Source organism: Gracilinanus agilis, chromosome 2 (genome assembly GCF_016433145.1).
Source record: "Gracilinanus agilis isolate LMUSP501 chromosome 2, AgileGrace, whole genome shotgun sequence".
Lineage (NCBI taxonomy): Eukaryota > Metazoa > Chordata > Mammalia > Didelphimorphia > Didelphidae > Gracilinanus > Gracilinanus agilis.
In genome coordinates, this window is record NC_058131.1 from 40,352,618 (window position 1) to 40,417,165 (window position 64,548).

At 41.0% G+C, this 64,548-nt stretch overlaps 2 protein-coding genes across 3 annotated transcripts; one reads left to right on the plus strand and one right to left on the minus strand.

Annotated features, from left to right (window-relative positions):
* Positions 1-11,821: 11,821 nt before the first annotated feature.
* Positions 11,822-52,633, minus strand: CSNK2A2 (casein kinase 2 alpha 2). 2 transcript variants are annotated; one of them, XM_044663094.1, is made up of 12 exons: positions 52,360-52,633; positions 51,354-51,465; positions 42,818-42,919; positions 40,571-40,621; positions 28,379-28,438; positions 24,243-24,326; positions 23,183-23,293; positions 22,830-22,931; positions 21,115-21,215; positions 20,229-20,377; positions 18,573-18,666; positions 11,822-12,291 (listed from the first exon to the last, which is right to left on the minus strand). In XM_044663094.1, the coding sequence occupies exons 1-11, from the start codon at positions 52,461-52,463 to the stop codon at positions 18,590-18,592; spliced, it is 1,053 nt and encodes a 350-aa protein (XP_044519029.1). In that variant the 5' UTR covers positions 52,464-52,633; the 3' UTR covers positions 11,822-12,291; positions 18,573-18,589. The 2 variants fall into 2 exon arrangements, 1 of the variants encoding a protein (XP_044519029.1); XR_006505431.1 differs by having other exon boundaries at positions 18,463-18,666.
* On the plus strand, positions 52,462-53,115 carry LOC123233208 (spidroin-1-like). Its single transcript, XM_044659359.1, has one exon. It carries the CDS (start codon positions 52,462-52,464, stop codon positions 53,113-53,115), a length of 654 nt encoding a protein of 217 aa, XP_044515294.1.
* The last annotated feature ends 11,433 nt before the right edge of the window (positions 53,116-64,548 follow it).

A 64,548-nucleotide genomic window follows, 5' to 3' on the forward strand; every position in this document is an offset into this window, starting at 1 on the left:
TGATCCAGTGAGATGCCATTTGAAAAGCTCTTTGCAAACTTTAAAGTGCTTTAAACAATTTTATTGTTCAGTAGTTTCAATTGTGTCCAACTCTTCATGACCCATTCAGAGTTTTCTTGGCAAAGATATTGGAATGGTTTGCTAGTCTTTCTCCTGCTCATTTTACAGATGAGGAAACTGAGGCAATCAGGGTGAAGTGATTTGCCAAGGATCATTTAGTAAAAGTCTGAGGCCAGATTTGAACTCATGAAGATGAATCTTCCTGATCCCAGGCCTGGGACCACTGTGCCAGCTTAGCTACCCACTATATACATTCTAGCTATTATTATTAATAATTATGTATTCCTGTTGACTACCTTGTTACATCTCTAACGTGCATTCTCTGAACAGGACAAGGACTGTATAGCTAACTGAGTTCACTGCACCTTCCAGGTCGTCTCCCTGGAGATAGTTAACTGGTTCAGGTCCTCATCACCTTTTGCCTCTTGTAAGTGGTCCTTTGCTCCTGGGACAGTGACAGTTAGAAAAGGAAAGCCGTTCCTGCTCTCTACCTGCCCCTCTTCAGAACTGGTGGCCATTAGCCCCGTCTCGGTGAGCTTCCTTTGAGGGGGGAGGGAGGAAGGGACCTCTCCTGAGAATTAGTGACTGAACAGATACCAGACGTTGGATCCATCCAGACTCAGAGACAAGCTGGTGAGTTCAAGAATTCTGGAGCAAATGAGTCCCTCAGTGGGAGCTGCCTGACTGGCAGCAGGAAGAATGCCTCGTGACCACATTCCTTTTGCAGAGAGGACTTTCAAATGGGGGGAGGAACCTTAAGTTCTTACTGTCAGAAATGTGAAATGCTGCTTAACAGTTCCACAAATTGCTTTATGTTTTCATGATTAAGTCTCCAAGTCCCCAGAAGAGTAGAAATTTTAAGTAACCTTCATGCACTGTTTTTTGTCATTACATGCTTGTGCGTCTTTCACATTAAGCATTTCCTTTCATAGACCTGATTTACATTATACACTGAGTATTTTTGCCCTTTTTGGGGGGTTGGGGGAGATCCTAGACACGAAGCAAACCTAAGCTTTAAGCTATTTTCTCCAGGGCTTGAGTAGAAATATAAAGGTCCAAAGAGTCGAAAGAAAAGAGGGTGGCCCCTCTCTTTAGAGATCAGATTCCTTTAGGACTGTACTTAGTATTTCTATTTCTCTGGAGTCAACGCTCATGTAATTCTGGTTGAGGTATTTTCTAGGCGCCAGACTTTTGCAACCTGACTTGTCACTTGCAGAGTTTCTATCATTTCTTTGAAGCTTAATTGAGCAGTCAGTCCCGGCTCCTTGAGGACATTCTATAATTTCTGGCAGCAGTGACGGGATCCTGAATTGCTACCATAATCCCTTCCATTTCTATACATAAATTCACATGATTTAGCCCTTTGTTCAGTGACCACAAGTAGCCTCTAAATCAGTGATTCCCGAAGTGGGCGCTACTGCCCCCTGGTGGGTGCTGCAGCAATCCAGGGGAAGCGGTGATGGCCACAGGTGCATTTATCTTTCCTATTAATTGCTATTAAAATTTTTAAAAATTTAGTTTCCAGGGGGCTAAGTAATATTTTTTTCTGGAAAGGGGGCAGAAGGCCAAAAAAGTTTGGGAACCGCTGCTCTAAATGTTTGCTGCCAGAAAAAAATAATGTAGTTAAGTGACTCTGGAAAGATTCCTTTATCTGAAACATTCTTTCATTTCCTCCTCTGAAAAATAAAGGGCTAAACAAGATGATCTGTCTTAAGGTCCATCCTCTCTCCCTTGTAGTTGTAATAAGTCTGTGAGATCTGGGCTTAGGCACATAAATGGACCATCTACATTCAGGTTTCCAAACCAGTTTCATAAAATATAGGATGTCAGCCAGAAGGTACCAATTCTTCCTTCCTGTCTGATTGCTCCTCAGACTCCTTTGAGAGATTTCATCCAGGGCACCCCCACTAAGCATGGGTGTTCCCTTAGGGCTCCATCTAGATTTTTTCTTTTCTCCCTCTACTCTCCCTCGTCTACTGATCTATCAGTTCTTGTGTGTTCAACCATCATTTCTATGTCAATAGCTTCCATATTTCTTATAACTAACCCTAATTTAATTTCCTGAGTGTAACCACCCGTCTTTTGAACATCCTGAGTTGCCTGTCTCCGTAGGCATATCCTACTACTAACCACACCCAAAATTTCTTTTATTTTTTCTTCCTAATCTTCCCCTCTTCCCAAAGTTTCCATTACTGTCCAGGGTACCACCATCTGCCCAGGCACCCAGGCTTACAATCTTAGTGTCACCATCAACTCATTTAAACTTACCACACACAACTGAACTTGATTGTCAATCCTTGTCTCCATTCACTGAGCCGCCACCATTGTAGAGACCTTCATTCCTTTTTGCCTATAGAATTGCAAAGGTCTTCTAAATGGACTCTACCTCAAATTTTCCCCCACTCTAGTCAATCGGCCACTCGGCTGCCAAAGTGATCTCTGCAAAGCTAGGGTCTACGTCGCCACCTTCTCCCACACCAGTGGCTCCCTATTACCTCAATCAAATATAAAATCCTCTTCAAAGCTCTTCACAACTCGGTCACTTCCTATCTTACCAGTCTTATACTTAATTTACTCTATGATCCTTTAACACGGGTCCACTTTGTTTCAATACTCCCATCTCCTACCTTTCTGCCTTCCCACTGTTCCCTTTGCCTGGAATAGCCTCTCAATGGCTTTCTGCAGGAAGCCTTCGTGAAACTTTTCCTTACAGGGAGGCGAATCTGGCTTCTTAGAGCAGCTACTCATGACTCCAAGTTGTCTCTTTTTGAGGTCAGCCAGAAATAATTTAATTCATCTATATAGCAATGCTTCAAATATTTACAAGCAGTGATCATGTTCACGCTGCCTTCTTTTTTCAGGCTATTCATCTGCCATTTCTTTAAAGATTTATTACGAACTTAAATATCAAACATGAGCATATCAATAAAAAATAGAAAAAGAAGATTGCAAATGAAGCTGAACCTCTTATTAATCTTGTTCATTAATAATTAATAAATAACTTTAGCTTATTGATCTCTCATTTTTTAAAATGTTCCTCGTAACATGGTTCAAAGCCTTTAAACAAATATCTTTTCTACTTTTTACCATAGCAAAAAGGTTCAGAGTTAAAAAAAAAAAAACCCACAACAAGCAAGAAGTAATTATTTGAGGGCTTACCTTTGGGGCAATTCATTATCAAACCCACCCTGACACCATTCTGAAAACCTAACACAGTCTCTGCCATTCAGAAGGAGAAACTGAGACTGATGAACGCTTGACAATCTAAATATCATTTATAGCTTGAATGGAATCAAAAGAAATGTCTTTTCATTAAGCAGGTTCCGTGAAATCCTAAAAAAATGCAAACAGTGAAACTCTTGACTGAGAAGAGTTGTTTCCATCCACAACAGAGGTCATTTCCTCTTCAGTTATCTTTTAAGATTTGTTCTTTGTGATGTCACTAGCATGATTGTGACGTAAGGACATAATGACCCAGGCTCTTTTGGGAATCTTAGCCATGGGATTTAACCATCATCTCTCTCCGGAAAACACACACAGACATTATATCCAGTCTCACCTGAGCTGCAGTGCCCTGTCACCCATTGCCCACTGGAGATTTTGAACTGGATGTCCCTAAAACATCTTAAATCCGATGTATCCAAAACAGAACTTCCACTCTCCCATCTTCCAAACTTTCCTATTTCTATTGAAATCCTTCATCCTTTTAGCCTCTCAGATGTGCAACTTCACAATTAGCCTCAATTTTCTCTTCCCTCACCCATCATCCCTGATGAGTGGCCAAATCTTACTATTTTCTACTTTCACAACGTCGCTCACATCCAATTGCTTCTTTCAATGCATAAAGCTACCATCCAACTCTGGGTCTGCATCCCCTCTTGTCTAGATCATTGCAACAACCTAACTAATTGATCTGAAACTGCTGCTAAAATAATTTTCCTTAAGTGTAGATCAGATCACATGCACCAACCTGCTCCAGTGTCTTCCTGTTGCTTCTAGAACAAGATAACTTGGAACTGTTATTAGTGACTCCAAGTTGTCTCTTTTTGGGGGCCAATCAGAATAATTTAATTCTCCTATATGATAACTCTTCAAATATTTACAAGCAGTGATCATGTCCACTCTGCCTTCTTTTTTTAGGCTATTTGCCTCTGACCACAAACTACCTTTTCAAACTTGGTGGAAATTACTCCATTTCCACATTCTGGGATCTGGCCAAAACATTGCTGGTTGGGGGCAGCTGGGTAGCTCAGTGGATTGAGAGCCAGGCCTAGAGACGGGAGGTCCTAGGTTCAAATCCGGCCTCAGACACTTCACAGCTGTGTGACCCTGGTCAAGTCACTTGACCCCCATTGCCCACCCTTACCACTCTTCTGCCTTGGAGCCAATACACAGTATTAACTCCAAGACGGAAGGTAAGGGTTTAAAACAAAACAAAACAAAACAAAAACAACACTGCTGGTTCCTTGTATAGAGAGTCCTTTCTCTGGCTGACCCCTTTGCCAAGAATGTACCCCTTCTTCACCTCTACCTCATGGAAACTCTTCTTTTGAACTACTACTCAAGAATCATTTTTGCCTGAAGTCTTCCCTGATACCCCTCCTCCTCCCACAAATGACTTCTCGTATTAATTGATTGCTTTTCGTCTCATTGTTTCCCACTCCCAATAATCACCCTTTTTTTAGAGCAAGGGTTCTCAGCTAAGATGAAATGATTTGTGTAGGGTCATTCAGACATCACAAAAGGTCCCAGTGAAAAGAGACTCTCAGAGACCACCTAGACATCATATGAGCTACATCAGTGGTCCCCAAACTTTTTTGGCCTACGGCCCCCTTTCCAGAAAAAATAGTACTTAGTGCCCTGGAAATTAATTTTTAAAATTTTAATAGCAATTAATAGGAAAGATAAATGCACCTGTGGCCATCATTGCTACCCTGGATTGCTGCAGCACCCACCAGGGGGCAGTGGCGCCCACTTTGGGAATCACTGCTCTACATGAATGCTTGTCCAGTCTTTGTTTGAAGACCTAAAACGAAGGGGAACCCACTTCTTCTGGAAGTAGCAGATCCTCTTTTGGACAGCTTTAGCTGTTAAGTTGGCTTCTTTACATATATACATACATACATACATACATACATACATACATACATACATACATATATATATATATATAAAATCTAAATCTATTTGCCACTTCTCCACCCAGTTCTGCCTCTGGGACCAACTAGGACAAGTCTAATCTCTTTTCATTGTGATAGTCCTTCCTAACCTTGAAGACAATTATCATCACATCCCTCCCATCTCTTAACCAGGTCTTGAACCCACCTAATTATACTTTAAAAAAAAACTGACTTTCCATCTTATAATCAATCCTATGTATTGATTCTAAGGCAGAAGAGTGGTAAGGGCTAGGCAATGGGATTTAAGTAACTTGTCCAGGTTTACACAGCCAGGAAGTGTCTGAGGCCAGATTTGAACCCAGGACCTACTATCTCCAGGCCTGACTCTATCCACTGAACCACTTAGCTGCCCCCCTAATTATACTTTTGACAAGGACATCTTCCCCATGAATAAAGCAAAAGACATTTTGTCTAAGGCTTTGATTAAATGTAGGTAAACTCTATGACATTCCCTCTATCTACCAGTCTAGTTACTAAGAAAAGGATTAGAAAAGAATGGAAAAAGGGAATGTGGCTAGTCTGACAATCTTTTATGGATGAAGGCATTTGGCATCTTTGTGACTATCCACAAATTCTCCTTTTCTGTGTCACGGACCCCTTTGATGACGGCCTCGTGAAAGGATGGGCCCCTTCTCAGAAGGACATCTTTCGATGCATAGAATAATATCCATAGGATTGCAAAGGAAACCAGTTTCGTTGAAATAGCCTCATGGGTTGTCTGTCAACTTCCTATTAACCATTTTAAACAAAACAAACCATTTTTACTGCCTTTGGTATTCTTTTGCCAGTCTAGGCTCTCTCGGAGTTTTAGCTTTGACATGATTCTTCTAAAACCACTCCCCCCTGCCAACCCCCAGGGGCTCCTCTCTCCAGCAAATGTCTTTTAAAAAATATATAAGTGTCAAACCCGGCCTCAGCCACTTCCCAGCTGTGTGACCCTGGGCAAGTCACTTGACCCCCATTGCCCACCCTTACCAATCATCCACCTATGAGACAATACACCGAAGTACAAGGGTTTAAAATATATATGTATATATATATATATATATATATAAGTGGTGCATTCATTTAACAAGCATTGATGGCTCAGGAGTTTCTTGTGTACTCATGGAGGCCAGAATCAGACAAGTTCCCTTTTCCACTCCTCCCTGGAAGGATGTGGGGAAATTCTAAAAACACAAAAAATACATTCCAGGTGAATTTAAACTCAGATCTTCTGACTTCGGGCCCGGTGCTCTAGTGCTTTCCATACTTTCAGAGTTCCTGTCCCTCTTCAGACCTCGAGCAGTACGTCCATCCATACCATTTTGTGTCAGCTTTATGAATATTGTCTTATTCCGTGCTCCCTCGCCATTAGAGCATAGATCCCTCAAGAACAAGGACTCCAGTGTCTAACCCAGTCCATATCAGGCATGTAGTGTTTGCTGATTTTAACTGCAATCATGGAACTAAAAGGAAGGTGCGGGTTTATAGCCCGCCTCAGACATTCCTTGGCTGCTTCGAGCTTCGGTTTCCTCATCTGTCCAATGAGAGACCCTCACATTTTCACAGTTCCCCTCTGTTGGGTAGGAGCAGGGAAAGTGCCCTAAAGGATTGTGGGAGATTCTCATTGCTAACCATCAAAGGGATCATCGATGACAATTTGGATAAGTTTTAATGGACTAAAATTGGAAATGGATGATGCCTGAGTCATTTGATCTGGAAGTCATTTAGCGGCGTTAGATTGATAGTGGTTCATATTCTGAACTGCTGCTGGTCCTGGCTGGTTCTATCTGCAGGAGACTCTGGGCAAAGTAAGGATCCAGGGAAAAATGGCTTTTAAGACTTGCAGCCTTCAAGGGATGCTCTATTTAAATATTCCGACACATCCGAAACCTTAGGGACCAATGAGATTCCTTCCAACTGAGAAATTTCGATTCTGTGATCTGGGAGGAATTCATTTGTTTAGCTCTGAACTTCTGGGCTAGATGTTTCTTTCATGTCTTTTCCCTCAGAAGATTTGCAAAGGACTAACCAGCCTCTGAAGCAATCTATAAGGAAGGGCGAGGCAAAGTCAGGTAGGCAGAGAAGTGGTGTTTGCTTCATCGGCTCCCAACCAAGACTTTCTCTCCTTCTTTGCTAAGGGCAGGAAGATGGCCCAGCAGATGGAACACTCGGGAATCCTCGAGTTTTAAACCTCAGACCCTTTCTAGCTGTGTGACCCTGGAAAAGTCTCAGGCGATCTGCCTCAGTTCCCCCATCTGTAAAATGGGGATCACCATAGCATCTACCTCCCAGAGTTATGAGGATTAAATGAGGTATTTGTAAAGTGCTTTGCCAGTCTTAAACACCCTCTATAAATGTTAGCATAATAATGAATAGAGGGCTGGACTTCGGAGCCAATGAGGCCAGGCTTTGAATCCTACCTTGGACACTTACTGGCTGCAAAAAAAAAACAACTGCCTGATCTCTATGTCTTTGGTTTCCTCATCTGTAAAATGGAAATAATGCAAATAGCATCGAACTCCCTGGATTGTTGTAAGTATCAAAATGAGAGTAAATATAATGGGCATTGCACATCTTAAAACTTATAAATATGTACATACATGTACACATGCAGGTATTTGCATACATATACATGTATGGACACGTGTATGTGTGAGACAGCTGTGGCTCGGTGATTAAGAGCACAGAGTTCAAATCTGGCCTTGGACATTTTGTGGCTGTGTGACCCTGGGCCAACCACTTCATCTCTGATTGCCTGACAAAAGGATCCACTGGAGAAGGAAATAGCAAACCACTCTAGTATCCTAGAGAAGAAACTCCATGGAGTCATGAAGTCAGAATGTGTGTGTGTGTGTAATACTGTTATTGCTACAGCAATATTCCATACATTTCTGCTCCCCCAAGAACATGGTTGGTCAAGTATCATCCATTCATCCTCACAGACTCCTTGGGACACGGGAATTGGGGGCAAATATCTCACCTCTGTGATTTTCCTCCTACTGTGTCTTCTACCTGGAACGTTCAGGCTTCTCCCTCTTCCCTTCTTGAATGCTCCTCAAACTTCTAAAGCCCAACTCCAATTTCAAATCCTCCCAAAAACCTGCTTGGATCATTCCAAAGGGTAAAGAGCTCCTCATACCCACTTGGTTTCATGTTTCTAAAACATTATTATTGAATGAGATAAGTCATCTGGGTTTGTGTCCTACCACCTTGCAAGGTTCTGAGTCCTGACTGCACAGATCCTTTGCTTCTCAGTTTTGAATCTCCCTTTAGGGCCCCGCTTAGCACTCTACACAGAGAAGGCACTTAACGGTATAGACCTGCAGCTTAGGAACAAGGAACTTAAAAGTAATAGCATCAGTGATGAGGTGCCCGAACTGAAACCTGAGAGAAGGACCAAGTTCCTTTCCCAAAGCCATAATTGTGCACCTTTCTTAAAAATGAGAAAGAAGTAGGAAAAGGTACCTTTTGGGCTTTCTCCATTTTCACTTGTGGCTGTTTTGAGCATGACCCCGGAGTTTTTGATGAGTACAACTACCCAGAGGAACCTACTAAAATTACCAGTATTCTCTAGCTAAAAAAAAAGGGGGGGGAGACAAAAATGGCAACTGCTTCCTCCTCTGCTTGCTCCCACCAATAAGCAGTTCTCCAAATCACCTAAAACCAACCCATTTGATATTTGCCTCCTTATAAATGCAGTTATCTGATACACTTTGTGCATACAGGGGCTTCCATGAAAAGAAACTCAAGTTAAAATTCAGGAAACTCCAGAGGCTCCTTATTAACTTCCAGGATCAAATATAAAACAACTGGGCTTGACTTTCAAAGCTCTTCTAACTTGGCCCCCTCCTATCTTTCCCAACTTCTTACACCTTATTCCCTTCACATACTCTGATGAAGAGACACCAGCCTTTTGGTTTTCTTTGAGCAGGGCGTCCCTCTCAAAGAGAACTGTTCCTTTCTTGATCTGTCTCCTAGCTTCCTTGGCTTTCTTCAAGTCTTAAGCTAAATCCTGTCTTCTACAAGAAGTCTTTTCCAAACCACCTTAATGCTGGTGCTTCCTTCTGCTGATTCTTCCCAATTATCCTGTATCTGGGTTGTTTGTACATCAGTCGTTAATATGTTGCCTTCTCCTGTTAAACTAGGAGCTGTGAGCAGGACTGGAATTTTTTTATTTTGGCTTTCATTGTATCTTCACAGGGCTTAGTACAATATCTGGTACATAGAGAGTGCTCAATAAATTTTTGCTGTTGACTTAAAATGACAAGGATGGTCCTAAATGAAAAGGACCCTAGAATCAAAGAATATTAGAGCTGAGAAGGACCATCTAGTCCTAGTTGGAGATTGTTTTGTCTAAAGCAGTGGTTCCCAAACTTTTTTGACCTACAGCCCCCTTTCCAGAAAAAATATTACGTAGCCCCCTGGAAATTAGTTTTTTTTTTAAATTTTAATAGCAATTAATAGGAAAGATAAATGCACCTGTGGCCATCACCGCTCCCCTGGATCGCTGCAGCACCCACCAGGGGGCGGTGGCGCCCACTTGGGAATCACTGCTCTAAAGGATATTAATCTTTTCTTTTTTTTTTAATGTGTCACTGAACATTTTGGGCAGTCTGCTAAAGCCTATGGACCCCTTCTCAGATTAATGTTTGTAAATAATTGAATGAAATGCTAAATTTCAGTTAGAGGTTAGTGAAAATAAAGATGTCATTTCCCCCCCTTTTCCAAGTTCATGAACCCACAAGAATCTATCTATGAACCAAGAAGTTTACAAAGCCTAGTTTAAGAACTCTCGATCTAGACCACCCCTCTCATCAGCCAGGTGCAGAAATTGCAAAGGACCCAACCTGAATTAAAAGGACAGAATCTGTTAAAGATCCATGTGGTGCCTTTTTTTCCCCTAAAGACAACCCATAAGCCGCACACCCCATCTATAATAGTATTTTCTGGATTGATACATATATGCACACACAGGCCAACACACGGATAATAAATACATGTTTTATATATATGCGCACATACAAAGAACCACATCTATAAGGTTTAGAAGGCATGAAACGTACGGTACAGGGAGGTACTTGTAAAAAGAGGTAATTATAATGCATTTTCAGTCAGGAGACGGGGGAGAAAAATGGTGAGCAGAACCAGAATCAGAGGTAGCCTTACAAGAGAGAACTTGAATATAGGGGAAGTCAGAGGAAAACAAAGAGAGTTGGGAAACATAAAATTCAGTTGTACAGAGTTCTACTGGGTCTTAAAGAGAGTTTTAAGTATCTGCTTTTGTTAAGACCCCAGGTTTTTAGTTCATTGGATAAAAATGCTCTGATCCTCCCGAGAGAAGTCACAGACAAGATAGGAACCTACCCTTCTTGGCAGATAACTCCCCACCCCCTACTCCTTCAGAAAAAAATAGTTATGCATTTCTGTTTACAGTTAAATCATTTAAAAAATAAGCACTTGTTGAAACAAAGGAAGAATAATGCCACGATAACTGACTAATAATGGAGACCCAGGTTACACCAGAACTGCTCCAATTCAATGCCCAGGAATTTTTTCTCCCATTTCCTACCGCTCCTTACAACTAGGAGGAAAGCCAGAATTTGGAAAAACCAAAGATCAGCTCACACATTCATATACTTTCTTCTCTATTGGTCTTATTCGTGTTGGGAGAGTGAGGGGTGGGGGAGAGGCCTTATAGGCTCCCAAGTTCAGTTAGAATATTTATATAGGGTGGGTTTTTTGCAAAGCATTTCACAAATACTTCATGTAATCCTCATTAACAACCCTAGGAGATAGGTGATTTTGTTATCCCCATTTTACAAATGGGGAAACTAAGGCAGATAGGTCAAGAGACTTAGCCAGGGTCACACAGAGAAGTCTTTCTGTAAATCCTATGTCTATACTTTTGTTTAAAGATGGGGGGGAAAATCTATTTTAAAAACAAATAGTCTCCCAATTTTGCCCTTCTTCCCCATGATTGAGGCCTTTAAGCTTTCAGACTGTGGCTGGAGGTAAGCAGCCCCACAGATCGGAGACCCCCATCCAGGATGAGACTCGCTCTTTCTAACTCTTATGGCAAAGCAGGGAAGAAGGAACAGGGGAAATGGAAGGTGTAGAACAGAATATGTGAGCTGATGGGGAGAGAAGGGAAAAGCTAAATCATCTTCCTGAGTTCACTGTTCGGGGCAAAGCAAGCTCTATTCGCTAGCTAAAATGATAGTCAATGACAGAGCCTGCTAGGGAAGGAAAGCCTCTCCTCTGCAAGACGGGCTGCTCTTCTCCGTCAAAGCTGTGAAGATTAACGAGGGGAAATTCAGGGTCCAAAGTGAAACTTGTGCCCGTTTCACTGAAAGTTCCTGCTGCCCGTTCTCTTAGGTTAGCTCAGCTGCTACAATGAGCTCCCCCAGCCAATCCGTCTAACATTGGACAGCTTTCTATGGAAGGCTGCTTTAGGTCACCTTCTTTTCCTAGGTCTGGTCTCGCTCCATTCTGGCCAAGAACATGGCATGGCCCATCTGCCTCGGCCTCTGCTTCAACACCACCATTTTGGGAATTCTCAGCTCAAAGCTCCTTTCATACTGAAAACTCTTCATACATTTCTTTTAAAACTTTTATTCAATAATATATAATTTTTTAATTATAATATATAACTGTCCATCATGCCATATATTTCCCCCCCATTCCCCAACTGGAGTTTGTGGCCAGCTAGTTAATACAGTTTGCTGGGGAGGGGGGCCATGGGGCCAAAGGTCAATGGGTTGAGGTGAGGATGTAGGAAGTGGGGGAGCAACATTAACCAACAACCATTTTGCATACCCTCCACATTTTCCATGCTTTCTGGGTCAGAAGGAAGTCAACAGGAAGTCAAAGGCGTATGAACCTTTTACATTCAGAAGTAAGGTTTGTTTTATAAACTGTTGGTTGCCATTCAGCTGGTGTGGTTCCTGCTCTCGTAACCTGTCACCGTGACGTGTCTGTCCGCTGCATGTGGTCTCTGTACACACGTTAAGACATTTGAGTTGGTTCTTGTTCTGCTTATGGAAAAGTGGGAGAAACAGCATCAGACCTGGGGAGAGACAGGGAGGAGGGAAGAGACGGTGTTAATGAGGCTCAGGTGAACTTCCAGGCCATGCCTCCACCTCTATCTGGCCTCGCTGGCTCACAGGCTGTGATCTTGGAGCTTGTCAACCGCCTCTGAATGCTCATCAAGAGAGCCAACGGGCCATTTTCTTGGATGAGTTTAGGATTGTGCCTGGGCTTCTTCTAGTTCTCTCTCCCCCTTTTCCACCATCTGCTTCTCTACAGAAAGCTTTGTAGCAACTTTCCCCCAGCGGTGAAACCCAGTTTGGTGAGTGGAGGCCATAGCAGGCACCGATTCACATGCTTCACCATACCGCTCAGCAGCATTGAATGACCTAGTCTCAGTCTCCCCCAGGTTCCACAGATTATTTGGGGGTTTCTGCAACCCTTCTACCATCATGGGAAGCCTGGCAATCACATTAGCAGCCAAACTCTGGATCCCCTTTTCTTTGAGACTAGGAATCTCCAGAAGAAAGGGCCAAGTCTCTCTTCGGCTGTGATAAGAAGTGTGACCATGGCTGCTTCCCACTAGTTGGGGGGGGGGGGACTGGGGGACAGGGAATTTGGTTTTGTGAACTAAGAAGTGAAAAACAGGTTTCTCCTTCTTCCACCTCTGCATTCATGTAGTAATGTTGTAATTAGTGACATCCCAAGAAAGGAAATCTTGAAAACTGTCAATACAACTGAACTAAGCTCCCAGAAGAGACTGCCACCCTCACGACTCTCTGGGAAGTCAATGGAGACAGTACACTTAATTCTTGTAAAAATTTGTTTGGTCTTGACTCAAGATAATGGTGAATCTATAAAAGCAAGGGTGTGAAAATCTGCATTCCAACTAATATTTCAACATGGGGGGGAGGGTTAAGAACAGCCCTATATAAAGCTTTGAGTTGGGAGCTTTTTTTAGGGGGATGAATGGGGCAAAGATGAACAAGAAACTCAAGGAAGCTGAATTTTCAGGGTTCCACCTATAAAAAGGAATAATCTTTTTAGTACCATGCACATGGCTCAACTTAAAAATAAAAAGCAAAAACTTACTGCCAACTGGAACTCTTTAAAAAATGCAGCATTTTAGGCCACCAAAAGGCGGGGTGCACCTGAGGGTTTCCTCCAAGGAGTGCTATCTATAGTGAAAGAGCATTTCTCAACAAAATCTCTCTCCAACTCCTTCCAGGTAGGCCTTCAGATCATGGGAATTAAATGCAAACACCACATGCACAATCTTAAGAGTAATATTCTTGTTTCTTTTGCTCTCAAGAAACGGGAAATGCAAGAGTTAAGGTTCTCATAGCAACCAGCAGCCAAATCTCCCCACAAATATCTGGTTGTTAAAATTTTTATTTATGAAAACAGGCTTGGTTTAACATGGCATTTTCTCCCCTCTCTTCTAAGGGCAGAAGTAGCAGCAGAACAGGGATTACACAATGACATGTACAAAGATAGGGGACCATCAAATCTGAAGTAGTCATTTGTCTGAACTAGTTCACAGCTTCGATGGGATTTTTCAGGCGGCAGTAGATGGTCAGCATCTTAGTTCTTGATGGCTTATCCATGATTTCCAGATGGATTTCGCAATTTGTCCCCAGAGTCTTAAAACACCATTTTCAGCCAAGACGGCCAGCAGGAAAAAACTGCCAATTTGTTGGTACTGTAAAAGACGGCTTAAAAACAAATTCCTACTAAAATTCACTCAGGGGTTAAAGGATCACAGTTGTAGAAATGTTTATTATAGCCTTCCATTTTTTCTCCCAAGAGCATGCATCACTTATGTATTCTCGCTGAGATGTTTTTCCACTTTCCAGGGCATGGGGATTTTAACTCCTCTTAACAAATCCATACAGTTCAAAATCACCATTTAATCTAGCAGAGTCACATCTTCTCACTTCTACTTCCTACTTTTTCCCACAGATGATTATTTTTTCTAGTTTGTAATATTTTACCAGACTCAAGAGTTGGAACATTTCTCTGTGGCCGAGATTAAGCTGTGGTGTTTTGAATGGTGAATGGGCATTGTATTTTAAATGACCTCTAGCCTAGTAAGCTAATTAGCCATTATTATGGGCAGGCCCAAGTTTGAGGTTTCTGTTGAATGCTCACAAAAGGTTAACACTGGTTTCTACTCCTAAAGTTAGGCCTATTTTAAAACTTCACTCCCTCCATACCCCTCTCCCCAAACAGATGACTGCACCACATCCCTCATGTTTGGAACCAGCACCCTGCCCTTCAATTAGTGCAACCTATTAACATAGGCAGCTGGCCTGAACAGGCCCAAACTTCAGGCCTTTGAGAGATGTTTGGTCTGGTTTCTGGGGTCAGTACCACCTTAGACTCCGCCGTCCCCCAGGGGAACTTTGATCTTGCCTTCTAGTCTCTTCCCTGACATCTGTTCCTCTCCCTTTAATCTTCATCACCAGACCCTGGGTCTCGCTCCCTTGGTTCTCAGTACCCAGATAAATTCTTTTACTTCACACATCCCTCCAAACCATCTTTTCTGCTGCTGGTATCACCCCATTTCTCATTAGTTCCTCTCCCAACCTAGCAACCCAGAATGGTCCGAGGCCTATAGCTAACAAGCACATTGATAGTACTTTTAAATTTGCAGAGCATTCACTTTACAGTTACTTCATCTGGTCCTCACAACAACCCTGTGAGGTAGGTGTCATCATCTCCATTTTACAGATAAGGAAACTGAGGCTGAAGGGGCTTGTTCAGGGTCACAGAGCTAGGAAGTTTCAGATCTTCTGGACTCCTATCCAATGTTCAAGCATTCAAATCACTCTAACAAAGCCTATTATTACCTTGCTCAAGGCCCTTCCCCTCCTAGGGCCTCTGTCCTCTTCTGAAAAAGGATTGGACTAGATGGCCTCTGATATCTCTTGAATATCTTGGCTGTAATACTCAATGGAAGACCACATATTTCTGAAGTGATTGACAGAACCTTTTATGGAATCAAGTTAGGAACAAATGCTCTTTACAAAGTGGGCTTTGTCATTCTTTCTCACTCTAATGACCCACAAGAGGGGCAAGAACAAGGGTTCCAATGGGTTTAAACTTTATTACTGTCCAAATCCAGGGCAGGTGAGGTGAGGTGACACTCTCTTCTATAATTAAGGCTAATGTATACCAAAAGTGAAGGATCACAAGTATTTCATTAAGTCTTACTGTTACTTAGCAGCTCCAGGAACTTTTGAATAAAAATATTGCTTTGAAATCATGCTTATTCATTGCTAATAAACCACAACATATATTATATCCTACCCAACTGGGCTTAGGAACATGGGTAATACCTGAGATAGCAGTAAACACTAGCTTAACAGCAACACCACTCCGTTCTCTCCATGTCCCTCTGCCTTTCTTCAGGAAAGCATAGTTATACCCCATCACCAAAGGCACTTTTGCTTCTGTTGCTATTTATCAGATATTATTTCAAGGGAGGTGACCTAGTCCAAGAATCACCACTGCCTAAAGATATTTTGCAGATCACCAAGGTTCTAAGTAAGGCAATTACAACACATCCAGTAATGCCCTTTGGGGCATTTCTGATTAGCCAGAAGAAAATTATTTGACCCCACATTAATGAGTGCCCTTATAGCTAAGGGGAATTAGGCACTCCGGACAAAAACTATTTTGAGGCAGAGGCATGTGAGATTTTAAAATCCAATCTACACTGCCTTTGCTGCAAAACCACCTGCTAGTAGAGAAAGAAGCCTCTAGAGATGCAGACAGGGCTGCTGGGAACCAGTATAGGCCAAGAAGATGTGCTGAGAAGGGCAAATGCTCCAACTACATGACAGAGTTGGACGGCTGACAAAGTTTCTCTACGAGTAAACTATGAGCTTCCTAATGAGGATCTAGTCCTGTGTCAAATGGGAGGTTACACACACCCCTGGATAGGCCAGTGAGGTGGGACTGCAGACACTCAGGAGTGAATCAAGGCAAGAAGTCTAGGGAGATCAATCAGGTGATTTTTTTCTGAATATCTTGCTGTTCCTTTGGGGAGAAAATAAGGAAAAGGAGGGAAATATGCTTCTGCTTCAGGACTTGCCTACAACTCCCCCAATCTAAATGGGGAAAGGGGGCCACTGCACAGTCCCCAAACGGATACTTTTTCTAGGGCAAGGAGGAGCAGAAAGAGAAAGGAGTAACAACCCACTTCCCCTAGAGCAGTCCTTCCTCACTCTGGAGCTGCGCCCCCTCCCGGACAGGCATACTAGTAGGCTTCTGGAAACTATTTCATGGCCTGCTACATGTGGAGATGTGTTCCATCTTTTAAATTTTTATTTTCAGGTAGGGTTGGGCATATAGGTCAATCTGCAGGATATGCAATGTAGGCCTGAGAGTGGTGGTATGAGAACCTTATCATCTTGCATTTCCTGGCTTTGGAATTTGTTTCCTCGTCTGTAAATTTGATTTGACACGAATGGAGTTTGTGTTTAGGTTTTGTTTGGGTTGGGTTTTTTTTTTTTTTTTTTTTGCATTTTCAATTCCCACAGACCAGAAGACAAAATAGAATTTACATGTATAGATAGGACCTGCTACCAATACCAATATGATTTTATTGGAATATGGAATGTAAACAGATGTTTCAAACAAACAATCTAACCTTATATAAAAAAGTATGGCATTATTAAATAGTTAATAAAGAAATCCTAAAGGGTGGTAGACACCTCTAGTTCTAGCCTAAATGTGTAAAGTCCCCACAGTTGCTGGATAGTTTTTCCAGCAGAGACCTAGAAGAGGCAGCTGTGATTGCCAGGCCCGACCCATGTTAAACAGTGCTGGTGACAAGTTTCAAGGGCATGCCCATAAAATGAATCACAGCCCTACGTTTCAAAAATCTAGCTTACTCTGCCAACACTCAGGGATTAGCATCCTGGATTCAAATCTGTTCACACCTGCTCCAATGGTGCCATTTCTTTCCTTAGCAGAAGTCCTAGCTCCCAACCCTCCCATCCCAATCCCTTTCTCAGTAACCTAGGTTATTTTAGGACCTTTCCAACACTACTCCAGATTCTTGACACACGAATGATATTTATCTCATTCAAGTAGAATACTGTATGTTTACGTATCTAATACATCAGAACTTGAAAGAATACATTCCTCTGATTTCTGTGAGAAGTAGTTTCTTTCACAGGGGGAAAAAGAGGAAGAGGGGAAGAAAGGTTCCCTATCAATACTTTGCCCAAAGTCTTTTCTGAATGAACTAAGGTGGCACACTCTTTTCTCTTTCCTTTTATAAACCAGGGGGTGGCCATTAGTTTTAATCCAGTTACCCCAATTAAGAGGCACTGACTTTTCTTTGATAGTGCTGGTTGTAAACAATAAGCCTATGTTTCAGTATTAAAATATGTATACATGGAAAAGTCTACGGTAAGGAAATCCTATAAGATTCTCCTACCATGGACACAGAAAAAAGCTATGCCAGAGGAAACCCACTCCGCCCCACCCCCCAACAAACAAACAAACAAACAAACAAACAAAATCCATAGTCTTATAAGCCTACAAACCAGCACCAGCTGCAGTGACTCTGGGGTATATACACTTACATGTATAACTTTTTGATGAGAATTACTGCTCTGGGCAGTGACATCAAGAAACTGAAAGTGATGGCAGATGACACCCAAGAGGATTGTTTTGCAGCAAAGATCTCAGTTCATTCAAATATTCTTGGAGACTTAAAGGAAAACTGCAGTGAGAAAGGACAGTCCCTGGAGAGCTCATACCATTAAGAAATCGTGTAAAACATGAATTTGTAAAAGCTTAAACAAATGGAAAGAAGGAAAAAAAGAAAAAGAAAGAAAAAAAGAAAGAATACTGTCACATTTACTATCTCCTTTGTGCCAGTGGAGGCTGACATTCTGCTAAAACCTGAGCCTGGATCTCACCAAAGGAAACCAGGACCACAATGGAATAGATAGGAAGTTAGATAGTCAGAGTTTGTTGACTGGGCTGGTCAATTTAACAGTGGTTTCCTGTAAAATGAAAACTGCATTACAACAACTCTGAGTTTCTCATCTCCCATTCATTCCAAAGAAAAGAGGCCTTTCCCTAAATCTTAGAGCATGCCAGACAGTTGGCTATTCCCTGTTTACTGGGAATTCTTCTTTTTTTTTTTTTTTTGGGATAGACTAAAAAAAAAAAAAAAAAAGTTCTTAACTCTTCTTTGCATTTAGAAGGAACGATCAGAATTTCTCATATCACACTGTAGTTTTCCTTCAAGATTTTTTTGGTTGGATGTTTTATTGGTTATCATCAATCTTGAATTACCCGTCGTTTTCCAGTCTTCATCGCGCTGCTGTCAGACCACTGGAGAGCACAGAATTTTCTGAGCTTGGCTGGGACTGCTCCTTCACCACAGGGTCTACAAAAGAGTAAAATTAATGACAGTCACATTCTCATTTCAAATAAGAGATCCAGGAAGATGAAAAGAAATAGGGTCAACAAGAAGGAATGAATGAGAGTGATGTAAATAAGTACTACTCTTAAAGAAAATTTCACAAAAAAGAAGCCAATAAAACTGTTCCTATAAGCAATTAAAAACAATATTCAGTTTTATTTTATTTCCAGGTCCACATTCGTTCCCTATCCTTTGCTATGTGATTAAGCAAATCAAATTCCTGCATTATCCAGAAAAAATATGCCTTTGCTCTCTGAGTCCTTCAGCAATCTGGGGTAGGCAACATGTATGTCTAGAAGCCTGGGGAATCGTACTGATAGAAGTTCCTGAGTCTTTCAAAGCTTTTTGTCTTTACAATGTTGTTGGATTCTGTTTATTTTACTCTATGCTGGTTCCTAAAAGTCTCCCCAGATTTTTCCAAAACCATTCCTGTCATCATTTCTTATAGCACAATAGTATCCCAGCACTTTATTGATATAACTTGTTCAGTCATTCTTGCAATCAACTTTTGTTCTGATGCTATTATTTCCCAGAAATATTGGAACTTATGAACACAAATATATTACCCAAAGGCTGACAGAAACCCTGGCTCCTGCTCTAAGATCTCATGACCCTGGGATTTGGCTATTACAGGATTGATTCCCATTTTAAAAAGAAAGACGATAAGAGATCTGAAGGTATTTGTTCACATTAAGAGCAGTGCCAGAAGCAAGACCCTCCAGCCAGTCTTCCCTCCAATACTTCTTCCACTATACTATATTATGCTATGCTATGCTATGCCTCATGTCTATTTCTCACTATCAGCCAAGTAAAAGACTGCAAACTCAGAGTGGCTGGCAGCTTCGATCCTAATTTATAGAATAAATGTGGGCCTGGTTAGCTTCCCTATGCCCTGAGCTCTTCACCTACCACCAAGTAGCAATCCCAAAGACAGAAATGATATTTAAGATTATTTAGCACACCTAGAATTCCAAATGACTATAAACATTCTATACAATGAAGCCCCCATCTGAATAAAGGAATAAGAAGACAGGCCAATAAGAATCTTAGTTGCTTTCTTTTCTACAAACACTTTTCATATCCTTCTACTATCCCACTCTGAAATACACACTATCTCGATCTCTTTTTTGCCAATATTTTTATACTTTTGGCATCCCTTCTCTATGGGCCAACATTAACTGCTTTCTATAGCTTTTAAGCTTTTTAATAGCACAGAGGCATCTAATTCTATTTGAACAATGTTATCTTGTCCTATAAATAGCTCCTTTTAAGGGGAAAGGATTCCTTACAGGTCTCATTAGAATGAGATAGGTGGGTATGGATTAAATGAGTGAACCAGTTCACATGTTTAAGCCCAGGGTACATTAACAAACAGTAAGGTTTGGCTGATGAGGGTTTCTAAGGATGGTGCAAAGCTTTTACAATTCAGCAATCATGTCAGTCTCTACCTCTATATATAACATTCTTATATACTCAGTCATGAGTCAATCGATGGCTGATTTCTGTTGACAAATGTTTGAACTTACAGAAATAAGGGTGTTCCATGGCCTCTTTGGCAGTCAGCCTCTGTTGATGGTCATATCGCAGAAGTTTGTCAAGAAGGTCCAGGGCCTCGGGACTGACAAGATGTCTATTCTCACTATGGATGAAGTTTTCCCAGCGTTTTCGAGAGTGTCTGAAGGATGAATGAAGGCTTAGTGTCTGAAGCTAAACAAATCCCAAGTAGCACTACTAGAGCTACAACTACATAAAAATAACAGCCTTTCAAGAATTAAACCTTCTAAGTTTGATTTAGGGCTTTTCTTCTATTAAAGAAGAGGTATTCTTCTTTTAAAAAGACATTTTCTAAGCCTTCATTCAATTTTCTGCAGGAGCAATATAAATGAATCCACCATGAGTATTACCTTTCAGAATGTATTCCTGGGCACCCCAGGGGTTCCTAGAAGTACTGTGTAACACCTGGCAATTTATGAAGCTTTAAAAATAGATCTTTTCTACATTGTTACATTGTATTAATACTACACAAAGTGTTAGGGGAAAGTGAATTTACAATCACTCTTTCATAACCAGCAAAGCTTTCTTCCTGGGAAAAAAAAAAAAAAGCCTCATTTTTTTCTCTTTTTTACACTTTCTCTTTGTTTAACTAACTCTGCAGGTTTACTTGGGATTATTGATGTTGACTACTTGTGTATTCCATATGAATCTGCTTTTGAATTAACAAAGGATTTCCTAGCATATGGAGAAACAGTTCTGATTTCCAGACACAAGAAATGATATAAATGATATTCAAATTTTTCAATTTTAATTTCAATATAACTCTAAAGTAGAAAGAAGCAATTTTTAAGATGTATTTTCATTGACTTTGCCAAAGAAATAAGATAAACTATAAAGCCCTCCCACTCTCTTACTTACTGCCCCAGGATATCATTGAAGTGTGGGTCCAGGTCTATGTGGTACTTCTTCAGATATCCATATAATTCATCTGTACCAAGTACTTTGGCAATCCGGACAAGCTGAAACACAGCACAGATTTAACACAACCACCATGTAGCAAATTCCCTGCCAGCTTTCAAGGAAACTATTAGAAAGACTGCCACAATGACTGATATGTCCCTTCCAAATGAAGCCATTCATATCACCTACATTAAGGGTGCATTTGGTACCCAAGCCTCCCAATGTACCACACATAACTGGACAAACATTAAGGACAGTGAGGTGATGAGGGTCTGCACTGTAGTGGTAGGGATGTCAGAGGAGAGAAGGCGCTGTATTTGGGAGATGTCGCCAAGGTGAGACTGACAGGCTTTGGCAATAGCTTGGATATAGGGAAGAGAACGTGAGGAATCCAGGAAGACTCCTAGTTTGGGAAGTGCTGCTTCTATAGGACTAGAAAAGGCAGCAGGGTGAGGGGAGAGGAGGTTAGGTGAAAAGACTATGGGTATATTTTGGACATATTAAGTTTAAGGTGTCTACTGGACAACCAGTTCAAGATGTCTGAAAGGCAGGTGAAAATTTAAGACTGAAAATCAGCAGAGGCCGGGGTAGGAAAGCTGGATCTGAGAATCAGCATAGGGATAATATTTAAATCCACAGGAGATCATGAGATCCCCAAGTGAAACAGTATAGAGAAGAAGGCCTAAAACAGAGCCCTCTTCTGAGGGACACCTATGGTCAGAGGGTGTGATCTGGAGGAAGATCAAGCAAAGGAGACAGAAAAGAGGCAGGCAGGTAGGAGGACCAGGAGAGACCAGATGGTGTCATGGAGGAGAAGAGGATCAACATGGTTAAAGGCAGCAAAAGGCCTGAGAAAAGTCCACTGGATTCAGCAAGAAGAAACCATGAGTAACTGGAGAGAGCAGAGATCTGATGGAATAATGAAGTCCAAAGACAGACTGTAAGGGGTTAGCTAAAAAGAGTCTTGGGGAGGTAGTGGACAATTGTAGCCTGAATAGCTAAGTTCCTGAGATAGGCCTTCTTCCTCGGGTCAGATGCTCCTTCCTGCTTTCTCTGAAGGGATGGGGAACCCTGCGAAGCTGTAAAAGCCACTGTTCTGAGGGATGACAGGACACTCTTCTCTAAGCCATGTCACATTTGCTTGGTGAGTCACAGCTCTAGGCCTGACCTTCCTCTGCCTGAGAGCTCTGCAAGGGATCTGCCAAAGCTAAAAGCTAGGCCTCTACTCCAGGGAGCCACACCATGGGAGATGCCCCTCTGGCTCCTCCTGGGAGCACAGGCACCATTGGTTTAACAGATCAAACCTTGGCCCCTCTACTGAGAAGCCCAAAGAAGCATCAGAGACATTCCCACCTAGGTTTGAGTCTAGCTCTGTGACCTAGGGCAAGGCACTTAATGCCTCCAAACCACAGGTTCCTCCTCTGTGGACCTGCTATCAGGCTCTTGCTGCCTGACCTAGGGTGGCTGTAGGTTGGAATAGAAGGGAGCCAGCCAGACAGTGAGGAAGATCTGATTTTCAGTTCTGCCTCTGACAATCACTAGCTAGAGGCCCAGAGCAAATCCCCTCATCTCCCTCAGGAAGCCAGGCCACTCTCGATGGCAGAGCATTTCTTACTCTTTCCCCGCACACAGTAGGCTTTTCACTCCTGCTGGTTGCCCAGCGCCTTCCTCACCTGGTCGTAGTTGTCTTGGCCATGGAAGAAGGGCTCCTTTCGGAAGATCATGCTGGCCAGCATACAGCCTAAACTCCACATATCCAAGCTGTAGTCATACATCTGCAGAGACCAGGAAGGCCACAGTGAGGAAGGCTGGCAGGAATCCATCCCCCTCTCTCAGGCCGCTCTCCCAGCCTTCACTTTAACAACTCAGAGGCGATCTGAGCTCAGTCAACCAATCCAGAAGCAAAGACCGAAGGCAAGCAGTTCATAAGAAATAAAGACCATGGATTAACCCTCCCAAATGGACCCCAAACAGACAACTCTGTAAGAAGAGCCCTGGATCCTATTACCAGAGCCTATAGTGGTACCTGGTAGTCCACGAGGAGCTCTGGCCCTTTGAAGTACCTAGAGGCCACACGGACATTATACTCCTGAGCAGGATGGTAGAACTCAGCCAGACCCCAGTCTATTAGTCGAAGCTACAGAAAGGACAAGAGAAACACATCAAGAATGCTTTCGATTTCTACCCCTTAAAACAATGTCCCAACATAGTGGAACAGGTCACACTGATCACCATAAGTTTCTTTACAAGTACTCTACTTAGAATGCTATTAATTTTCATGAGTTATATGAATGGTCATATTTCTGGTGTGTCTGCTGCTTGCCAGGGTTCTTGAACTTACTCTAGCTTCTCTCATCTCCTGAGATTGTCCATTGTCTAATATAATACTAATGACCATCCCACTACCGTCACCTAACCTACAGACCACCAGTATAATGACAATAGGAGAAAACTAGATGCATTAAAAAAAAAAACATAAGTAGTCTGGTTTGACCTAAAGGTTTTAAAGATGGAACAGAACTTATCAACCACCTCTCCTCTGAAGAAACCCAACACAAAATACTGACTGATCATAAATGACAGGCTGAAATATTTAGGTAAAAATCTGTGGTGACCACTGCACCCTCTTTGAGTTCAAAACAATTTGGAGGGGCAGCTAGGTAGCTCAGTGAATAGAACCAGGCCTGGAGATGGAAGGTCCTGGGTTCAGATATGACCAACACTAGTTTGATTCTTTTTTTTTTTTTAATTCTTTATTTACTGTCTTAGAAATGACATTAAGTACCAGTTCCAAGACAGAAGAGTGGCAAGGGGAGGCAATGGGGGTTAAATGACTTGTCTAGGGTCACATAGCTAAGAAGTATCTGAGACTAGATTTGAATCAAGGATCTCCCATCTGCAGGTCTGGTTCTCTATCCACCAAGCTACCTAGCTGTCTCCTTAATATTGATTACAAGATAGCAAGAAAAAGATATTTTTTAAAAATTGGAAACCAGAATTGAGGTGAGAAAAGAAGAGAAACACCATAAACAAACAACCAAGGTTCTTAAGGGGCAACAGTCTTTTTTTAAGCATAAATTCATTACCTTTTTCTGTTGGTGATCAATCATAACATTGTGTGGTTTGACATCTCTGTGCATGATGCCCATGCTATGACAGTAATCCAGAGCCTGGAACAGAGAACACACATATGAATGTAGAAGACCCTCAACCCTCTGGTTAGCCTTTTTTATCTCTCTGCCCTAAGTACACAAAGCCAAGTACAGAGTACCATAACAAATTTGGATCAGTTGAGAATATTGATATCCTATCATGCAAGATGAGTCAGAGAATGGCAGCTTACACATCTCAGAAGCCTCACTCTTGAGGTGAGAGCAGTTTGTGGGGTAATGGGGAGGAAAAGCAACTCTAACCATGGAGAATTTAGGACTGAACAATGTCCTCCCACACAGATGATGGCACATATCTTGCATAGTACTAACTCTGGTCATAAATGTGCACTTCTTTCCAACCAACCCTGGCTTGACACAGTCTGATGTTTAGTTATATTCTTAAGGCACACATTATCATACATTATTGAGATTGAATTTTGATTCCCCTGCTGGCCTATATTTTCTATGAGGGCAGGGGCAATGTTTTTCATTTTATTAATTTGCTCAGAGTACAAAGTTCTCCTTAGACCTTTAATCTCCATCACTGGCAGAAATCTTTTCATCCAAACATAGGTTTAGAGTAGGAGGGAAACTTTGAGGCCATTTAGTTCAACCCTCCTTATATTACAGATGAAGAAATCAAGGACTAAGTTTCAGTGACTTGACCAAGGTCAAGGGGGTACTAAGCAGTCCTTAACCACAAAGGACAAATTAAAATGCTGAATTGTCAAAAGCTTAGCTATCAGGAAAAAAATTAAAGATAAACAACTATGCTTGCTTCTACTGAAATAAATCCCTTTGGGAACAGTAATGCTCACTAACTTATCACCCACTGGTTTTTCAACTACCAGCTTCCCCAAGCATTGTTTTTAAGCTGTGTTATTCTTTATAAACAGTAGACTCATTCCTAATTACAGTTCAAGTAGCCAGCCATGTGTACAAGGTCATGAGGTTAAGAAATCTGAGCTAAAGCACCTTTCTTGGCTTTGCCTTAGGCAGCCCGGGTAGGCTTCTAGCCTGACCTTCTGAAAATTGTTACCGTCTTCTTATAACCACCCTTAGAGCTGAAGGTGTTCATGATATTTTGATGATATTGCACTAGAAGGGAAAAAATGCTCTTGTAGAACCCATGTTTTGAGGAGACTATTGAAATAGAAAAACCTTAAAATTAAGGACTTCCAACATTTCTATGGCTTAGAGGCTATCTACATGGAAGCACTTTGATTTTTTTGTAAATGTACAGATAATTCTGTTTAGGAAGAGTATTTTGAAATCTCTCAGCATCTAGGAATTTGAGGCAGAACTGTTTTGTTTTTCATATGCAGATACACTCACTTCCACTCCCCAGCTAGTAAATGTCCCACTGTGTGCAGAAAACCCTGTACTCAGCAGAGAGTAGGGAAGGGAGGGAATCACCATCACCTGCTTAGTTATAGCAGTGGTACACTTCACTAGCAGTTTCATAGGCTAAACTGCCAATTTAAAAAATCCCTTTAGAGAGACATATTTTGCACTAGAGAAGTGTTACATTAGTGAGATTCCAATGTTTTACTGGAAAATATCTTACAAGATCAAGGCTCCAAAAACAAGGAATGTAGATTTGCATCAGGAAGTCAGATCTGAACAAACAACTCTCAGTGGCTTCAGTTTTCCCCCACCTGCAGGGTTATTTATTCCCACTCACCATCCCATGACTTTCCTCACTGAGATGTGATACAGAACGATAAATTTTTCTCAATGTCAGTCACTGATTCAATATAAAGTGATTATTACTTAAGTTAATATTACTTGGTTTTCCTGTTAGCCAGCTTTGCAAAACAAACAAACAAACAAAACATAACAAAAATTGATTAGGGACAAGTAGGGCTGGGATTTAAGACATGTTTTGTGAAGGCAACAAACAAACACACAATTAATTGTTCAGACATATTTCCTAGGCTTTGGATAAGGAATCAGTACTTAATGCCTTTAAATAACTTTATGACAGTCATCTCTTCCAGTTCCTAACCACTAAGAATGCAACCCTGGGTGTGTCTGCAGTTTATCTCATCAGCAGAAAGGGGCACCTTTACTGCTGAGCAGCCACTACCACTGAGCAGTTTAAAAAAAAAAAGATGGGAGCAAATATATATTGGCAAGAACTCTGGATTTAAAGTCAGAGGCCCTAGGTTCAAATCTCAGCTCTGGAGATCATAGATAAAAAGACTTGTGCAAAAATATTTATAGCCATACTTTTTGTGGTGGCAAAAAAAACTGGAAAACGAGGGTATGTCCTTCAATTGGGGAATGGCTGAACAAATTGTGGTATATGCTGGTGATCGAATTTATTATTCCTGTGCTCAAAGGGATAATAAACTGGAGGAATTCCATGTGAACTGGAAAGACCTCCAGGAATTGATGCAGAATGAAAGGAGCAGAGACAGAAGAACATTGTACACAGAGACTGATACATTGTGGTAAAATTGAATGTAATGGACTTCTGTACTAGCAGCAATGCAATGACCCAGGACAATTCTGAGGGATTTATGGAAAAAAACACTACCCACATTCAGAGGAAGAACTACAGGAGAAGAAACACAGAAGAAAAACAACTGCTTGAACACATGGGCTAATGCAGACATGGTTGGGGATGTAGACCCAAAAGGACCACACCAATGCAACTATCAATAATATGTAAATAACCAGTAGAAATGTGCGTGGGCTATTGGGGGGGGGGGGGGGTAAGGGGGAAGGGAGTGAAAGGGAAAGTAAAAACATGAATCATGTAACCATGGAAAATTTTTCTAAAAAATATTAAAATATTTAAATCAAATCTCAGCTCAGATACTTACTATTTGGGTGATCTGCTAAAAGTCAATCTCACTCTGAACACACCAGTTTCTCCTCTGAAAACAATATTAGACCCTGATGATCTCTTAAGATCCCCTTCCTAACCAAAATCCTAAGCTTCAAGATGCTAGCACTAAGGACCAGGTTCTAAGCACACAAATTCAAATGACCGTCCATTTTAAGGAGCAGCAGGTCTGCATTAGATTTGAAATGTAAACTTAGGTGCCAACTAATATTAGCAAATTTCTTCAATTTATTTGGAAATTTAAGATGGTAACTCATGAGGAATAAAGATTGGAACATACAGCCAATAAATAATGCTTGCCTGGTCATCTTTGAAACATCAATTTATTCATTACATGAATCATAAGAGGCACTAGAAATTTCACACTAATTCCTTTACAACTCCATTTTGGAAAAGTATTGAGAAAACATCAAAAACATCACACTTGAGTATCTACAATACTTCTGTCAAAACTGTTCAAGAGGATGCCCCTCCAAATGTTTAGTTTATGAATAAAACATTGATTAAGGAAAGAGTCCTTGCTTTGGGCCTGTCCACCAATTTAGGAAAATCTCAAGTATAGGCTACAAGATTACATTCATTTCAGAGCTATAGCTCCTCACAATTCTTTTTCTGGGGTTCTGTTTACATAATATTAACATTATTTCGTTCCGATAATTTTCTTCCACAATGACAATAACCCACTGGGCCTTAAATATTTTATTCTAAAACCTTTCTGGAATTCTCAGTATGCCTATTTATTTGGTGGCAAGGAACCATTGAATTCCTTTGTAAACTACAGAAGTATTGCAAAGGTTCCCAATGCCCATGGCTCTCAAGGGTCCAGTGTGCTTTACCAGTCCCTTCTGATGACAGATCAGGTTCAAATCACCAGTGCATTAGGGTAAAGCTATGGCCAAAAGTCTCATCCTAAAGAGGAACTAACTGGAGAAAAAAAAAAAAAATCAAAGGATCACAGAATGTTACAGAAAATAGGAAGTTTAAAATTTTAACTATCTTTTCTTATAAAACACAGTTAAACTGGACCCTTCCCCTGAAGCAATGGCTCAAACATCAATTTAAAAAGATTTTCTGAAAACTTGTCTAAAAACATATTCAGCTGGTATTTAAGAAATGTTCTGACTGCAGGTTCACCTGGTCAATCTTTTCGTTCAATGTATCAAATTCCCCAAAAAGTCTTTTTAAAAATTCCTGACTGTTTATCAACGTCACTTACCTTAAGTAGTTCATACATATAAAACCGGATATCAAAGTCTGTAAGGATCTGGTATAGTTGCTGAAATAAAGTATGGGGAAAAAAAAGTGTCAGTTTAATCATGACGCTGTTTTGTATTCCTTTGTTGCCTGTTATTTTCTAATTCAAATCTCTTTAGGGACGGCATCCCTAATAAGATTTATCACCAGAATCTAAAGAGGTTCCAGGGAAAGTTAGAAACCAATAGTGAAAAACTAATGTATTTCACAACTTTTTGAGAAGAGGGAGAGAATATAAAGTTCAGGGGAGAAAAATAAAATAAGCTACATAGGGTCATTTAGGACTCTGCCTTTTCTCTTTCTACCATCTTTTCCTTGTGAAACACAAAGGTAACTTGGGCCCCCCAAAACAACAGCTCAAAACACAATTTCAAGACAATTTTCTGAAACTTGTCTCAAAACATTCAGCTGGGATTTAAGAAATGTTTTGAGTAAAGACTCACCCATTCCATCTTCTCCTTCCCTGTATCAGTTCCCCCCTAAAAGTCTGTTAAAATTCCTGACTGTTTATGAATGCAGTCTTTCAACAAATGCAATGACCAGAAGCTGCCTTCCAAAAGACAATATTAAAAACCACACCTGCCACACCTCATTCTCCCAGTTACCAAACTAGCCCTATGTGGCACCACAACTCATTTAAGAAAATTCATAATGAGTTGCTAAGTTGATACTTAATTCTTGAAGACATCACTGGCTTACTTGGTACTGTTTTAACAAGCTGGGGAAATTATCTGAAGAAAGGATACAAAAAGTTGGGGCTGCTTTTGGGATTATGATAGATGAGGCACTGGAGTGGCAAGAGTCAAGTAAGGCACTCTTCTCTCCTACCCAAATCATTCTCTAGAGGGAAAGAGATGCTTAAGTGGCTGTTTTTAAGAACTGAAGTTGAATACAAGTATTCCAGGCAGAAAAGGGTTTCAAAAAGGAGGCTCCAGAAATATTAAATAGTCACAGGCTAATATGACATAAAAATGAAAATCATCCTAAGTGATGATCCATCTGACACACCTCTACCTACAACAGAAAATAAACTGATTCCAGGTTCCCAATGGGATTTTTAGTCCCTTAAATGCTGTGAGAGACCAGAGACAGCTGCAAATTTGATTCATTCTAGTCATTACATAACACTATTCTTTCTGCTATCTCATAACTCAAAATGAGACCATCCCTGAAAGAGCAGAGGGGCAGGCAGAAGAATACTTTTTTAGGCAGATAATGCGGCTTTGTTTCCCTTGTCTATACTATCTGTTAGAGGGGTGAGCTTTATTGAGAGGAAACCAAGTTTTTGCATTTACAATTGAAAAGCAAAAAAGGGTGCAAAATATTCATATAGCATTCAAAAATTGAAAGAAAACAGGTTCAGAAGGGGACCCAAATAAGGTAATTTTGCTACTGCCTTGTTAAATTTAACCTACATTTTAAAAAACAACGTAAGTTCAGTTTTTTATAAATCCTCTTTTTTGTTTTGTATACTGAAAGTGTTGATTAAGTTTGTAATGAAGCTTTAAAAAATGGAATTATTTCCTATGCTATTATTTCTCTTGGGCTTAGCATTTCACCTATTAACCTTGTTCTGCTCCATTCTTCACACAGAGGTATGCCATAGATCTTAAGAATTACATTAGCATCTATTTTCTCCAAAAATTCTCTACCAGACTTTATGCTAACAATCTCTCAATGTCTTTTTTTGTAAAATAAGAATATATTCCCTCAAAACTTAGTGAAATTTTTTTATTAAGGATAGTTGCTCATTGAAGAAAGACATGTTGGTTTCAAGAAAATTCTACTTGGAAGGAAATTCACCCATCAGTAAAGTGGAGGTGACTGTGGAACCTCTGCAGTCTTAGAGCTCTGCACCTCAGTAAAGCCTGAAGAAGCATAAAGTAGAAAGTACAAGGTTGTTACTACCTCTGCCTAAAACAACATAATACCAGTCCTTATTCCCAATCTGTCACTAAATGGTGGGATTCCAAATTTTTGCTCTTCCATTGAATCTTCTCATCAAGAATCTGGATAAACGGTATAAATCCTAAGATAAATGCCTCAGTCTGTCAATATATTATTTATCTCTATGCTAATTTGTTTTACTAAACACAGGGCAACAGCAATTTTGCTTATCCTCCATATAACAATATTAACACTAACATTTATATAGCACCTCTGATAGGCCAGGCATTATGTAAAGTCCTTTAAAAATATATCATTTGATCCTCACAACCTTGTGAGAGGGGCACTATTATTATCCTCATTTTACAGTTGAGTAAACTGAGGTAAGGAGAGGTTAGGTGATTTGCTCAGGGTCATACACTTAGAAAGCATTTGAGGCCTCATTTTTTCTGACTCTAGGCTTACACTCTATCCACTGTGCCACTCACTGCAGAAAGTATGTTTATAGAGTAGCAAATTCCTTAACTTAGTATTCAAACAAAGTTTTCTCAACCTACTCTTTGTCTTAAGTGAGCCTACCATACTCCTGTCGCATACTCCTGTAGGCTCAGTGTCCCCCCAAAACTCCCCGATTTCCTACCTCTGTCCCTTTTCCTCCTTTCCACAGAGTCATTTATCAAGGCCAATCTCCAATTTCAACATCCCAGCCAAATGCAGCCATAAGTCTTCTACCTTCACTTTGATCTGCTAAAGCACTTCATGTCCTACATCAGTGATCTGGCCTTCATTGTATACTAAGGTTTTCATGTATATACTGTCATGTCCCTAATGAGACAAGATTGAGCTCCCGAGTCTTGTCCCTCCCAGTGCCTCATACATCTTGGCAGCTTTTCTTGACACTGCTCTCTCCTGCTTCTCTTCTGTCTAACCAACCTTCTCAGGATCCATCACCAAGGTTCTATCCTGGGCCCTCTGATCTTCTCCCTCGTCACTCTTTTGCTTGGTATTCTCATCAGCTACCAGGGATTCACTTATCATCTCTACACAGAATGATTCTGAGATCGAGTCACCTAACCCTAACCCCTAGTCTTCTTATCACCAAGTGCTTAGTGGTTATCTTGAATTGGATGTCTTGAGGATCCCTGCAAACCTTCCCTCTAACTTTCCCATTACTGTTGAGGGTACCCAGTTTGTCAGGCTCACAACCTAGGTGTCATTCTCAAATGCTCATTCTCTCACCCCCTCACATCCAATCTGTTACCAAGTCTCAGTTAAATCTATCTCCAGGGGGCAGCTGGGTAGCTCAGTGGATTGAATCAGGCCTAGAGAAGGGAGGTCCTAGGTTCAAGTCCGGCCTCAGACACTTCCCAGCTGTGTGACCCTGGGCAAGTCACTTGACCACCATTGCCCACCCTTACCACTCTTCCACCTAGGAGCCAATACACAGAAGTTAAGGGTTAAAAAAAAAAAAAATCTATCTCCACCACCACTATCTCCTTGTCTCCTATCTCTCTACCATGCCCCTGGTGTAGGTCCTTGTGGCCTTATTCCTGGACTGCTGTGATAGCTTGCTGGTGGATCTGTCTGTCATGTCCACTTCATCTTCCACTCAGCTTCCTAAAATAAAGCTCAAATACCTCTTACCTTCCAGATCAAAGTCCATCATCTGTCCTCCTCCTACTTTCCCAGTCTTCTTACAGCTTAATTCCCTCTGTGTACTCCTTGATAGTGACATTGGCTTCTTTGCTGCTCCTCACAAGAGATAGTCCCCACTCCATGCGCTCTCATGGATTATTTCCCATGTGTGAAACTCTCTCTCTCTCTCTCTCCTTCCTTGGCTCTCCTAGTGTCCCATCCATATCTTGCAAGAAGCCTTTCCCAGCTCCCCTTCATCTAGTCTGCTTATTATCTCCAATTCATTCTGTTTAAATTGCACTTGTACATGGATACTTGCATGTTCTCGAGCTCCAAAAGAGCAAAGATTGCCTTCCACCTTTCTTTTTATCCATGCACTTGGTACAGTGCCTGGCATACAGTAGCAGTTCATAACATTTGCTGATGATAGTTGATGCTCACTGTTCAGTGGGTCATCAGAAATAATAGCATTCTATTCTATGGCCAATACCACATGATTAGAGAAGGAAACGAATTTTTAATTTTAGATTTAAGAAATTTAAATCTCTTCATTTTAAGAGATGACTGAAGATGAGAATGAAGGTAAAAAATACATGTAGGACAGACACTGCAGTCAGATAAAAGGGCCTGAAACTGAAAAGAAGCTAGACAGTAGGCTTTATTGCTTTTGGAGAAATTGCACTAGCTGAACCCTGAAATAAGTCTATTTTTAAATATACCACTATTCTTGTAGTTATGTTATATGACTGCAAGCAAATCACTGAAAAATGATTCTCCAACAATTATAAAATGGCAGTCATAAAAAAAGCAATGGAAAAACATCTTTTCTATAACTTATTACCAAAGATGAGTAACACATGAGAAATGGCATAATATACATTATCCAAGAGATATATTATTAGAAAAAGTGAGCCAGAAAGAGTAAAAAAGCAAGGATAACAGGACAGCCTGTGTACTACATGAGCACTCACAAGCTGTGAGACTTAATGAAAGCCCCAACCAAATTTAGTAGGTACCCCTTTTCCCCCAGAAGGTTTATTAAGAGAATACGGTCAAGAGATGCACAGGATGAGACTTTGTCGATGGGTTGCAATCTGTTCTGAGGGAAGGAGTAGTTATACCAATAATGTCACTGGACCTTTGAAGTCCAGAGAGTTTATCAGCTCTCAGCATTCCTAACTTTACATATCAAATGCCAGATAGTAATGGATACTCCGGAACAACAAAATAAATAACATACAATACTGTAGAAAGAATATTCATTTGTGGAGAGGAGAGATCTGTTTCTATTTGAGTTTGATACCACTCATCAAAAATAACTATCCTGGCCAAAACAAAGCCAGTTAAATTCCATCAAGATATAATTAGCAGAACCAGTGACTGACATTTTCCAGATTCGGAGCTAGCATATTTTAAGATTAATTTTGTACCAGTTATATTATGTATGTCACATTACCCTTCTGACAAACCAGTAGCCAAAAATCTTGCCTCGACATTGTAAGCAAGTGATTGTAAAACTCTAGAACTAGTCATCCATATCTGTAAATCTTTCCAAATGTTTAAACTTTCTTTGGAAGTTAATCACTGAGGGGCAGCTGGGTGGCTCAGTAAATTGAGAGCCAGATCTAGAGATGGGAGGTCCTAGGTTCAAATCCAGCCTCAGACACTTCCTCTGTGATCTTGGTCAGGTCACTTAACTCCCACTGCCTAGCCCTTGCTGCTCTTCTGTCTTGGAACCAGTATACTGTATTGATTGCAAGATGGAAAGTAAGGTTTTAAAAAAAAAGTTAATCTGTTCTAGTTTGGTGAAGGATTTGAGGGAAAGCCATATTGCTCTCAGCAAATTTGCCCTACAATTTTATTTCTATCAAAACAAACATGTAATGGAAGGCTCTAGGAAGGGTTCCTGTCCACATAAGATATACAGGCAGTCCCTGGGTCGAACCTTCCCCTGGGTCAGGGCTCATCACAACACAAGCTCATCAACCTTCTCCAGAGCTACAACCTGCAGTAACCACATTCTGGAACCAATTTGGGAACACCTGACAAATGTACCAGAAATGAAGGCAGGCAAAGGATCCTCCTATACATACAAAGATGCGAATCCTGGGCAAGTCAGACCTGGATACACACCCAGGTAGGTAAAATATCCTTTTGGTGCCCACTGGATGCACCTTAGGAGGTAAATTCTCATTCACCAGCCTCCATCAATTACCCAAAGGACTTTCTTCTCCTATAAATATTAAGTAAAATGTTTCAAACAACTTCAGCATAATCTGCACAATACATTTAGATTTCAAAAAAGTAATATTAAATAAAACAAAACCTCATAATTTCTCTAATTCCTCTGCCTTTTCAGATAAGGATAATTCCAAACAGAAAAAGGAAATAGTAAAAAGATTATGGAAAACCAAATATATGTATCATCTCATACATGGTCTTTGTTACTACAAATATAGTTCTGTACCCTTAGAAGTTTTAATTAGGAAAACTGATCTGTCATCACTAAACAGGGAGTTCCCAAAGTTGTCCCATTCTTTTAATTAGCTGTGAGGGAGCACTTATCAAACTCGCACAAAAGGAGTTGAAACAATGGTAAAGCCCTTGGTGGAGACATAGTAAAGTTTCATTGAAATTTCAGAAGGCAAGGGCTTGTCTCAAACAAAACATTGTGCTTTATTTAAGAAAGGCATTACCAAAGGAGAGAAATTAAAAAACAGGATATAAAATTGGATATATTCTCTTTACAGGTCAAAATTGTTTTTGGCATTTTTCTTAGAAAGTCTGGGAAATATATTGATCCAAATATAGGTCACACTTCCTCCACTTAAATCTAGTTTGTATATGTGACCTACCAATGTGATCTTATGCAACTGAAAATGACAGTTGATTCTCAAAGCTACCTGTACTGAAAATGGAAAGAGAAGTAGCGATTTAAGAATAGAACTTTATTTGAATGGGGAAAAAAACGTAAAAAACTTAGGTGGTAGTTTTGTATTTTTCAAAGTATGTCCATCTATCACCTATCCAACGTGCCTCATTTATCGAACATGCCTCATTTTAGAGGCAGAGAAATCAGGTCTACCCAGCCTAACAAGTGTTATGGGGAGTGAGAAGACACAGGTTAAGTCTTCCTATTGGTCTCTGGGTTTGTTTTTTTTTTAACCCTTGTACTTTGGTGTATTGTCTCATAGGTGGAAGATTGGTAAGGGTGGGCAATGGGGGTCAAGTGACTTGCCCAGGGTCACACAGCTGGGAAGTGTCTGAGGCCGGATTTGAACCTAGGACCTCCTGTCTCTAGGCCTGGCTCTCACTCCACTGAGCTACCCAGCTGCCCCCAGGTCTCTGGGTTTTATGTGTAGTGAAAGGGTAAGATGAGAGTGTGAGAGAGAGAGAGAGAGAGAGAGAGAGAGAGAGAGAGAGAGAGAGAGAGAAACGTGGATACAGAATTTGACTGTTTGGTTTGGAAGCCTAGCTCTTCTATTTACAAGATGAATGACCTTAAACAAATTGTTACTCCTATCTTAGCCAGTTTCCTCCCATGTAAAAAGAAAGACTAAAACTAGAGCTTATTTCTCTTAGGGTCCAACTTTCACCAAGAAATCACTCATCTTAGTAGCCCCTTTAAGATTTGCCAAGTTCTTTCCACACAGCCCTGTGAGGCAGGTAGAGACATGTACTGCCCAAATTTTACAGATGAAGAAACTATGTTTTAACATTAGGTTACTTGCCAATAGTCACAATTAAACCTCTGGGAAGGGTCACCTCCTGATGTCTTGACTTCTCAGTCTGGCATCCTGCCCCCTAGGCCACATTAACTCTACATCTGATATTATACAGAGGTGCCACCAAAAGTTCTGTACTACTTTTCTTACCATTATCAAATACTAGCTTTTCCCATACCACATTTATTTCAGAGGCTCACTAATGCTAGGGTCTCCTTGGAAGCCATGATTGACCCCCAGAGGATCCTCAACAAATGCCAAGTTTTCCCATCTATAACCCTGGTTTAAATCTTCAGATGGGAGAAATCTTGATTTGATCCATACTCATCCTCAGGAGGTTCCCTCAATCAGAAATGCAAGCCCAGAATGGCCATGGAATAGACTAAGTTTAGGAGTTTTTCTCAGCCACTGTTCTGTGTTTACTCACTGGCAAATTCACAAACATTACATAGCACACAAGTGCATGCACACACACACACACACCCCACACACCCCCATGGTCCTTGGGAGAATTGGAATACAGTAGAATTGCAGTTGGAATTGTTATATTTCACACATATATAGTCCAAAGAACCAAAGTAACTCTCTGGTCAATATTTCCGCTAACATGAGTGTCCAAATGTAAAGTCTTCACCCATCCATCTTAATAATCTTAAATCGAAATGTTTCTTGGTTTAATGACAAAGATTAAGAAATTTTAGATTATACAACCTGGAATCTTGACCACGCTTTTGGAGTATAACTAGTTAATATAAAACTAAAATAAATCAGATCTACTACAAAATAACCTCAGAATGTCTCTTTTCCTTGAAGTCCTTTAAAGAAATCATAAGAGTAACACTATAGCTATATCTTGAAAACCTGTTATTAATTTGTTCTACACTTGGGCTAACTTTATTCAAATCATTGTGGTTTATCATAAGCTACATAAAAGACCTGACTGGGATGTAAAGCTGCCGTGTGTCCTAGGCACCAACAGTGAGTGAAAGCAGCATGAAAACCACTTAATTCAGTGGGCCCATTATGCGACACTGTCACCCTTAGGACGAAGCTCCTTCACATCCCAATGAAAGCTCTCAAATTATTTTTATATCGATCTCCTCTTGTCAAATTTCTCAAAGACAATGGAAAAATGACTGACCAGCACTCCCACAATCTCTTCATAAAAAACCTTTTTATATCTAATAATAAAAACCAGAGTTTTATTTTCTCTTCTTAAGACTATTAAATAACCCTAAGTCCCTGACATATTTTCTGTTCTTTCACTGCTTGTTTTCTGAGCCTTCCTAACAGTCTTTCTACTTTTTTCAAACTCAATAAGAGTTTAATAATTATTAAAATTGGGAGAAGTACTTCCCAAACCTAGCTTATTTAAATTCATTTCAATAATTTTGCTACTTATCGTACCCAATGCCATAAAAATGCTGACACATTGTCTTTAGCCCTCAGGTCTTTTTCTTTCATAAGTCTAGGCATAAGCCAAAATATCCCATGCCTTTATTGTTAGGCTTTGGTCCTTACTATCTGTGTTTTCTCCTAATTTTATCCTATACTTTAGTTGGACAGTTTCCCCAAATTCATTTTTAGTCTTGCCTTCCAAAATATTAAGAAGCCAACGTAATAATGTTAATGACATGTTCTGGCTTCCAGATCATCAGTAAAGACACTGAAAATAATTGTCTATGAAAATTAACCCTGCAGGACCACCTGATGTATGTCCCCTCAAGCTGACAGTGCAACGCTGGTAGTTTTCAGATGCAGATTTTAAACAAATTGTTTAACCACTTAAGAATGGGGCAAAATCAGATCTGACAGACCATCACTAGGAGTTTCCTAGGTGATAATCAGCACTAAAAGAAAAATTAGTTTGTAAACATTAATAATCTATATGCTTAATTATAAATAGATTATAGTCATCTTCCAAAGGTTCTCATGTGAAATGAATTTTAACCTGTTTTCTTTAATGAAACCAACTTAAACCTTGCTGAAATTAATTGTTTAAATATGATTTGAGAGTAGGAAGAAAGAAGAAAACACCACTTCACCCTAAAGGTAAAGAATCCCTAGGTCTATAGTTTCTTAAGTCTTCTGTTAAGAGGAAGCTATGAAATCTCATAGCATCCAGAAGAAAGGTAGCCATGTGTCTTAGAAGTCCTCAGCTAATTAATTATCTTGTCACCTTGAAAGAACTGGGTGATTTATAAGCCACAAAATTCTGAGGTGAACATTTCATCTGCCAGATGAACAAGATCCCACTAAGTAGCCACAGACAGTTGTTTGTGGCATCTTAATAATGGAAGATTGCAGTACAAAATCCCTATTAGGTCCATCTTTTAAATGTCTTCAATAAAAGGCTTAGTATCACTAAATGGATATATGTATACACAAACACTGAATAGATAATGAACTGAACTCAAGATTAAATGGGAGAAAAATGGGCTAGATTGTCTTTGGGAAGTTCTACAATGTTTATATTGACCCCAACCTTCTTTCTGGAAAAAAAAATATTATTTCTAAGATCAATATTTTTCTAGTAATGAGATATATTTAGGAGTAAATGGAATAGGCGCAGTTATGTGACTCAGTGGACTGAATCAGGCTTGTATTGATTCTAAGATGGAAGGTAAGGGTTAAAAAAACTCAATAACCTTCTTCCAGTGATGATATATATTTAAGAGTAACTGGAGAGTCAAGCCTAGAGACAGGACTTAGTTCACATCTGGCCTCAGACACCTTCCTAGCTATATGACCCCAAGCAAGTCACTTAATCCCAATTGCCTAGCCCTTACTGCTCTTCCTCCTTGCAACCAATACTTTATTATAAGGGTTTAAAAAAAAAAAAAAGCAAATGGATTATCACAGTTTAAAATTTTACAGCTGCAAGTCAACCAAGAGGCCATTGTCTTTTATTTGGTGGGCATTAAGCAGTCTGCTACAAATTATCAACAAAAAATTACACAGGAGAAGTATTAAGGCTAAGAACCAGAAAATGAGGTGGCGTAGTCATGGAGCAGGAGAGAAAATCCAAGTCTTAACTGGCAGCTGACCCAGCATGATCTAGGCAATCTTACAAGACCTCAGAAAATGCTTCCATTATGTCAGGTGGAGCCCCTCTAAAAATCTTGTATGAAAATATGGTTGATGATTGTCACAGCACCTGACATGGTATGACCTGGCTGAGATCTGCATCACCACAGCATCCACCTAGTGGAAATAAGAAAGCTCAAGGGCCTGAAGCAACAATTAAGACTTGTTCTTTCATATTTCCACTCACATAATGTCAAAAACTTCCAGAAACCTGAGTTATTCATATTGTAAAATGGGGTCAACCATAAATCAGTAAGAAAGATTCCTCTAAGGAAGAAAGGGGAAGGTATAGCAGGGAGCCCATTACTTTGGCGGAAATGTTTACTACTGATCGTTTCACATTTACAAAATAAGCATAAACGGAAAAAGTTACATTGTATATTATATGAAACTTTTTAAAAAGGTCAATATGTGGGGGTAGTTAGGTGGCTCAGTGGATAGTCAGGTCTAGAGTGGGGGAATCTGGTTTCAAATCTGGCCTCAGACAATTCCTAGCTGTGTAACCCCAAACAAGTCAACCCCAATTGCTAAGCCCTTACCACTCTTCTACCTTGGAATCTATATTTAGTATTGATTCTAAGACAGAAAGTAAGGTTTGCTTGTTTTAAGGTTACTATGCGGGGGGGGTTCTTTACTTTTTATTATTCTTAACTCACCTTATAGAAATGAATATACTAAGGAAAATTTAATGAAAAGGCTAAATTCTTCTATTCCAACTAGAAATCAACATTTCCAATAAATACGAAGGTCTTTCTTAGTCCTCTTTTCAATTATGACAACTACAACAAAACTGAACCCTCGTATTCATGATTAGCAAAGTAAACTTGTTTTAATCACTTATAATTTTTGCCATTTACCTCTAAAAACTGAGGCTTCCTCCTTGCCCCCAAGAGTAACCCAGAGTTCTAGTCTGCTCCAGACTTGTGATTTCATGGGCTTAAACAAGTCTCCTGTGTAGAAACTCCCAAGCTAATGCAAATCAGCAAACTAGATCTGAGAGTGGTCTGGGGCACTGTGAAGTACGTGTCCATCAGAAGCAGGCCACAGATCCAGGCCCTGATTTCTCTATGCCATACTGTCTTAATAACAGTTGATTATACAAAATGTCATCACCAAGAGACATGTGTTTCACGTAGCACTTCCATATTCTTGTCTAAACACACAACAGCAGGGTTTTAGAGTCTGAATGAACCCCACAGCCCATCAACATAAAAATTTCTTAACTTCCAAAAGTTTAAAATTGGGGCCTAAAGGAAGACATTCTAAATATACACACATATAAATAAATGTATAAGTAACCCTTGAAGTTCAAAACATAATATATTCTTTCTAATAAAAAATGAGCTCTGTCAGTCTTTTTGTTATCATCATATCAAACTAGCCCCGCAGGACTTCAGTACAAATCAAAGCTGCATCTCTATCAACAACTTGGCCAGAAATAGACCACCAGAGCAGAGGGATTATCTTAGACTGAAGACACAGCAAAGCAGGCAGTGCTATATTAAGAGAGTGGGAGGGGTGTGTGTAATTTTGTGAAATGTAATAACCCTTCTCATTTTTCTGCATCTTAACTACTTTCAGTGGTTACCAGAAGGAACAATTGGCCTATTTCTGGTTTATTTGTTACCTCATGATGCCCCTGATCTGTTAGTCAGATAATCACAAAATGTGGCAATCCATTGATTTTATTATTTCCTACTATTCTCATTCCAGTATTTCCAACATTTCTTATATTTTCACATATCTAAAATCCTTCTCTCTTAACTTGCATTCCTAAGAGATAACAAAGTATACATACAGATATTTAGAGATATACTCACCTTAAAATCAGTATTATTGATGTATTCAAACACCAAAGCTGGAGTCTTTGACTGTAAGAGATAAAAGTGATTAAAAAAAAAAAAGATACAGTTTGTTTTTGCTAAATACCCCCAAGTTCCCACTTAGATTCAAAATAGCAATGCTTTGGAATCTTAATGAAGAGTTCATGCTATCAAGTTTTGGTTTAACAATTCTGATCAGAAACTGGACTTAGTTGGTCCAGAATGTACAAAGCTATATAAAACCAATGTGATTTGCCTTTTGGGCCTAATTATCAATAGGCATGGCCCATTAGACTAGAAATTTCACTTCTGGGCATTACCACCTGGTGGCCACAAATGGTATTCTAAATGTTATATGTTGGTCTATTCAAAATAAATCAAAGAAGCTGACAGAATTATTTAGGATTTTGTCTAAAAAGTGTTTAGTTGGTTAAAGCAGAAAATTATACCCTTGGCTGAGAGACGCTAGATTTTGGATATACTGGACTTCATATGGCACAAAAGATGTATTCCTAAAAAGCTGTGTATAAATCATTTACCTGTAAGTGTTATACTGCATCTAGTTAAAAGAAATCTTGAGAATTCGTGTGTAAAACAAGTAAGCAGCAAAAATCTCTTGTCTACATCCTGATGTTCATATGCCAGATTTGTTCATAGTAAAGTATGGTCAACTGAGGTCAAGTTATTTTTCAATAGAAGGAAAAAAACAGAGTTTGTAGTTTAGAGGGAGAGAAGAAAAGAAGGTAGTCATGAGAAGCTTTAAAGCCTGTGTTTTACCTAGACAGAATGGGGAGCAGGCAGCTAGGGATTTTGACTACCTGAGTCCAGAAGAAACCCCAGTCTGTATTACCCTTTAACCAGTCCAACAAACAGTGGTAGCAAAAAGTAACAGAGTCGGATTCACCACCTCCACCCTCATCATCATCAAGATGAGCTAAAGAGTCTAGCTCTTCTTTTCCATCACCTGGAGGCTCTGGGACTTTCTTAGCTATCTGAATTGCAATGGTCAGGAGCTACAGGGCCCAAAGGAAGCATGCTTCCTGGGCAATCAGGAATATCCTGAGGATCCTGTTTACCTCTCAGTTAAGCCCATGGTAATGGCCCCTATTAAGGATGAACAGCATGCAAGTATACTCTCTGGCATTACACACATGGTTAAGAGCTACTAAGGTGTATCCACAGGGAAATGAAATAATGTATAAGATGGCTCACTAGGAAAATTAATTTTATTTAAATCCACAGTGTGTGTCTATGTAATAAGACAACCCTGAAGAAGGTAATGATTTCTGAGAAGTATTAGAATTAGGCACTAATAGTGACCGTTCTCTCAGGGAGACAGCTCTAACTAAAACAATCCCAGGTATACATGCTGCCATTTTAATTCTCTAAGCTCCAAGAAGGCAGGTACCACATTTTATTTAATGTCTGTATCTTCCTAACACCCAAGCACAGTGCTCTATACACAAGAGGCAAAAATCACGAATGTTTACTGGATTAAATTAGGCTTATCTTAGCAATTTTCTCAGTCCTTTAAGAAAAAATGAACAGACTCCTTAACTTGTTTAGTACACACTACAGATGAAGACTAGTAAATTTCTTCAAAGGAAATTAGATTATTATGGAAAAAGAGAAAGCAATTAGGGGTACCTGGGGAGAAATAGTAAAGAAAAAAAGAGGAAGAAATGAGATGGAGAAAAGTGGGGGTAGGGGGGTGGCTTTTTCAACCTGAACCAGTCAGTCAAAAACATTCAAAGTAGTTATTTCACTAAAGAAATTAATTCAGCTGCATCAATATCAAATCTAAAATAATTTTTAAAAAACCCTTGGGAATTTTCAGTAAGTATCTCAATTTAATCTATAAAACACATAAACCCTGAAATATTTGCAATACGGTTATAGGAGTAAATCTTTAGTATGAAGGACAGTGGTAGTATTTTTCACTTAAAGGTCTTTTTAAAACAACCATGGTCTATGGAATTCTAGAATTATAAGAAATATTAATGATAGGTGGTATTGTGAATGGTCACAATTCTGCCTGGATTAAAAAGTCATGAAACAGGTTAGCCTGATCAGCTTCCTCAATAAAAGATATCTTACCACTGCAATGTTTTCTTTGGTTTTTAAAATAACCACAATGGTAGGCTGGAAGACACCACTGAGGCAGAAGAAAGAGCATGGCTACAACCATAGTTGAAATACATTTCACTAACCTAGCAGGGACCCCAAAGCCCCTCAGGCACTTACCACCGGGTCTTTCACAGTGTCAATGAGCTTAATGATATTTGTTCCACCTCGAAGATTTTCCAGAATCTTAACCTCTCGTTTTATCTTCTTTTTCTTCACTGGCTTAAATACATAAGAGCAATTAGAAGTGAGACTCCTTTTGAAGTTAACTCTGGTTCACTTGTATCCTACACAAGAAGGCTGTGAAAAAATGTTTATCTAAACTTGAAGAAGGTAGGAGATCAAATAGCTGAACCCATGAGAGTGAGTTTAAATTCAAGGCCTTTGCAACCCAGGATCATAGATGCCAAAACCCCTTAAACTCATCCTGTTCAGGTCAATTTTCAGATTGATCTCCCTATCTTGTGGGAAAATCTTCACATCTCTACAAGTATGAACTAGCAGCTGTACATCTAGTCGTTGTACAGATCCCCCCCAAACTGGAAAAAAAAAAAAGAAAAGGGGGAGGTAAGCCACCTGTTCTTGCACTGGCTTTTATACATGAGTATTTCATCTTCCAGTCAGTGAGATTTATCCATTGCAATCCAATGTTAAACTTGGGCGAGTCTCAGCTGCTGGCTCTCATTTTTGACTATGGCCAGTCCCTTGGACTTCAGATAAGATCTGAAGTCAGCAGCAAACCTGGTAAGCTCTTATACTGGATTCCATTCTAAAGAAACAGATGGTGGATCAGCAAAAAAGAGATCAGCTTTTGCTATGACACTGACTGAAAACCTCTTCACATTTAGGATTCAGCAGGAAGCTGCCAGCTGAGGGTTGCACTGATTCAAAAGGATGAAAGTCAAGACAAGCATTATTCCTGCTACACTTTCCCTTTTTTGGTGAGTGACAGATAAGGTCCCAGAACAACATGTTAAACATGACTACAGAGTGCAGAACACATCTCGAGCAAGAGCACATTCTCTACATGTGGCAGAAGAATATTTTCCAAAGATGTGTCTGTGGGAACAACCAGCTAAGAAAGAGACATCCATCCACCATCCATACATCTGTGCAGGCAAACAGAAAGTGATGCCAACTGGCTGGCCACAATGCTTCAAAAATTTGACTAAAATACTCTGATCAGTGAATTCAGTATACATACAAAGACACACATGCCAATTACATGCACCTCCTGAAGGAATGTTCACAGAGCTAGAAAGGACCTCAAAGTCCACGTGGTCTACCCCTGCTATCCCCTCATTTTACAGATCAGGAAACCTAGGCCCAGGGAAGTTAAATGACTCATTCATGGTCACACCAGGAAAAAAGGATTAGAAGCAGGACCTGAACCTGGATCCTCCAACTCCTGAGGGCCAGTGCTCTCTCCTTTTACTAAACTGACAAAAAATTCACAATAGCACCCCTCCCCCACTCCCCTCAGACAGTCAGAGAAGCATCTGCCCCCAGGGAACAGAGTTTCAATGAAAAAGAGCTCCTCCCTACAAAGGCAGAGAAGACCCAAAGACCAACAGAAAGGGGCCTTCGGCCTATAAATTATTCAGCAAATGCTAACACAACAAGCAATGCTTTTCAAAGGAAAGCAACTCATGGAATAGTCATATGGTAGTTGTAAACAGCAAGGAGCTTCCCTGAAATAATAGTAAAGAAAAAAAAAAAAAGATCTTTGCATATACCTTGCCAGTCTATAATATCCATAAGAGAAATTCTATGCCAGTCATAGAGAATGGTCCACTGAATGAGATGTTTCAATAAGGCATAGAAATAAAAATATTGATAATGTGAATCAGATATTCTGAGAGTCCGGGGGTCACTCTGAGATAGTCTTTGTAAAATCACCTCCAAAACCCTCAATTGCTTCACAAATACTAGCTATTATTCCATTAGTTAACAACATTTAAGGCAGATATATGGCCCCTTGGATGTACTAGTTAAGATGAACAAAAATGGTCCTTTTCCACCCAAAGACTGTCCATGATATGAGTAAACCTATTCACTTGCTTGGCATCTCACTTTCAACTACTGATAACTGGGAATGCCAGTTCATACCAGGAAAGCCTGGTGCACAAGGACAGGGCTGAATTACCTTGGGTAATTACCTTGGCTTTGCTCCTTCCCTGTCATGTAGTCCAAACTAAAAGCCCTTAAACCCAAAGGCAAGTACCCTGAGAATGCAGGTACCTAATTTTTGGCCTGAATTAAGTTGTGACTCCATCTAATCTTTGCTCAGCCCTTTAAACCTGGGAGATGTTCCAGTAGCCAAACCACAAATGAGCTCCTTGGGAATGGTAACTTTAATTTTCCAAATGGAATTGGAGAGCATGACCATAGAAGAAAGTTAATGATTTTGCATTTCATTATTTTATAGGTCTTATAATGGAGCAGAGGGAGCTATAAAATTACTTTTTTCCAACTCCATATCAATGAAAGACCCTGATCTGAGAAGGCACTACATAGAAGAGATGAGTTATTTATTTTTTGCTGGTATAAGAATTCTTCTTGCCAGGACTCAACAAACCAATATATATCACTCTAGTCATTTAAAATTGACACCACATACAATGGCTTCCATGATGATCTCCTATTACTTTTGGAAAAAACATTCGTTTTTAAGCTTTGTTATTCCATGTTTGAATTTAGCTCACAGAAGCCCTGTGTTTAGAAAGTTTGAACCAAATCAGCCGGGCTATTTTGATATACTATTGTATTTTCTTTACTTAAATGTTAGTGAATAAAACTGCAAACATAACTCAAAAGTATCCAAATTTGAGAACTTAAAACACTGAATCTGGCTACGTAAAAAAAAAACAATATATAGAACTAAGCTGCTTTAAGTACAATATGCTTAAAGAAAATACTTAATGCAGAGTTTAAACTTTGTGGGAAAACTTTGAAAATGAGGAGGAAAAAAAGTTTCCTTTTTCCATCTACCTGTCTACCCCAGAGTGTTACAACCATCGAACCCAACTAATTCTCATAGGGTAGCCAAAGGACAGCAGGACTCCTCTAGCTCTTTCCTACCCCAATGTGAGGTTAAACATTTTAAATGAAAACTGAGACCTAACAAGTAACCAAACCCAAATTTAATGATAGGCTCTTAAGAAATGCAAAAGTTGAAATTCTTCAAGCAATACCAAGTAATTAATGCTGTCTGACAAATTTAAATTGACTGGACACATTAACAGAGTTGAAACCTATGACCTTTCTTTTTGCATTACTTAGACTGGCAAGAAAACCTTACGCGATATAAGCCCTACTCTGTTCTAGTCTTCTTTCCAATACCTGCACTCTCATTCTAGTCACACCTGGTCTGCTACTAGCCTTCTCTGTACAAGACAAGCCAGTTCCTGCCTGAATCTTTGCACTTGCTGTCCCCCATATTTGGAATGTGCACAACCTTAGATTCCCTGGGTAACGGAATTGGTCAGTCATCACTGCTCTTGTTCCTTGGCTCTCTAGAAATTACTTTGTATTACTTGATCTATACTTTGTATTTCCTTCTCTGGCATACTCTTGCATCCTCCTGGTGAAACACAATCTGTTTGAAGGCAGGGACTGTTTCAGTTTTGCCCTTATAACCCTAACACCCAATGGTGCAGTATACACACTATGATCTAAACCAAAAGGACCTACTTACTCTGTGTAAGATACTAAGACTACAAAGACAAAATGAACAACAGCCTGTGCCCTCTGTGAACTCTGTCTAGAGTTTGGACTGAATGGGGCCAGACCTGACTGCTACCAACACAGCCCCACTTAAGCTCCTTCTGCCCACCCTAAGGGAACATCCAAATGGAAGTACAAGGCAGGTAACTCAGGACTGGACTCCAGCAGCCAGGGTATTCCAAACCAGTCGAATTACTTTTGCTCCACTACTAATGAACCACTGATTACATCACCAAGGCATTCGTTTCATCACTGGCAATTGTGGAAAACAATGGCTGCCAGGATGCAGCCTCATTTCAATTAATTGTTCATTTGCTAATTGCACAAATCCAACTAGTTACATGAGGTCAAGACATTTTTAAAATTCGTACCAAAAACAAGTTTTTTCTTCACAATGTAAAATACTATTTTTGAAATATGTACCAAAAAAACAAGAGGACTGTGACAACTCAATAACAATGGAAATACTAAACAGCCTGGGCTTGGGAAGAGAGAAACTATGGTTCTCATTCTGCCTCTGCTCCCAACAGTCTTGGTGAATCTGGGCACAGCTTCCTCATCTGTAAGACAAGGAGCTTAGGCTAGATGAGCTCCAAAGTCTTTAACCAGCTCAGGACCCCCCAATCTTAAGATTTAAGGTTGAAATCAGTAAGAACTCTAACTACCAAAGAAATTAACCAGGGAGAATCAATTACTTTAAGAATCAAAATACACTCCACTCCATGTTTCATATATGTGGCTTTGTTCTGCCAACTATCTACAAAATTTTGTTTAAAATATCCAGGGTACTGAAATCTTGGATAATGACAGTATTAGGAAGATGTGTTGTGCTGCAATTTACAATCTTAAAGGGTTTCCTGGAGAAAATGAGTTTTTGAAAACAAGATTCCTCAACAGTCACAGATACATTCTGAATGTCTTGTTTTCAGGGAAATAAAAACTTTGATCTATACAGCTAGTTGCCTGTATGAAAAAGAAAAAGGACTTTTCACCAGGGAAAATGAAAATACAAAAAAGGCCCAGGTCAGCCTAGGAAGAGGCAAATAAGTGTGACTGGCCTCATGAAGTCATCCATCCCTAAAAGGGATGCCCAGGCAGGGAGAAGGGATTCTTCCCTGTACAAGACTTTTGACTCCTATATCTCTGTAAAAAGAACAAAACTGTCCACATGCTCAGAGCTCACAGAAACACCTGTTCTGCTCTGACTGTAGTCTTAGTCAGCCAGGCTGTTAAGACAACTCCCAGACAATCTTAAACAACAATTTCCTAGCCTTTATACATTTCAGTATGTTTAAAAAATTGTCTTCCCATGTTCAGCAAGGACAATGTCTTTGTCAATGTTCTATGGGAATACCAATTCACATAGGTGGTGCTCAATAGCTGTCAATTAAATTAAATCTGGGGCACGCCTTTCGCCATTCCTTTATACAATCACCCCCACCTCTCTCACAGAGCTCTAAATCAAAAAACAAGGTAGAAAACCCTCTTGGAATCTTCCTGTGCCTTGTGGGTTGTAGGAGCAGGGTGAATTACTGATTTTTTATAACTCTTAAGTTTTGGCCCACACATCTGTTCTGACTGATGATTTTGGGGGGGAGAGGGGAGAGATGGGTAGCAAAAAACTTTCCACTTTATCAGTTCAGAATCCTAACACAGTCAATTAGACTCAGCACATGAAGACAACAGTTGAGAATTAAAAAACTATAAAGGGTAAAGAAAGATTGGCACGGATTCTTCAGAAGTCAAGTAGGACCCTGAGACCAGCCTGGATGTGTCAATCTGAAGAGAGGTTAAAATCTGGGTCTTCTTGAGGGATGATGCGCTGGATAGAGCTAGACAGGCATCCCATTTATGAGGCACTTTACACAATTATCTCACTCCTCTCCATTTTATGAAGGAAAATGCTATTATTATCACTATTTTATAAGTAAGGAAACTGAGGAGACAAACAAGCAAAGAAACGTGTCCAGTCAAGATCACCAGGGTTCCATAGCCACTAAGTGTCCCAGGCAGAATTTGAACCAGATCCTCTTAAAAAGAAAACATGCGAGTGTGCCTTGCACTTCTCCCTCTCTGGGAGACCTTAGGTAAGCTCCTCCTCTCTAGGTCTCAGTTCTTGCATTTATATAATGAGGGCAACAGATTTCATAGCTTCTGAGTTGCCTTCCAAAAATCTATAATCCTCTTCACTATACAGAACACAGAAAAAGTAGGCTCTGTTCTTAGGGAATTTACATTCTAGTTTAGGCTCCCCTGACAGTAGCAAAGTTACAGTAGGATTGTCTGAAGAGGCAACTTTCCTCAGGGCCCCCAAGAGTAACCATAGTGAGTCATTTACTAGACTTAACTCTTCTCTAATTAATTGTCAGAATTCACACAAAAAAGAGGAAGCTCAATGCTATCTTATCTAAATGTAAGAGATGTAAAAAATAAAGATTCTAATAGATTCAAGTCATTTAAATCCACTTGCATTTAGCCTGTTAGACATATAAAGTCACAAGCTTCACTGCAGTTTCTCAGTCCTCGTGGGTGAAGAGGTATAAAATATCCTATTTTGTGCAATGTGTCTATGTTGATTAATGTTCATAAGGGGAGGCAAGGGGATACTGACTCCTTGCTGCCAAAACTATGATTGTCAAGAGGGTCTCATCCATCTAGCTAATGCTGCTCCCATGAACACAGCACCAATTCTTTCCATGTCAATTCTGATCCTGTGTTGGGAAGCAAGAACCACTGTAGCTGGATAAACAAAATACTAGACTAAAACCCAGAAAACTGCACTGCAGTATACTATGTTTTTTTCAGGTACACAAGGAGGGTTCTTGGACAAGTTTGTCCACCTGTAAAAAGAGTGAATAGAACTTCCACCATACTGAGCTATTCTGAAAATTAACAGGCAAGTATTAGTTTTATTGGAGAATGAATATAACTTGTCCAGTGATGCTATTACTTAGATTATAAGGTGTGACTACTGAACAAAACTTATTTTTAAAATAAGCATTCCTCAACATATGGGTAAGATATGTCTGCAAAATAAGTGTTCCAATCAAGGTGCCATTGGCTCAAAACACTTTTGGAAACTGAAAAATTCTTTCAGAAAATAAATTCTTAAGAGTCATGGAAATGGTCAAAAAGCATTTGGAACCAGATCAAGCGGATGAGGATGGGTGATTTAGCTGGGGAACGGTATTTTCAATTTAAAAAAAAAAAAAGAGCTAAAAAAGTGAGGTTAACTTTTTTTAAATGCCTTTAACTGGTTCTGCATACAATTCCAAGAGGGAGGAGTTTCAAAATTGTTTTGTGCAATGAGTAAACATCCTTAGAAGAAGGGGCTACCACTCAAAAAATAATTATTTTGAAGAGGCCAACACTTATAAACATTATGTTTGCATTAAAGTCACCCTTGTGTTAGCACAGAGGAAAACCAGATTCCATGTATCCTGTGCCTTCCCTGTTTTGGCCCAAGCATTTTTCAAACTACTCCAGTAGCAGGATGGATCACTGAGTAGAAATTGTGGCACATTCTCTCCTCAATATCCCCAGGATAAAAATTTAGTAATACAACTCAACAAGGATCATCACTCACAGTATTGACATAAAAATGCTTTAATCCTACTCTTATTCTGCAAATCTATTCATAAGGCTAATGATCAGGAAGGTACAGATAATAGCTGAGCTCTGATCACTTAATTCCTTTATTTTTCATAACTACTTGAATAAGTCAAAACTAATCTGTCACAAGCACCTGTCAAATTCCAAGAGTTCCTCTGCTGTCATTATCAAGAGATAGTTCCAAATATACTATCAACATAATGAATTTCAGTCAAGTATGTTCATTATGCACTAAGTGAGTTATATAAGAGCATGCCACTATATCCTAGATTTAAAATTCCAGAACCAATTGTTGTTTTAAGAGCTCCAAATTTGTTTTTTGTAGTGCTGACTTTCTGTCACGAAGACTACCACAAAGGCAAAACTTGATTCCAGAGGGCTTTAAGAATTCTTCCTTATATTGTCAGTGTCAACTTATTCCAAATGAGTCCATGACAAACTAGCAAACATCACCACATACAAGAGCATGACCTCAAACACATCATCACCACAGCCAAATGAACAAGCTATGGTTCTGTGACATTTTTTCCTACCTCTGATCAGCATCAGTCAACCCTTGAATCCATCTCAATGCCAGCTGAAATGTCCTCTTACAAATATTAAACCCATCAAACATAAATAATGCTCAAGCAAACTTTGCACAAAGGAAGGACCAGGAAATAAGGAAACTAGTGTCTGTGGGTGATCTTATTTGGCAATTAAAAAACAGTCAAGGAAATCCTATCTGTGATGTTTGCTAGGGGACCCAGAATTTTAATATATATTAGTAAAACATCTGTTCCTAAAATGCTATATTTAGATTTTACTGTCAAAGTCATTCTCCCTCCCCCCCCCTTTGCAATTTTTTGGTGGTAAATAAAAAATGGGATGGGAAGGATTAATGAAGGAGATTTTTAGTTGGATGGAAAGCAAAGATAAGCTTTTACATAATGAAACATATCACTTCTTACTCTGGAAAAAGGCAGGTGTTTTCCTTCTGAACTAGAAAACTAGGATGAAATTGTAAATCAAATCAAAAAACCTAGGTGGTGGTGTGGATAGAGCACTGGACCTGGAATTAGGAAGACTCTAGCTAGACTTCTGTCCCAGACACTTGCTAGCTACACAATCCTGTGCCAATCACGTAACCTCCATGATCCTCAATTTCCTCAGCTGCAAAATGGGGATAAAAACAGCCCGTGCCATCATAAGGATGGTGAGATTCAAATGAGATAAGACACTTTGAAAACCTAGAGAAATTTTGAAGAACTAGAAAAATATTAACTATTATAATTCTCATAGCAATCATAAGAGTACCAGCAATAGGACACTGACTCACCTTGAGAATTTTTACAACCACTCTCTCATTGTTGGTGATGTTAATGGCCTCAAATACTTCACTATATTTTCCCCGACCAAGTTTCCGAACCAGTTGGTAATCGTCCTGATTACTGTGAAGAGCAAGAGATACATCTAAGTGACAGGTAGGAGACACATGGAGTGACAGTGGTTTGGTGTTAACTACCTCCATATTCTCTCTCTTCATCCAGATCCAGCCCTTGAAAAACCATTTATTCACAATTCCTTCTCCTAAGGAGTGTCGAAGCTGCCCCCCCCCTTCCCTTAACTCTGCTCTTAACCGCCCCCCTCAATCCTACTGACCTTCACTCCACTGGGGAGGAAGGGGGACAAAAAGAAGCCCCAACTCCATCCAATAGGCCCTCACTCCACTGAGAGGTGGGAGGGAGCAGAAACCCCAACTCAATCCTACTGACCTTCACTCCACGAGTGGAAGGGGGCAGGGACCCCAATTCCATTCAACTGACCCTCAATGGAAGTTAGGGTGAAGCAGGAACCCCAACTCTAACCTACTGGCCCTCACTCCATTGAAGAGGAGATAGGAACTCTAACTTTATTCCGGTGAACCTCACTCCACTGGGAGGGGGCCAGGCACCTCTCCTCGGTCCAACTGTCCCTGAGCCCATGGGGGTGTGCAGGGCGCCTGGCCAGTTTGCAGGAGGGTGCCCCTCCATTCTGCAGGCCATGTATCCCCAGTATTTGCGGCTCTGCAGCAGCCGCCCAGTTTCTGTCCTTCCCCCCCCCCCACCAGCGCCCGGCGGGGGCTCCCTGAGCTGATCGGTGTTGGGGCCGGGGCTGCACCCACACATCCACCCCCTCCTGGCCGGCCCCGGGCTGTGGAAGCCCCCTGCCCAGCCCAACCCGGGGGCCGACAGCCAGCAGTGCGTGTGCTCGCCCCGCGGGGGGCCGGCCCGGAGCACATGGGCAGGCAGGCGGGCGGGCGGCCGGGGCGGCCGGGCCCGGGGCGGCGGCGGCGCTGGCTTTACCCCCAGCTCGGGACGTGCGCCTCGTAGTCCCAGTACTCGCGGCTCCTCAGGCTGTTCACCTCGGCGTAGACCCGGGCCCTGCTCCCGGCGGCCGGGCCGGGCATGGCGGGTGGCGCCGGGAGGCAGCGGGGGGCGCGGGGCGGCTGCGGCGACGAGGGCAGGGGCGGCAGCAGCAGCAGGCGGCGAGGCCGGGGTGCCGAGCGCAGGAACCCCAGCAGCGACGAGGCGGCGGCACAGGCGAGGGCGGCGAAGGGCGGCGGAGCCAGGCCGGGGACCGCTGGGGCGGGGGCGGGAGGCGGCGGCGGCGGGGCCGGCCTGGCCGGGCCGCCCCGGCCCTTGGAGCGACCGACGGGCGGAGGGCGGGGCGGGCCGGCGGCAGCGGCGGGGACGGCGGGAGGCGCTCGTGCCCGGCCCCGCTGCGGCTGCGGCTCGGCTCCGGCTCCGCTTCGGCTCCGCTCGCGCCCGCGCTTCTCGGCGGCTGCCGCACCGGCGGGGGCGGCCGGGAGAATGGACAGGAAGCGGCCGACCAGGAGCAGCAGCGACGGCGGCCGCGGCGACCGAGGCCAAGGAGGAGGCGGCAGCGGCGGCGGCAGCGGCGGCGGCAGCGGAGGGAACCCGGAAAAGGGGCAGGGCTCGGCAGGAGGGGCCTCGGCCGCTGGCCCCAAGGGCCGCCCCCGCCTACAGCGCCCCCTGCAGCTCCGGAGGACCCGGCGCCCCGGCCGTGCCCGAGACAGCTGGGGGGGGTGGTGGAAATAGGAAGAGTGCCACCCCCTCCCCAAACTCTCCTCCCGCCCCCGACTCCCGCCCCGGACCCCCGCCCTAGTCAAACCTTTCCTCGGTACTAACTTCCTTGGTCACCCTCCACTAGACCTCCAGCCAGACTCTCCTAGCTTCCAATTGAGACCCTTCTCCTCCTGTAGCCCCCTCAATCGCACCTTCCCTCCATTCTATCCTCAGTGACCAGACACTCCCTGACCGCCCCGCCTTCTCCACTGGCCTCCCCAATTGGACCTTCCCCTTCCCAACTGCATCCTCTTTTTCTTCTAGACGCCCCCGGACCTCCCTTAGGGCTCCAGGCTGGACCCTAGGACCGTCACTGAGTCAGCAGGCATCCATTAAGTGCCCATTGGGTGCCAGGCACTGTGCCAAGCTCTAGGAATACAAAGAAAGACATTAGCATGGCACTAGCCATACCCCTGTACTTAGCATAGCAGGGGCCCTAGAAATTGTTCAATCCAGCCGTCTCTTTGAAAAGACAAGGGGCCGGGGGACACTGTGAAGTTTAAGGGTCACTAAGTGCCTAGGGTGCAGGTTTGAACCCAGGTTTTCCTGACTTGGACTCAGGACCTTTGACCATTCTTCATCCGGAGCTCTCCGCTGCCTTTCAGCCCTGGTTCCCCCAAAAGCACATAAACTGAAGGCAAAGACAGCAGTTTTTTCCCTCTGTATCCACTTCAGCTAGCAGTGTCTGGAGCAAAGTAGGCACCACATAAATGCTGGTTAATTGATTGTCTAATCCATCTAGTCCCCCTCTCCAAGATTCCTCTGTCTCCTTCACTAACTCCTCCTTTAAGGTTCTGTCCTGAGTCCTCTTCTCTGCTCCCTCTCTATTACTTTATTTGGGGTTCTCAACAGTATCCATGAATTTAAAGACCATCTCTATGCTGATGATTCTTAAATTTACCTTTCCTGCCCCAGCTTCTTCCTCCAAACATGCATCTCCAATTTCTTTTCTGGGTTGGATGTCTAGTAGAAATCTTTTTTTTTTTTTTTTTTTTTTTTTTTTTTTTATTCTTGCCTTCCATCAAAACTGTGTATGGGTTCCAAGACAGAAGAATCATAAGGGCTAGGCAACAGGGGTTAAGTGACTTGCCCAAGGTCACACAGCTGGGAAATGTCTGGGTTAGAATTTAAACCTAGGACCTACCATCTCTAGGCCTGGCTTTCTATCCACTGAGCCATCTAGCTGCCCTCCAATAGAAATCTTAAACTCAAGTCCAAAAGAGAACTTGTTTTCTTTCTGCCAAACCTTCCCTGCACCTTCCTTATCACCACAGAGTACTACAGTACTGTTACTGTGTTAAGATTAAAATTCTCTAGATTCTGTATCTTAATTTATAATTATTTATTAAACAATAAAAAGTAGGCCAGAGAAAAAGACCTCCAGTTACATGGGGCCAGCCATTCCCTCCTCTGAGAGCCACGTTGAAAAGTGTGGCACCTACTTGCTTTGAATTCCTAAGAAAAAGCCCAGCACTATTTTTCTATAGATTATCCTCTTCTCAGTCCCTCAGATGTCATTTGTCCTCAACTCCTATTTCTCATTCCCCACCCCCCATATCCAAGCTGTTCCTAAGACTTTTTGATGTCACCTCTGAAGCATCTCTCAAATATATCTCTTGAAGACAGTCCCTGATCATCTCTGTCACTTCCATGACCATGGCTAAGGATCTCATCACTCCAATTCATCCTTTATTCAGTCGCTAAAGCACAAGTCCAACCACATCTCACACACACACACACACACACACACACACACCAGCCCCTACTCAAAAAACTCCAGTGATTCCCCATTGCCTCCAGGATCAAATACAAAATCTTCCATTTGACATTCAAAGCTCTTCCTGACCTATCTTGTCCTACCTTTCCAATCTTACATCTTAAGCTCAGGCAAATATTCTTAGATCCAGTGATACCGGCCTCTTGGCTACTCCATGAACAAGACATTCCAACTTGACTCTGGGCTTCCTTTCTGACTGTACGCCATGCCAGCTCTCCCTTTTTTTCTCAATTACTGACTTCCTTGGCTTCCTAAAAGTCCCAACTAAAATCCTACTTTTTACAGAAAGTCTTTCCCAACCCCTCTTAATTCTAAAGCATTGTCTTTCTTAATTATTTCTTACCTATCCTGCATATCGATTGTTTCTTTGTTTAGGCATTTCTTTTTCATGTTGTCTCTCCCATCTGATTTTGAGCTCCTGAAGAGCAGGAACTGACTTTTGCCTCTTTTTTTTTTTTTTAAACTTCAGCACTTTGCTCAGTGCCCAATACATAGCAGGCAATTAAGAAATGTTTACTGATTGATTGACTCTTTCAACCAGAACCTTCTCTTCCTCAAAATCCCTTACCAAGCTTCTCTCCATCTAGACCCACTTGGGGTCAACCATCTCCTTCTTTCCAAGGTGCCTTTATTTCCCTTGTTCTGAGGCCCTACAATTCACACTTTTGTTTTCTGAAACTCCCATTAAAATCTTTCGAATTGGAAGGAAACAAACATTTAATAATCACCTACTATTTGCCAGGCTCTGTGCTAAGTGTTTTACAAAGATGAGTCTCCCTGATTCCATCCTGTGTATCATCCTCAACTCCTCCACCTTCCCACATCCAATGAAACTTATTGATTGATTCTTTCTCCACATCATCTTTCCCATTGATCCATCTTGTCTGTCCATTCATAGTGTTCTAGTTCAGGTTTCATTTTTTCTTTTGTCTTTGTGTTACCAGGACTTAAATCAATAAACATTTTTAAAGCATCTACTATAAGTCCAGCTCTGCCCTAAATGGGGTTACAAAAAAGAAAAAAAAGGCAATCTCTGTCCTCCAGGAGATCTCAGTCTAACAGATAGGACAATATGCAAACAGTCATGCAAGCTATGTGACTTTGGGTAAGTCACTTCACCTTTCTTGCCTGTTTCCTCAACTGTAAAATGAGCTGGAGAAGGAAACGGCAAACCATTCCAGTATCTCTACTAAGAAGAAATGGAGTCATGAAGAGTCAAACATGATTGATCATAATTGAATAACAAATAAGTGATAAATACGGGATAAATTTTTTTTTGTTTTTCTTTTTAATACAGGATAAATTTGGGATAATTTTGGAGGAAAAACTCTAGCATTAAGGAGGCTCACAAAGGATTTTTGCAGGAGTACAGGAGAGTGTCTGGCACTAGATTCTTGAAGCAGTTGGGTATCACAGTGGATACAAGGCTGGGCCTGCAGTCAAGAAGACCTAATTCCAAGTTCAGCCCCCAATACATGCTAGCTGGGTGGCCCTAGGCTAGTCACTTAATCTTTCTCTGCCTCCATTTCTTCCTAAGAGATATAAAATGAGGAAATAATAGCACCTATCTCCCAGAGTTGTGAAGATTAAATGAAATCTGTATAAAGTCTTAGCACAGTGCCTGGCACATAGTAGGCATGTAATATTCTCTCCTTCCCTAGTAAAAGGCAGAAGAGATGAGTAATGATGGGTGGTGAGTTCTGTGGGAGAGGCACTGAAGCGGGTCCTGGCACCTGGTAAGCACTTAATAAATGCCTGGTGATTGATTGATTCAGGGTTTTATTACCTCTTGGGAGGTAGTCTCTCTGAAACAGTTTTCCTATTTGTCTTCCCTCTTCCACATCTCTCCCCTTTCCCATCCATCTTCCACACTGCTGCAAAGTGGATAAAATCAGGTTTGACCGATCACCTCCCTGCATGAGGGAGTTCATTGTTGTTTTCAGTTGTTTCAGTCATGTCCAACTCTTTGTGATCTCATTTGGAGTTTTGGGGGCAGGTTTGTCATTTTCTTCTCTAGCTCATTTTGAAGATGAGGAAACAGGCAAATAGGGTTAAGTGACTTGCCTCAGATCACATAGCTAGTAAGTGCCTGAGGTCAGATTTGAACTCTGGTCTCCCTGACTCCAGGCCCTCTATCTACTATACCACCTAACTGCCCCAAGAGACTTTGGTGGTTCCCTAATAACGCTAAGACACAAGCATCCTGGCATTTTCATAGTTGGCTCCAGTCTACTTTTGGAAACTGATTCCATGTTAGATGCTCTCATGTGCTCCACATTTCAGCCAAATTTGCTTATTTGATGTTGTATATTCAGTATTCTGTCATGTGTCTCCATACAAGGATCCTCTAAGCCTGGGATGCTCCATCCTTACCTGTATTTTGTTCCTGCAAAACAGCCTCAGTTTCCTCATCTATAAAATGAGTTGGAGAAGGAAATGGAAAACCACTCTAGGGTATTTGCCAAGAAAACCCTAAATAAAATCAAGAAAAGTCAGGAATGACTGAAATGTCTGAATAACAACAATCTGTATACATGTCCTCTCCTCTTTCCCTGAGGAAAAAATAAGTTCCTTGAAGGCAAGAACCGTTTTATTTGTTTTTTGCTGCTTTTTTTTTTTTTGTCTTTGTATCCCTAGGGTCCAGTATAGATACCAGCCTGACATAAGTAGAAAATTTTAAAAGTGCTTCATGAATTGAGTTGAATTAAATCTCTCATCTCATAATCGCAGCCTACCTCTTCTATCCAGCCCAGATCGTTTTGAAATATCCTTCCTTTTGACGTTCTCAATCTTATTATATCTTTATCCAACCTTCTTATTGACCTGAGTCCCTGACATCAATCACTTCCCTTTAAAATATTCACGCTCTGATATTTTCTTCCCTTTCTACCTCAAAACCTCTTTCTTTGTCACTCTGACTCTCTGAAGGCTCTTTCTTCCTTTCACCCTTCTTTCTCCTTTCCATCCTCAAAATCTTCATAACTGTGTCCTCCTGCCATGCTTCTCTTCCTCCATTTTGTAAACCCAGATCAAAGGAAGTGTCTGAGGTCAGATTTGAACTCTTCTCTGATGCCTCCAGTCACAAATAAGTTTGCTTTCTTTAGCTCCAGCCTACTCCTTGGTGTCTTGCACTCTAGTCACATTGTTTTATACTATAATTATGGTTGTGTGGATGGTATCTACCCACTAGACTGTAAGCTCCATAAGAATAGGCCCTTTTATTATTATTGACTCTCTCTCCTCCAGGACCACGCTTTGCACTTAGAAGTTGCTTAATAAATATTTGCTGAACTTTTGCTGAGCTCAAATCCCCAATTGCCCTAAATTTCTTCTTCTGGAATCTCTTGAGTTCTTCTAAAGTCTTCTATTTCTTCCACCCCCAACATTCCTATAAAGTAATCAGGATCTCTCTATCCTGCTGGATTCTGAATTCCTCCCACTCTGAGTATCTACCCTTGGCCCACCTCAGCCAGGGGTGCTCCAGCCCCACCCACCTCTCCTACACATATCATTCAGCACCCAACCCACACCCAGTCTCATAGAACCTGCTTCCACACCTGTACACACCATGCCCTGCTACCTGCCAAGTCACCCACACATTCTCTGGTTGTATCATTCCTTCATACATCCAGCAGACACAGCCTAAACTGGCCCTTGAAATTAAGAGTCATTCATGGGACAAAATGGGTAGTACCTTATAGTTGGCTATTATTTAATATCATTCAGGCAATCAGTAAGCATTTATGAAGTGCCTTCTATGTGCAAGGGACTGACTAAGCACTATGAATACAAGAAGAGGCAAAAGATGGTCTCTCCCCTGGAGCTCACAGTCTAATGGGGGAAGACAACAACAACAAAAAAGTCTATCTGTCTATCTATCTATCCATCCATCCATTCATCCACCTGTCCACATTTCTTTGTTTCTTTTTTTCTTTCCTTGCTTTTTTCTTTATTAATTTTTTTCTTTTCCTTCCTTCCTCCCTTCCTTTCTTTCTTCCTTCCTTCCTTCCTTTCTTCTCTTGTTTCTTTCTTTCTTTCTTTCTTTCTTTCTTTCTTCCTTCCTTCCTTCCTTCCTTCCTTCCTTCCTTCCTTCCTTCCTTCCTTCCTTCCTTCCTTCCTTTCTATCTATCCATCCATCTGTCTACATACACATACAAACAAGCCACAAACAGGATAAATAGGAAATAATAAACAGGGAAAGCACTAGAATCAAGAGTGAAGGCTTCCTATAGAATATGGGATTTTTGTTGTGACTTAAAGGAAGCCAGGAAAACCTGAAGGCAGAGTGGAGGAGGGAGAATGTTCCAGGCAAGGAGGAGAAAAGAGAAAATGCCCAGAGCTGAGAGATGGAGTGTCTTGGAGAGATGGAACCAGGAAATCATTATTACTAGATCAAAGGGATCTTGTCTGGGAGTCAAGTGTAATAAGACTAGAAAAGTAGAAGAATAGTCTATGAAGGCTTTGAAGGCCAAACAGAGGATTGTTGCATTTGATCTTGGGGGCAATAGGGCATCAGTAGAGTTTATTGATTATGGGCTAGGGGGTTAGGGGAACCAAATTTTTGTAGCCAAAGGGCTATAAAACTGTGTATCTACCTTGACCCAACAATACCACTACTAGGTCTGTATCCCAAAGAAATCAAAGAAAAGGGAGAAAGACCTATTTGTACAAAAATATTTATAGCAGCTATTTTTATGGCGGCAAAGATTTGGAAACTTGAGGAGATGTCCATCAATCAAAGAATGGCTGGACAAGTCGTGGTATATGATTATGATGGAATACTAAAGTGCTTCAAGAAATGATGTACAGGACAATTTCATAAAAATCTATAAAACCTATATGAACTGATGCAAAGTGAAGTGAGCAGAACCAGGAGAACATTGTACATAGTAACCACAATATTGTATGATGACCAGCTGTCACTGGCTTAACTATTATCAGCAATGTAAGAATCCAAGACAACTTCCAGGGACTCGTGATGAAAAATGCTATCCACCACCATAGAAGGAACTGATGACATCTGAATGCAAATCAAAGCATATTATTTTTTAGTTTATTTCCTTTCATGATTTTTTCTTATATGTATAATATGTGTCTTCTTTGACAAATAGAGAAATATGTATTGATTGATAGGACATGTACAGCCTATGTCAGACTGATGTGAGCAAGAGGGGATTAGGGTCTTGTCTAAAGAACTGACAACATGGACTGACTCCATGCTGAGGGAACAAATTTCATCATAAGGGAATATAGTTATAGAATAGTTAGTAAAAGAAGAAGTAAGTAGATAAATGAGGGAAGGGAAGGAGGAAAGGAGGTGTGGTGGGTAAGGGGTTTTCAAGAAAGCTTTTAATCTTGATTAAAGAAGGAGTCATTTGTTTGGGTGGTTGTGACCCTGTTGTTTCCAAGGAACTGATAACGCTTTACCCATGGTCCATTTTACCCATGGTCCACTTTGGTCTGTGTGGATTTACTCACTTGGGCAAATAGCAATTTAAATGGGATACTAATAATAATGCTGAATGCCCCGGGGGTAAACTTTTGGTCAAGTTTTACTCTTTTTTTTTGCACAGACACTAAGAAAGGCAGTGAATGTGGAAATGGAGCATTATTTGGACCTCATCCCATGTGACTCGGAATCTGAACCTTTTTACCTTAGATTATGTGATGTAGGGAGTTTTCTCATAATTGTAAATCTAAGCAACTCATATACCTTTTTAAAAAGGTGGTCCTCCACCCTTACCACTCTTCCACCAAGGAGCCAATACACAGAAGTTAAGGGCTAAAAAAAACAAAAAACAAATAAATAAACAAACAAATAAATAAAAAGGTGGTCCCATACTAATTAACCATTTATTGTGCCTGTGTTCTTTTGATTGTTTATAGCTACCTGGCAGGGTTTGTGGGACATTTCAGCCCATGTCAAGATTACTTGCCATCTTAGGGAGCGGTGAGGGGAGGCAAGAAGAAAATAATTTAGGTTGCAAAATGTCAGAAAAAAAAGTGTTTAAAATTGTTTTTACATGTTATTGGGGGAAATACAATAAAATATTACTGAGGGAGAAAAAAAGAAGGCCTCACTTACCAAAGGTTAAAGATAGGCAGCTCTAAATGGGTGGTGGCAGGGTGGGGTTGATATTAGAAATCCAATCTGATTAACTCCCTAAAATATTCATTTTAATTATTGCATATGTTTAAAGTTTAGGATTACACAAGGAGGAAGGTAATGAAGACCTTGAATTCTAAATAATCCTGTAAATTATTTTCAATTACTCCTACTTCCAAAAATCCCATCCAAATACCTCCAAACTCTCCAAGATGAGAATACTGTGTATTTCCATGGGGCTTCTTCTCTAGTTCAGAAGCTTTAACAAATCATATTCAACATTTAAAATTTTCCAAACATTCATGAGCTAGAGGGCCTTTTCACAAACAGGGCATTGACACTACCTCTAAGATTCAGTTTTCTTGATTAAAATGGGAATGTCATTTATACTGCCTACTTGGGGCTTGGGAATGAGTGGGGCATCTCCACCAAGCATGTGAAGACTTCCCTTGGCAGATTGGGCAAATGAGAACAATTTATTAAAAAGACCAGGAAGGCGGCTGAATCAGGCACTGTGGACTACTTAGAACTTGGTCAGATGTGGAAGACCTCAAGGTCACCCACTGCATCCAAGGCCATGACCCTGGAATAGATAGTAAGGCTATTAATTCTGTGCAACTCTGCCTCACTTAAATCCAATTCATTCACAAGTCAAGACATCACCTCATGATGTCATTGGTCCTCTTCAAAAGGAAGGGTAAATTAAAAAATTAAAAAAAATATGTATATATATAGGTATTCCTTACACATCAATATATCACAAGTTAATAAGAAATTAAATGGGAAGGGGCAGCTAGGTGGCTCAGTGGATAGAGAGCCAGACCTAGAAATGATAAGTCCTAGAGTTGAAAATGGCCTTAGATACTTCCTAACTGTGTGACCTTGGGCAAGTCACTTAACCCCAATTGCCTAGCCCTTACTGCTCATCTGCCTTGAAAGCTATACTCAGTATTGATTCTAAGATAGATGGTAAGGCTTTAAAAAACATAGCTCAGGGATCCTGACTCCCATTCTATGCTCATCCCATCAGCGCAGCCTCCAACAATTTCAGCCACTCTCGGAGGAGGATAATGGGCATTTGGCTAGCCGGTATTATTTCCATGTGAACTGCTATGCTTAGGATTACCATTGCTAGTTCTTTCCTTTCTCTCCATCCATCATTGGAACTGATCCAGACTATCTTAAGCCAGCGGATAGCCTGAGACACTTACTTAAGGTGACCCTGGGCAAGTCCCTTAACTCTGTTTGCCTCAGTTTCCTCCTCTATAAAATGAAATGGAGAAAGAAATGGTAAACCACTCAAATATCTGTGCCAAGAAATTGGAAAATTGGATGTGATTCAAATAGACAACAACTCCAAGTAAGAAGTGCACAGCCCAAAAGGTGGGGAGGAGAAGAAGTTGGCTAACCTCTAGCAAAACTGTGAATCAATCACTCAACAAGCATTTATTAATTAAGTACTTACTTAAGAGTGAGGCATTGTGAGGGCAGTACCTGCCCTCAAGGAGTTCACATTCTAATGGAGGAAACAACCCATAAACACAACCAGGTACACATAAGATGGGTACAAGATAAATGGGAGATCATCTCAGAGGGAAGGCACTATGGAGGGAACAGAGGGGAGACCCAGGAAGCCCCCTTGGGCAAAGGTCTAGTCTACTGCTCTTCTGGCTTCTTCTTCCTCTTTTTTTAAATCTTTGGCTCCCTCCCATCTTTCCACCATACTTCTGGTCCCTTCTCTCAATATGGCTCCCCGCCCCCTCCAAGTTCCTCACTGAAGCTCATACTTTCCTTCCCCCCAAAAAAGCAAAGTCTAGAAATGAGCAAAATAGACAAAAGTGATGCAAAAGGGTCATTTTTAAGTGTCATAAATGTACACATTTTTAATACCATAATATTCCATTCTCCATGACCTATAGGGAATTATTTATTTAACTCTTGCTTTCTGATCTAGTAGCAATTCAAGACATATGGACAAGGACCAGGCAAATTGGGGGGAGGTAGGGGATTTAAGTGATTTGCCCAGGGTCACACAGCTAGGGATTGTCTGAGGTTGTATTTGAACCAGAACCTCCCATCTCCAGGCCCACTATTCTATCTACTGGTGCTACCTAGCTGCCCCTGTAGGGAATGATTTTGAGATAAACCAAACCCTTTCCTTCTTTCTATAAAGTGCTCTGGGTGGGGATACTCATCCACAGGGGACTCAGCTTTCACACTTTTCCTGGCCTAGCTCCCTAGGTAAGATTTCAAGATCCAAAATTTCCTTCTCTTCTTTCCTCCCATCCATTTCCCTCAGGGCTTTCTGTTCATGACTGCCATTAGCTGAAATGATAAGAAACACTTGCATTTTGAAAGAGGCTGGTGATGGAGTAACCCAAAGAAATAAATCTCTAATGGCCAAGTCACAGAAGAGCAATTTCTGGGTAGGGCGCAAATCATCCCATACTGTGTGGATGACTTACATTGTTGCCCACACACAAGACCTAGTGGCAATAATATCTTCCTTGTCTCTCTTTCCACAGTCCTGACAATCAGTAATGATAGCTGGCCTTTACAGAATTCATTCAAGTTTACAAAACACTTTGACTATGTATTATTTTATTATTATGTCCATTTTACAGATGAGCCAATTGAGGCTTAAGGAGGTTAAAGTGATCATACCCAGGGTTGCACAGCTAGTCAAAATCAAAGCCAGATTTGGAAGGAAAGAAGCATTCATTAAGTCACCGTGCTAAGTGCTTTACCAATATTATTTCATTTGAGAAACAACTATGAAGTAGGTCTTATCATCTCCATTTTACAGTTGGGAAAACTAGGGAAGAGGTTCAGGAACTTGCCCAGGATCACACATCTAGTAAGCCCAGCTTCCTCTTACCTAGTACTTCCTGCAAAACTCTATCCATGGCATTGCTCAAGGATATGATTCCTTTAACAGAAAGATGGTAACTTGAGCTCTTTTGGAGCCAGGCCCCCAAAGCTGTGAGTTTTTAAATGTTTTTGCAAAGGGCTTTGTGGTGTCCTATAATGATATAATGAATCTCATTCAATGAAGAAAAACATCACATTGTGCACGTAGTACAAAGATCTTGGAGAAGCAGGCCCCTTATCCTTCACACATGGGGACCATTGAGGAAGGCCTTTGTGTTTGCTTCTTCCTCTTGGAAAGTGTTTTTCACTAGGTTAAAGCAAAAACAAAGGAAGCAAGAGCCAGTAACTGGGACACTGTTTGCTAAAGAGCCTCTCAGACCAACAAAAGGTCCTGGTGAGGAAAAAAGCAAATGGAGATTTGTAACTGGAGCAATGAAGCCAAACCCAGCTGGCCCTGGGCCCTGGCTCCTAGCTTTTGTCTAGCCTACCTATTATATCCTGTTCACAGAGAGGAGTGATATTTAGACAAACCTTTCAGTCACTAGGATTTTGAATTTCCCTTCCTTCCTCCCTCCTTCCCTCCCTTCCCTTCCCTTCCCTTCCCTTCCCTTCCCTTCCCTTCCCTTCCCTTCCCTTCCCCTCCCTCCCTCCC

What these genes read in the sequence shown, in the direction of transcription:
- LOC123233208 (XM_044659359.1), top strand. Translation starts at nt 52,462, where the DNA reads ATGGCGGGTGGCGCCGGGAGGCAGCGGGGGGCGCGGGGCGGCTGCGGC.
- CSNK2A2 (XM_044663094.1), bottom strand. Translation starts at nt 52,463, where the DNA reads ATGCCCGGCCCGGCCGCCGGGAGCAGGGCCCGGGTCTACGCCGAGGTG. An exon ending in TGGTTGTAAAAATTCTCAAG is followed by an intron (nt 42,920 to 51,353) that starts GTGAGTCAGTGT and finishes TATGTATTTAAG; the next exon opens with CCAGTGAAGAAAAAGAAGAT. An exon ending in AGCTCCTCGTGGACTACCAG is followed by an intron (nt 22,932 to 23,182) that starts GTACCACTATAG and finishes TGGTCTCTGCAG; the next exon opens with ATGTATGACTACAGCTTGGA.